The 66573-nt window shown below is 45.1% G+C and overlaps 1 pseudogene across 1 annotated transcript; it reads right to left on the reverse strand.

Annotated features, from left to right (window-relative positions):
* Nucleotides 1-1079: 1079 nt before the first annotated feature.
* On the reverse strand, nucleotides 1080-28752 carry LOC308611153 (transcription termination factor 1-like; annotated as a pseudogene). Its single transcript has 11 exons — nucleotides 28582-28752; nucleotides 25868-26072; nucleotides 20857-21530; nucleotides 19301-19527; nucleotides 18002-18187; nucleotides 16987-17065; nucleotides 13573-13703; nucleotides 10273-10507; nucleotides 7451-7540; nucleotides 5790-5855; nucleotides 1080-1568 (listed from the first exon to the last, which is right to left on the reverse strand). The product of its transcript is annotated as a transcription termination factor 1-like (transcript).
* Between the last annotated feature and the right edge of the window lie 37821 nt (nucleotides 28753-66573).

Consider the following 66573-nt stretch of genomic DNA (forward strand, 5'->3'; position numbering starts at 1 on the left):
GGTTCAATCCCCGGTGGGGAACTAAGATCCCATAAGCTATGTGGCACAGCCATAAAAAAAAAAAAAACAAAAAGAAAATGTTCCTTGGACATGACTACCCTCTGCTGCCATTAGAGGGACTTGGGATCCTGTTGTTGTATGAAAACCATTAGTTGTAAGTATTTTCAATATGATAATTTTCAATATAATAGCACAGAAAATATTAAATCAACTCATGTACTCGCCTTTCTTTTCACATTCAGACAAACTTGAATATGAAATGTGAATCAATTTTTAATGTTCCACAGTATGTTATTATTTTCATACCCTTCCTTTGGCTGTTGCACCTTCTTCAGTAAAATCAATAGTGGAAATAGCATTATTGACACGTACATAAACACAACCAGACCTAGAAAAATGGACAAGAGAGTATCAGCCGCTTAACATTGTTCATCTCCGTCTTCTCCCTCACTGTCATCGTCACAACAAAAGATGTCTCGAAACAGGAAGACTGGCTTGGGGGTTGCCAGAGTCTGGATCTCAGTCCCGTTTTTCTCCATCTTCTTCTCTAATTTTTCTTTAAGCAACGGTAGACTAGTCTCATGAAGGTAGTCTATAATCTCTAAAGAAAAGAAACTGAATCTTGAGATGATCTGACAAAGCCTCTTCCCAAGGTCAAAGGACGGACGGCACAGATGATGACAATGCATTGTTACTGGCACTACTGTGTGCAAGACCTGGCTCTAACTGCTTTATTCATAGTCACTCATTCAATCCTCTCAAAAATGCTATGAGGTAGGCACTATTGTTCACCCGTGTTTCAAATGAGGCATAAAGACATGAAGCTCATCCAAAGTCATAGAGTCAGGAGGGCGAAGCCAGGATTCAAACCCAGGAAGTGCTGTCCGCTGAAAGCAAGGAGCATTTTGTCACACACTGCAGGGTGCAGTGTTACCCGAACCAGTGGTTCCCAAACAATGATGCTGGGCAGGCCACTGGCGACTCATCTGTGAGCTTGTTAGAGAAAAATCTAGCCTCTGGACCCAGACTAGAGACTAGGATCGACTGGGTCTGGGATGAGACCCAGGTATGTATCTTTTTTCCCAAGTTCCCCAACTGACTCCGATAGTCCAGGTTTGGGAATTACATATGTAAACCACCTACAAATGGCTGCAGAGAAGAAACTGTACCTCCAGTTTTTTGTGGATCAGTGGGTGTGCAGGCATGTGGTGTGAGCATGTGTGCTGTGCAATCCAGAAGCACTCGCAGCTCCTCACCCAGTGCTTGCTAAACGCCCGGCGGCCTGGTGACCACACTTCTCAAGCTCATTATCTCATTTAGTACTTTTGAAAGTCCTGTCAGGTAGGGGTTATAATTTGCCAATTTTTACCATTTTCCATTTGAAGAATCTGAGGTTCCCAAAAGTCACTACCCAAGGTCACACTACCAGCGTGTGTCCCCATATGCTGCGTTTTTAACTATTCAGATATCGAAAATACTGACCTGGAAAAGTCTTCTTCTGCCAAAACGGAACACAGGAAGCTTTCAGCTTATAAAATTTACTTTGGACATAAGATGGAGGAACACCCCTTTAGAAAGGAAAAGGTGTCAAAAAGTTAGTGGCAGTTTAAAAATTAATCATTTCAGTCCTGTGTACTAAGTGCATTGATTGAGGGGTGGTCTACAGACCTAAGCAGCTTTCTTAATCCTCATGTCTACACATGTGAGAAAAATAAGACACGTATGAAAAGCTATTGTTCATCTGGTTAAACACACACACACAAAAGGAAGAAAAACAGAAGTACAACAACACGGATTCTGTCTAAACTAGAATAATCTAAACTACCAGTTGAGAAGACAAGGTGTAACACTAGCTCACAGGGGCTGATGCTAACATTGTCTTCAGCCCCACCCTGAGGGCTCTCCGCAGAGCAACAAATAACGCTCACGACCACTCTGTGTGGGGCCTCCTATGCTTATCCCTCGTTTTGGAGATGGGGAACCCAAGAGAAGATGCCCAAGATCTTACAGTGAATAGGGGGGAAGGGCTGGGACTTCAATTGGGTCCACTCCAAATTCTACTTTTTTCTTTCTTTTTTTTTGATATCAGTGTTTTTTAATGGAAGTATAGTTAATTTATAATGTGTTAGTTTCAAGGGTACAGCAGAAAGATTCAGTTGTACATATATATATATATATATATATATATATATATATATATATTTTTCAGATTTTTTTCCATTATAGATTATTACAAGATATTGAGTATAGTTCCCTGTGCTATACAGTAGGTCCTTATTGTTTATGTATTTTACATACTGTAGTGTGTATATGTTAATCCAAGCCTCCTAAGTTATCCCCCTACCTCCCGCCCGCTAACCCTTTGGTAACCATAAGTCTGTTCTCTATGTCTGTGAGTCTATTTGTGTTTTGTAAGTAAGTTCATTTGTATCAGTTTTTTAAAGATTCCACATATAATTGATATCCTATGCTATTTGTCTTTCTCTGTGTGGCTTATTTCACTTAGTATGATCATCTCTAGGTCCATCCGTGTTGCTGCCAATGGCAACATTTCACAAATCCTACACTCTTAACCACTACCTTCAGGCTAACTATATATTTGTCACAATGCAAAAGCAGGGGTCTGGATTTTTTACTTTACAAAGCTAAATAAAGTGGATGCTTACGATATTCTGGTGAGTCAAATCCACTTTTCATTTACAATAAGTAGGACGGAAACAACCACATCTTAAATATTTTTTTAAAGTGAAAATCACTAACTTCACTTCCTGGGCACTCATTTCCTAAGCCACAAAAGCGTGGCATATTTGTTTCAGTAATTAATTAATCTAGTTGTTATATGATTAGTGGGAATAACTGGATCTGCTAGGTATGTGGAAGTACAAGATGGCTGGGCTCTCTCTGCCTCTTCATGGCAGCAGCTGCCCGCCGCGTGTGCATGGCATGACACGCACTGTCTCCTTGCTGTCGTCCTCATCACGGTGCTGTTACAATGCTGCGCAGATGAGGAAACCGTGACGCAGAGGCAAGTGAGGGAATGACCTGCCCAAGGCTGGCTAAATTAGGAGCAGAGTCCCAGGACTTGACGCCCGGTCCACCTGACTGCAAAGCCCAAGATCTAGGGCATCTATGCCTTCCCTCTTCCCACAGCGCCCCACACACAGGTTGTTCTGCAGATCAAAGCTCAGGCTTCAAGAAGTAACAATAACTGACCTGGACATTTTCAAACGAAGTAGGTGTTACATCTCATTACGTGGAGATGCTTTCTTTAAAATCCTGCCTAAACAATTCACAAGGGAGGCTTAACGAACCTGAAGAGATCGAACTTCTAATTTAATTATTTTCACTGTTTTAATTCGTTATTAAAACTTTGAGGATGTACTATTTCCAATGGTATTTGACTGGATGCCATGATGTCTGTTTTACAGCTTTGAGATTTCTAAACCTTAACCAGAACAATCAATATTTAAGTATATAATTCTACTTAAAATCATTAAAAACCCATTTTAATTTAAGAAATGTGATCTGAGGCAATGTCACAAGATACACAAACATTTATTGGAAAAGTCAGATTTTTCAAAAGGGGTTTGATATTACAAAGGGAGGGAGCTGTCGACATGAATACTTCTTAGGATGGGAGTTGGTGGGGTACACAGCAGGACAGCCTTCCTTCAAAGCCCCTAACACCCTCCCCTCTCAGGGACCCACACCCAAGAGCTGGTGCCCCACCCCTGAGACGAGCTAGAAGAGGAAAGGGTTTGGAACCATGGGCATGTGTCTGTGACTCCCAACAGGGCCTGCCACGAAAAGATTCCAATTCTCCAAGTTAAAAAAAAAGGACTGATTGTTCTTTGTCCATAATCCCAAGGTGTAAATAACTAACCAGCAGAACCAGTTTACACCCTTCCTAATGGATCAGTGACAACCTCACGCCAGCAGCCACGTTTCTGAAAGGCAGCCAGGTTGTGGCAGCCCTGTTCCCCTCAGCACCCTTCCCGAACTAAAGGCCAGACAGTCCCTCAACATCCCCACCTCCCAAAGCCCACCAACCCCTGAGCCCTGTGATGCTCAACAGTTTGCATTGCTTAGAGGGACTGTGCTTTGCCAGCCAGCTCTCTGTTGCTTGGCCAGCAGTGAACTCAGGTCTTCAGAGTGATGGCCTCTCCTCCAGTGGCAGGAACTGATTGAAAATGCAAGGACCATAGCAATGAAGACAGACAGTGACAACCGATGAAATCTCACTCCTCAGAGGAGAAATGCAAAGGAACAGCACACCGAAACCACTGAGGCAAATCCGAAGAGGAACAGGAGCTTGATGTGGTCTCAAAATATCTCCCCGTGGCCGTTTCTTTTCACCAAGAGAAAAACTTACTTTTCTACAGTGGGGCAGTGTGGCAGAGGCCGCCAGAGCCAGGGGATCAAAATCAGAACCACATGCCTCATGATGGGATGTGACATGGTGACACAAACACAGCCTCCCCCGTGACTGATTCCCGTGTAAAATACAAAACCCGAATCTAACAGTGAAGAAGCGTCTGACAAACTCCCCAGCTGAGGCAAGTTCTCCACAATGACTAGCCTGTATTTTCCCACAATTTCAACATCGTAGAAGACAAAGACATTAACAGATACACACTACTGTATATAGAATAGATAAACAACAAGGACCTAGTGTATAGCACAGGGGACTATATTCAATATCTTGTAATAACCTATAACGGAGGGACTTCCCTGGTGGTGCAGTGGCTAAGAATCTGCCTGCCACTGCAGGGGACATGGGTTCGAGCCCTGGTCCAGGAAGATCCCACATGCCGCAGAGCAACTAAGCCTGTGCACCACAACTACTGAGCCTGTGCTCTAGAGCCCACGAGCCACAACTACTGAGCCCACGCGCCTAGAACCCGTGCTCCTCAACAAGAGAAGCCACCGTAATGAAAAGCCCGCGAGCCGCAATGAAGAGTAGCCCCTGCTCGCCCCAACTAGAGAAAGCCCACGCGCAGCAATGAAGACCCATCACAGCCAAAATTAAATAAATAAGATAATAAATATATTTTAAAAAATCTATAACAGAAATCATTTTGCTGTACACCTGAAACATTGTAAATCAACTATACTCCAATAATTAAAAAAAAGAAAAGAAAAGGCAGAACAACTCTGCTGTTTAGAAGACTCTAAGGAGACAGATCCTGGACTGGATCTTAAATCAGGGGGAAAGTGTTATAAAGGACAGGACTGGGACGCTGGGTGAAATTTGCATGGGGGCTGTGTTTTAGACAATAGTAGTGCATCAGTGTCAGGTGCCCTCAGTACGATCACTGTGCTGATGCAGAATAACAGCCTTGCTGAGGACATGGCGTCCACCACTAACACTGAAACGGTTAAGGGAAAGAATTCTATTCCCTTGTAGAAGGGAGCGGGAAAGGGAGGGATGATAAAGTCAATGTGGCAAATGGTAAAAGGCTAATTATGGGCAAAAGGACCATGGGTTCTTCATCACAGTCATAGCTGGTGTGCTCCATGAAGCTTTTAAGAGACTCTGCACACATTTCATTCACTCTTCTCAGGTGTCTTGGGGTGGAGGTGGTGGTTGGAGCGGAGGGAGGACTGGTCTGATTTACCTGGTCTGGTACGTAGACAGGGTGTTCCCAATACATATATACACAAATACAATTTATAGATGAGTTCCATAAGCAGCAGGAATCTCAGTCCTGTTCTTCAAATCTGAGAGGCATTTATTAGAACTCCTCTCTGATTTTTTCATTAGATTAATATTAAACAAATGGCCTTACCCTATGGTGCTAGCAAGATCTTCCCAGTCTATTTCATTAACATCTTCCACATTTATTTCATTCAACCTATGAGAAAAAATAAAAATTAAGTTTTCAAGCCAAAAATCAACAGGATCCACATCTTCATGGGCTCACAGAATATTAAGAGCTGGAAGGCCTCAGCGTGTTCACCCCTGCTCCAGCTCCCCTGTTACACAGGCCCAGTGTCACTGGCATGCTAACCCAAGGTCAGCCCAAGGTCTTGGGCTGAGCTACAGACCAAAAAATCACCCTTCCTCCTCCTGAGCCCTTTGCATCTCCCACCAAGCCTAGTAAAAAACACAACTTCACAAGGAACTATATTAAATATGCTGTGATAAACCATAATAGAAAAGAATGAAATATGAAAAAGAATATATATATGTATAACTGAGTCACTTTGCTGTATAGCAAAGGTTAAACACAACATTGTAAATCAACTATACTTCAATTAAAAAAAAAAAAAAAACACAGGGACTTCCCTGGTGGCACAGTGGTTAAGACTCCACACTCCCAATGCAGGGCGCACGGGTTCGATCCCTGGTCAGGGAACTAGATCCCACATGTATGCCACAACTAAGAGTCTGCATGCCACAACTAATGAACCTGCCTGCTGCAACTAAGACACGGCACAACCAAATAAATAAATACAATATTAAAAACCAACCAACCAAACAAACAAAAACACAACTTCACCATTCAATGTAGACACACAAGAGTAGTATACATGTGTACTCAGCACTTACTAAGTGACAAACACTGGGTTAAGACCTTGATACCCACTAATCCATTTACCCTCAACACCACCTGATGAAGCTAGGGGATTATGTCCTTTCCACAGGCCAGGAATCAGGGTTGAGAGCTCGGGTCATTGGCTCAAGGTTTCATGACTCATAGGTGGTACCCACATTGGAACCCAGGCCTGCCTGACGTGAGATGCCCTCCTTGGCTCTGCTAGTCTCTGCTGTCTCTGGTAGAGGAGAAAAACCCCAGCCAGGCCAGCGTGGAGAACGAGGAAGCCCACCAATGAAGGAGAAGCAGGCTTCCTGACAGAGCGCAAGAATAATGAAGCTGGACAGGGCGGCCAGAATCCAAAGGTTTCTTCTGCTCTTTGCTGTTCCTCATTGGACATGAGGCCAGGTCCACTAGACTCGCAGTCTTTGTAAAACAGTTCTGTGTCTCCCTGTCGATCAGGGGAGGGAGGACTCTGCACGGACCAGGAACTCAAAGACAAAAGTAAAGACCAAGCAGCAGTGACGCCAACTAATGCATGCTAGAGAGCAGTAGGGCTCGGCCTGAAGTATTTACCTCCATTTTCCAATGGACAGAAGTAAGCAATGTCTATGTGAAAGCCTTAAAGACTCAAAGAGCTATGTTTATTGAGTGCATGCTACGTTTTGCATGCATTATTTCATTTCTTCGGCCAATAACACTAAGAGGCAGGTACTGTTATTATCATCCTCATTTAAGATGAACAAACCAAGAACTAGAAAGGCAGGAAACACATCCAAGGTCATGCACGTAGAAAGTGCTGGAACAGGAATATGAACCGTGGTAATCTTACTGCAGATTCTGCTGTTTAACAATTACTCTTTGGCTAGAGAGGAAAACGGGTAAAATATCGTCACTTTCTATTTCTGTACCTTTCAATGAGGTTGATCTTGGCCTGTAGGGCATTAAGTCCCCGGTATACGTCCCGACCATTTGTCCTCTTCTTGGTTAGAATTTCCGTCCTACATTGAAAGAAAGAAAAACAGTTTATTTTCGGGGTAAAGTTTCCATTAAAATGTCCTTTGTTTTCCTCATTTAAATTGTCCTTATTCAGAACCACTTTATAACTTTTGCAACTCATCACAGCTAAGATTTACCACCATCAAGAATATACCTTTTTAAAAGTTTTTTAAAGTGGGAGAGGGTAAATAAAGAGATAGAAAGTTGATGGTTATTGAAAATGAGTGATGGATACAAGGAGTTCTAAGTTGGTGTGTGTTACACAATTTCCATAATAAACAGTATAATAAAAGGGAGGAAAAAAAAAGAATAAGCCTGCTTGCAGGTGCTAAAGGATGCTGTGTAGACTCAATTTATTTTTGCTTGTTTATCAAACAGAGAGATATTGCTCTTATTACCATTATAGCTGCTGAAACACCAAACTACACAGATTTACTAAAGTGATCAATGACTCCATGATTCCTCTAAGGCCCCAAGTTCAAGGCTGAGGGAAAGGGTTCCCTGAAGTTCCTAATGAGAGAAGCAGCCCAATTAAAAATATTTAAAAAGTGCTTCTCTTGAAGAGTGAAATCTGTCACAATCTGATGGACAGATCATGAGCTGTGACATTTACTTTCTTGAGCAGGGAGGTACATGAGGCACACACAGAGAAACTGAGAGTTTTTACTAATAGCCGCCCATGTTCACTGGTTTGAAATGTACCCGCTGATGCCATTTCAATGTTTCATGAAGTAAACCTATGCTCAGCATTCAAGTTTCCTACTTTTTTCTTCAAATTAAAAAAGAACCCTTGCATGTTATTTAATTATGCTGATTCTGAAGCACGGCTCCCCTTCATCATTTCCTTTTTAAGACACTGACATATCATCTTCCAACCGAGGCTTTATAACCCACTCCTTTTTTAAAAGTAATTAATTAATTAATTAATTATTTTTGGCTGTGTTGGGTCTTCATTGCTGAACGTGGGCTTTCTTTAGTTGTGGCGAGCAGGGGCTACTCTTCATTGCGGTGCATGGGCTTCTCATTGCAGTGGCCTCTCTTGTCGCAGAGCACGGGCTCTAGGCAGGTGGGCTTCAGTAGTTGTGGCACACAGGCTCAGTAGTTATGGCTCACAGGCTCTAGAGTGCAGGCTCAGTAGTTGTGGCACACGGGCTTAGTTGCTCCACGGCATGTGGGATCTTACCAGGCCAGGGATCGAACCCGTGTCCCCTCCATTGGCAGGCGGATTCTTAACCACTGCACCACCAGGGAAGCCCCCACTCCTTTTTTTTTTTTTTTTTTTTTTTTTTCGGTACGCAGGCCTCTCACTGTTGTGGCCTCTCCCGTTGCAGAGCACAGGTTCTGGATGCACAGGCTCAGCAGCCATGGCTCACAGGCCTAGCCGCTCCGCGGCATGTGGGATCTTCCTGGACCAGGGCACGAACCCATGTCCCCTGCATCGGCAGGCAAACTCTCAACCACTGCACCACCAGAGAAGTCCCCACTCCTTTTTTTAAGCCTAAGATATAGGGGTAGAAAGGGCTCTGGTTCCTCCATATTACACACTTCCCCCCCAAAACATTATCTGTCCTTATTTCCTGAGGGTAGTCTTCTAGTAAGATAAATATTCTACAGCAGAACTGTAAGGTATATAAACAATACTCAGTATAATCTAGCAGTTTGCTTTTAACGTACAACATGCCCACTCTGGATTTCATTCTTCTTTAATGGTCAAGATGACGGAGCCCCCTTTATGCAGGATGATGGAGCCCCGTTTATACAGGAGACCTGGGTCGTGGGCTGTAGAACCACTGCTTCAAGCTGTCATGTTGCAGCTGAAAGTTAGCTCGGAATCCCTCCAGGGCTGGGAAAAGCTACGTTGGGCAAAGAACATGCAGCAGCATCTGGACCGAAACTACTTCTTCATGATGGATGTACCTAAAGATGTTCTAGGATGAAAGAGTATGACTGCCCTGCTTTGGATGAAGACAGAGGAACTGCTGAATTAGAAAGCACAAGTAAAAAGGTGGAGGTATTACTGATCACTACACTTGTGATTTCCCTCCTAAATATCCAGACGTTAATTTTGTATTTCTTTCATGCTATAAATAGGTAACAATCTTGTTTTATGAAGAAAGGGACAGAGTGAAGAAATCAGAAGTCAATATTCAATATTAAAAAGATTCAAGTTCTGTTTACAAAACAGAAACAGACTCACAGATACAGAAAACAAACTTATGGTTACCAAAGGGGAAAGGGGGCAGGAATAAATTTGAAATTGCAGATTAGCAGATACAAACTACTATATATAAAATAGATAAACAACAAGGTCCTACTGTACAGCACAGGAAACTGTATTCACTATCTTGTAATAAGTTACATTGGAAAAGAATCAAAAAAAATAATATATATGCACAACTGAATCACTTAGTACACCAGAAACTAACACAACATTGTAAATCAACTCTACTTCAATTAAATAAATAAATAAATAGAATAAAAAGGTCCAAGTTCTTTATGAAGAAGCCACACAATGAATCAGGGGTGGTTAAATGCTAACTTAAATCAGCTTTCGATATTGAAGTGCTTGGAGCAGCGGATTAGAGAGGATCATTCTTGACCTACTGTGAGGCTTTCCACGTGGTCGTTACAGATATTCTTAGTAACCTCAGCAGTCCACCCCTCTCCGGAAGTTGCTGAGAGAGGGGCAGGGAATGCTTCTTGTTGAAATTTATGTAAGAAGCCTCAAACTTACCACTTACTTTGACACTGCATCCAATTCCTGGTTTCCACTTTTGCCTCCACTTCTACCCAGGATATGCCTTTGTACAGTTTTTCCCAAACAACTGACAGGCGACCTTCAGGATTCTCTTGGAGTTTAGAATCCATCTCGTTTAGCTCCTGGGGAGACATTTCCTTTAGAATCACTTCTTCAACAGCCTTGATTAGTTTCTGGGTGTCCGTCTTGCTCCAAGCACCATGATTTCTTTCTGTTGACATAAAAGGATGGTCTTGAAGTTGCTCATCTATTTGCTTTCAAACACAATATTAACAACAAAATGATGATGAGGGGTATCTGTCATTTGACATCTCTCCAAACCCACAGAAGCTACAACACCAAGAGTGAACCCTAATGTGGACTGTGGACTCTGGGGGGTTAAGATGTGTCAAGGTAGCTTCACGGATTGTAACAAATGGACCACTCTGCTGGGGGGTGTTGAGAATGGGGGTGTGCCGTGCATGTGTAGGGCAGGAGATAAGTAGGAAGTCTTTGTACCTTCCTCTCACTTTACCTGTGAACCCAAAACTGCTCTAGAAAAATAGTCTTTTTTTTCCCTTAATTTATTTATTTTCTTTATTTTTTTGGCTGTGTTGGGTCTTAGTTGCGGCACATGAGATCTTTGTTGAAGCACGTGGGATCTTTTGTTGCAGCGCAGGCTCTTTGTTATGGTGCACGGACTTCTCTCTAGTTGTGGCGTGTGAATTTTCTCCCTCTAGTTGTGGTGCATGGCCCCTGTAGTTTGTGGCATATGGGCTACAGGGTGCGTGAGCTCAGCAGCTGTGGAACACGGGCTTAGCTGCCCCGCGGTATGTGGGATCTTAGTTCCCCGACCAGCGTCCCCTGCATCTGAAGGAGGATTCTTTACCACTGGACCACCAGGGAAGGCCCAAAATAAAGCCTTTATAAACAAAAAGGTAAATCAGACACTTTTCAGAAGACAATGGGCAACATCTCAATTACACAAACATAAAACTATCAGTTATGCACTTCCCTGGTGGTGCAGTGGTTAAGAATCCGCCTGCCAGTTCAGGGGACACAGGTTCGAGCCCTGGTCCAGGAGGTTCCCACATGCCGGGGAGCAACTAAGCCCACGCGCCGCAACTATTAAGTCTGTGCTCTAGAGTCCGCGTGTCAGAACTACTGAGCCCTTATGCCACAACTACTGAAGCCTGCGCACCTAGAGCCCGTGCTCTGCAACAAGAGAAGCCACAGCAATGAGAAGTCCGTACGCCACAACAAAGAGTAACTCCCGCTCGCCACAACTAGAACAAGCTCGCGCGCAGCAATGAAGCCCCAACGCAGCCAAACAAAACAAAACAAAACCAAAAAAACTATCAGTTACATGCAAATCAAAATGAAACTACGAAAGTGGCCATAGTTTCCTTTTAAGGACCAATCACACTCACACACACATACACACACACACACACATACACAACCAACTGCAAAGAAAAAAAATCCTTTCTTAATGCAATCTTTTTTTTATCTTCGAGAAAGCTGTTCTTCCTGTTTCTAAGAGTAATACCTACTGCAAGAAATTGTGAGGTTCCCAAACATTTAGTGGAAAGAGAATAACCAAACGACTTTCATGTTATATAAATAACTCTCCCCAAGAGTTTCTGGAGTGAAATTAACAGCTACAATGGCGTCACCACAGTACTTGATGAAGGCACCTGTGAATTTCTTTTTTTCTTTCTTTTTTTTACATATTGCACTCATTAAGCTATTTTTTTTAATTAAAAAACATTATTTGGCTGTGTTCGGCCTTAGCTGCAGCACGTAGGACCTTCGTTGTGGCACACAGGTTTCTCTCTAGATGCAGAGTGTGGGCTTAGTTGCTCTGCAGCATGTGGGATCCTAGTTCCCTGACCAGGGATCAAACTCATGCCCTCTGAAGTGGAAAAGTGGATTCTTAACCACTGCACCACCAGGGAAGTCCCAGCACCTGTAAATTCCTAAAGCCAGTCCTTGGTGCAGGGCATCAAAAGCTTCTATGATTCGCTCTTCTTGTCTACATGCTCACAGTCATGCTAAGGAAGAGGCCGCAAGCTGGAAGGCTACAGATATCTTCGATCTGGCCTACAGAATGTTATTGTTACTATTTCCCCAATAACAATTTGGATGAATATTTAAAAATCAAGAGAATCCCAAGAGGGTTTTCCCTGGTAGGGCAGTGGTTAAGAATCCGCCTGCCAACGCAGGGGACACGGGCTCAATCCCTGGTCTGGGAAGATCCCACATGCCATGGAGCAACTAAGCCCATGCACCACAACTACTGAGCCTGCGCTCTAGAGCCCACGAGCCACAACTACTGAGCCCATGTGCCACATCTACTGAGCTTGCGCTCTAGAGTCTGTGCGCCACAACTACTGAAGCCAGTGCGCCTAGAGCCCATGCTCCACAGCAAGAGAAGCCACCACACTGAGAAGCCCGCACACTGCAACAAAGAGTAGCCCCTGCTCACCGCAACTAGAGAAACCCCGCTCACAGCAACGAAGACCCAACACAGCCATAAATAAATAAATAAATAAATAAATAAATAAATAAATTTATTTTAAAAAAGAGAGTCCCAAGAAAAAAAAGATCTTGATTTCACACACACGTGCAAATCCAGATGTTTGCTTTACTTCTTGGAAACTGGCAGAATTGGCTGTGCTGAGTCTTCGCGTGGCACCGGTGGCCAGAGTTGGTGGCACAAAAGGCGTGGTCTCCACCACCTCAGAGTTTACCACGTGCGGACATGCAGACGCCTTGCTGGGACCCGCTGCACGGCTCTGCCTGCAGGGCCGGAGCATGTGAGCCTCTGGGCTGAAGCTAACACCCACTAAGGACTGTCTTCTGAAAGCAACTGGGGACTTTTTAAGGTGAAGAATATAACCAAGGAAGCTTTTTATGAAAGAAGAGAACAGACAAGAGACGACTGACACTGGCTTTGGGAAACGTCCCTGACTAACAGGCCCTCCCTTTGATGGTTTCCCTGGTCACCTGGGGGAAAGGACCTTGGTGGCCCAGGTTCTCCTGCCCACCGGCTGAGTGGGTTTCAGTTTACCTGGCAGTTGGAGTCACACTGAAAGCTACTGACATAACGTGTGGCAGAAATCAGTCTGGTGAATAAAGGCTGCATCAATATGCATGAAGAAATAAATGAATCAGTAAGAGAATGGCTGAAAGAGTGATGACTCTCTCAGAAGACAGGCCTGCAGTGATGCCTGGGCCCTGGGCCACTGTGGGCTGATTTGTTCACCAAAGTGGGCTCTAGAGACCACGACTTACAACTGCTGATCTGGGAGAACTTCAGGGCCACAGAGAGGCTACTTCCAGACATCATCTCGCCAATCTTTCTCCAGTCGTTTCCATGGAGGGACTGGTATATCTTTAGCTTCTCGGTATCTCCTTTGCTATACCTTAGAGGAAGGGAAAACAGATCACAGCTAAGCGTTAACCACAAGCTTAAAACCACTATTCTCACTGCAGCACGCTGCGACGCTGGGAGAAGCTGTATAGGGCGGGCTGTCAGGAAACCTGCTCAGCGCAGTCCTACCAAGGTCCTGAGCCCAGATACTTCCTGTCTCGGCATCACAACCATGAGCATCCTGTAAGTCAGTCACCGCAGTCCCTGGCTCACTTACACAGAGGCCAGGACAAATAATCTGATCATGCTATTCCCCAGCCAAATCCATAAAGGCTTCACACAATAAAACCCAAACTTCTGACTGTGCCTGCAAAGCTCGGTGCTCCCTAAGTTCAACCCTATTGGCCTTATCGGCCTTTCTCACCTCGAAGCCTCTGGACCTGTGTTGGGAATGGCCTCCCTCCACCGCTGGAAAGCTCCTGCAAGCTCTTCAGAAGCAGCTTAAATGGTGCATCTTCAGAGAGGGCTTCCCTGACCACCTGGTTGGAGGTGTCCTGCTGTCCTCTCCCACAGGACACTCTGCTGCTCTCTCACTGCCCCCATCACCACTGGCAACTGTACGCTCGTGGCTTCCCTGGTTTATCTGACCCGTCGTCTAGGCCACCACTGGCCAATGGAAATATGAGCCACAGATGTCATTTAGAATTTTCTAGTGGTCAGGTGAAAATTAATTTTATTAATTTTTTTAAAGATAATTTATTGGCTCAGGCAATTGAAAAGTCCAGATACAAGTGGGCCCTAGGGTGAGCTTAATCCAGGAGCTCAGTCAAATCACCAAGGACCACTTTCCACCATTCCACTCTGCCTTCCATGTGTTTGGGGGTTTTATTTAGCGGCAGCATGCGGCATGTGGGATCTTAGTTCCCCAACCAAGGATCAAACCCACACCCCCTGCAGTGGAAGCACGGAGTCTTAACCACTGGACAACCAAGGAAGTCCCTAATTTTATTTAGTTTTAATGAATTAATAACATATCTTGTTTAACTCAATATACTAAAAATGCAGCCATTTCAACATGTAATCCGAACCTAAAAGTATGAATGAGATACTTTACACTCTCTTCTCCACACCAAGCCTTCTAAGTCCATTGTATACTTCACTCTTCAGCGCATCTCAGCTTGGACTAACCATAGTTCAAGTGCTCCATGGCCACATGAGGCTGGTGGTCACATGGATGGACAGCACAGCTCTGGAGGGGAAGTCCTCGGAGGGTGGGGACCCTGTCAGTTTTCTACACTTTGGAACCCGGTAATGCTTGACAGACAACAGATGCTCAATAAAGATGAGACAGGGACTTCCCTGGTGGCGCGGTGGTTAAGAACCTGCCTGCAAATGCAGGGGACATGGGTTCGATCCCTGGTCTGGGAAAATCCCACATGCTGTGGAGCAACTAAGCCTGTGCGCCACAACTACTGAGCCTGAGAGCCACAACTACTGAAGCCCGTGCGCCTAGAGCCCATGCTCCACAACAAGAGAAGCCACCGCCATGACAAGCCCACAAACTGCAACGAAGAGTAGGCCCTGCTCGCCACCACCAGAAAAAGCCCGTGCGCAACAACAAAGACCGAACACAGACAAAAATAAAAGATGTGACAGATGCCTTAGCACAAATCGGTCACAGTTTAAGGAAGTTAAGAGGCAGCAATCCCACATAAAAGCAAATACATTAAAAGAAAAGAACTAAAGTGCACTATAATATATGCAGATTTTGAGATTAAACATCTTAAATGTTTAAGGGGAAAAAAGCCATCATTATGACATTTTATAATTCCTTTTTGGTGGGAAGGAAGAGGGGTCAGAAGTGGTAGTTTATGTTATTACTAATGCAACACAAAAGCAGCCCTAATAAAATACTAACCATTTCTAATGAGGATGATCCACAACTACCGGGGGACAGTAAGATCCTAGCATTCTCAGAAATGGATCTAAAATGCAGAGCATGGTGAACAGAGATGCGAAATCCTTCACCATTAAGAATCAAGCTTTTTAGCAGTTTCCTTTATAAGGCAAGCAGGGTCTTCCTGAGATTTAAAACAAGACTTAAAAGTACCCTTGAAGCAACAAAAAAGAGGACATGAGAGAAAAACAGAGTGTACGAAAATGAGGAAACAGGTGTACTGACCTCCATGGCCCCTTGGAGCCTTACAATTCTTTGATTTTTGACTTTCTATGGTTTTTTCACTTAAGAGTTCCTTAAGTTGGAAACATACTTTAAGGGTAAATGGTCAGCACAACACAAGTAATATGGTACCAGTGAATGAACTTTATTATCAGAATGACAGACCTTCATTATTTGAAAAATGCCATTTCCCACAGTGATGTAACAGGTAGAAAAACAGGTTACCTCACTCATTTACCAAAAGCATCATTTTGGTCCCACTTAAAATGTCACCCTTAGTGAATTTCCTTAAAGTACATGGCGGGGGCTTGGGAAAAAGAGAGGGCAGGTTTCAGTCTGTGTGGAGGCGCCTTTCCTCTACTTCCGGTTTATTTCTTTTGGTAAAAATTTTTAAAAAGAAGCCGAGGTCATATCAATGTTACGTTCTGATAGTACCTATGTCCTGATTCAAGATCACGGCGCTCAGTAGGACCCAACTGGCCGTGACAGATTCACTCCATCTGCCTCCTGGAAGTGAGATCAGTAGTTGAGCCCTAGGTGGCTGTCTGGGCCCTCAAGGGTAGGAGCTGATGCTTTCTCCCTCATCCCTTTGTCCTTAAGCAGAGTGCTTACCCACCACTGACGCTCAGTCTACATTTGATTTATTTGGAATGTTGGAAACAGAACATAATTGGGTATTTTATTTAGGAAAAAAGGGAGGACAGAAAGGCTACCGCCACATGAAGCTCTGCATTGATGTTACCGAATCACACTTAAATGACCTCACACAAATGCTCACCCCCACCTTCAAATATTTACTGAAAACCCAAAGCACTGGGCTCAGTGCTGAAGGGCACACATCACACTGAGAAGGAACGTCTGGGTTCGCAAGGAGCTTACAACTTAGGAGACTGCCGAGAAAACTGCACAGGTGACGCTAAGAGGCAGCGCGTGGAGAATGCTACAATTGACAGCATAAAGTAAAAGCCAGGGATTTAGAAAGGGGAAGATGACAGAAGATTTATTCAAGAGGTGGAAACTGAAAGGGACTTTGGAGACATACACCTGACGGCACATCTGGTTTCACACACGAAACTCTTCACGATTTTGTTGTGTACGTTTTGATTTACAGTATCAGCAAAGACTAGAGAAATGCTCTGCTCAAGTTTTTTCTTACCTGCCTTTGTAATTGTTGACATCAAACATCTTCTTTGCTCGACAGTATATGAGTTTCCAGGGCCAGGCAATGCCCTTACCTAAAGTCGGAAGAGAGGTGGTCAGAGGGACAACCGGAGCGTGGCATGAAACACAGTCGCAATTATAAAAGAAACCCAGAAGGGCCCCTTTTTACAGCACACGCTATCCTAGACCCCAGGTGGAGGGTGCGGTTTCCTATGTCCTGCAGAAAGCCGTCTTGGGGAGCAGATATACAAAATCCCCAGTTTCCGTGGCCATCTCTGGAAACTAGATGCTTAGTATGTAGGGGCTCTAGCTTCTGTTCTGCTAAATTCACGGAAAAGACCCTTATTAGGCAAAGAGCTTTTACCGTAATCTGGAGGTGGAGGACACACTCCAGCAGCTCCCCATAAGATAAACAAAAAAACTTTGCAATTGAATAAGCTTCTTCCTGCTTTGCCACTCTAAAGATGAAAGGATCCCCCAGCAGGGGCTCACTGTTCTGTTTTCCTTTGTGCATTTCACCTAAGAAATTATCCTCTTTAAATTCAAGAGAGATTTTTTTTCCAGTCCAAACCTACATTGCTTCGTGACCTTCTAACTTCCCCAGGATACCTCCAAGAGGAGGGTTCCAGCTCAAAGCGCAAAAATGGCTCTACTTAAAAAAACGTCTGAGACTCTGGTGTATACCAGAGTACTTTGTGCAGTGTATGCAAAAAATACACAATAGAGGTCAAGAAGAGAAACCAAAACCGTAATTGTTACCAAGTAGGAAAGCTGGAAGCTGATCATCTAATTTGTTAGAAAATCTGTAAAAGCACTATCCTTGGGAGACGTGAACACATTCCAAATCCCTGAACGTATAGGCTGGCAATAAAAATACTATTAACGTAGCAGCGGCTAACATGCACTGCATGTACTGGACGGGCCAGGCATTGTGTTCAATACTCACCATGGTTATCTGTGCAAGGCTGGAAGGCTGCAGATGGTCAAAGAGGCCACAGTTCTAAACTTACCAACGTGCAATCTAAACGAGTACTTTCTTTTTAAGTCGGTGATTAGAGATTTCTCCTCTGGGTATCTGTCTGTGTACAGCAGCTTGTCTGCATTCTCGATTCCTGTCAGAGACAGAAATTCTCGCACATTTTTCTCTAACTGCTTATTTTCCTTCACGGAAATCTTGCCAAATTTAATAGCGACACCTAGGATTTGGGGAAGGAGAAAAAGGTACACAACTGTCAACAATGAATGAAAGCGAACCACCGTTTTGTCTTTAGCAATCACAACAGCACCCGTCAGCTCCTCCCCACCTATCGGGGAGCAGCCCCTGCTTGTGCCCTTGACATTGGCTCTCCTGCAGAGTTCGGCCAAAGCCACACTGTCCTCCCAAAGTCTTCCCTGGCCATCCTACTCCAATGTGACCTTTCTTGTGTCATCAATTCCTTTTTACACAGTTATTTAAGAAATAAATTAACAGTAATAGATATTCATTAAAAATTCAAACAGTGTTGAAATAAAAGTTTAAAAGAAGCGCCCCCCCCCCCACTTCACTATCCTCTGCCCCTCCTCCCCCCAAGGCAGTGCTGGGAACTGGGTGGCACAAACATGAACATGTATATTCTCTACGAATATATGTTGGGGGGAGGTGGGGACAATGTCACTGCAATTTACGTTCTATTCCTCGTCATAACTCAAAGCACTCAAGTCTCCTTATTATTGACTGCATTACACAGTACATTTTCCTAATCTTAAACTTATTTTAAAAATCTTTTATCACTTGCAGTACACAACCTTACATTTGTAGTTCATTCTGAAACCCAATAAGCTTTCTGGGAGGTTCTTGTAACACAGTGAAATCAAGAAGGAGACCAAGCTGGGTGTTGCCTGAAGCCATGCCCACTACAACCAGCTCACCCTCAAATTAATATCCTTGAAATTACACCTCATCAAAGCTGATGATGTTGATATGCGTGTTTTAATTTGATTTCACTTGTGCCCCCCTCCCAGTGTCTCAACCACTTAACCTCCTCCCCCTCTTCTTCCGGGCTTGATCTTCTAGTCTGTGGATCACCTGGATCCATTAGTCCCGTTTTTCCTCGCCTCCCCTACCAGAAGTTGGGCACAGAGGAGGAAAACTAGTGCACTTCAGTTTGGTAATTTTACAGTGCAGATAATGATTCTGGAAGGAGATAAAGCTGAAAGTAGCTAAGGGATGCTCTTTGTGAATCTATAAATATGAACCACTCACAAAAGAAAGTCAGGGCTAGTTACGCATATAGAAAAGTTCAACAAATATTCAAGTCCCACAAGCTTACCCTGGGCTTTAAATTCTTTAAAGCGTCCCAAGTCATCCCGATATATTCACTTAATTGTAGTGGCAGCCCTCTCCTTGATATCAGGGAGGAACTCCTGGAGCTGCCTCACAGTGGAATCCAAATCCACGTCTGAATTATCTGAATCTCTCGAATCTTCAGATAAATATTTCGTTTCAGGATCTTTAGCCGACTCCAAATTGCTTTCTTCTTCATTTGTGGGTTCTAATCTAAGGAGAAAAACTGGATTGATTAACACTGACAGGTCACGTGCCCTAATGGCTTTCAGATTCTTTCCTTACAGTGACTCTCCCTTTGACTACGACAGCATTAAAGCTGGAAGGGATCTTGGAGTTGATTCCGTCTGTGATGTCTGAACTCTTTAATGTAGCTTTACTAACTTGGATACACCTCAGAGGCTGCCTGGAAGGTAAACATGTCGCCTTAAGCCCTATTTCCACCAGGCATTGCTTATGTTACTATTTCTCAACTGTATTGTTTCAGATATTGACTTCCTCATAAGCTCAGCCCTCTTCTACACCCATGGATACTCAAGACACCTCCCCCCCACCAATGAGTCGTTTTATAATAATGGTTACTAATTAGTTAAGTCAATATTCAGGGTTTACATCGTTACAATTGCTTCCTTGCAGTTAACAATGGCCACATATTTTCCCCTTGGCAGTATAAAGAAAACATAGTCTTCTATGTATCTATCACTAATTCATTCCCACAGACTTTCTGCCAGATGTGCAAAGGTGTTCTCAGCCAAGGGCATCAGCTAACCACCCAGACAGGAAACTGAAACAAAACAAAAACAAAAACAAAACTGTACGCATTTGTCTGAGCAAAGGGTCAACAGCTTTCACAGGTCCACAGCCCCATACAAGTTAAGAACCACAGGCCGAGAACATTCCTGCATCATTATCAGTGATCTAAAAATGTCCCCAAAGAGAGGGCACAGAGGATGATGTGAGTTGGGCCCTCTGCCATTTAACTTCTATGTGAAACTATTTTAAGCCAGGACAATCTAGCAAATGTAAGAACGTCACAGAGTAGAAAAGGGGAGAAAACCTGTCCCAACTCCCAGGAACTGAAATAAAGTGCTTCAAAAAAATTCCTGCATCTACTCATCGGCCAGTATACTTAAATGATAATTATATAAAGAACGATATCTAAGTTTCTTTTATTAGGGAGAACCCTAAGTCAAGTTTTTTTCCTGTTCTGTGGCATTCTAAGTTCTCTGATCCTTTCTCCTCTCTCTGTACATATAGACAAGGTAATTGTGGGGTCTTAAAATTCTTTTTAAACTTATACATAGAATTTCAGGGCTGGAATAATTCTTAGTGAAAACAGACTGTAACTGCCTTATTTTGTACATGAAGAACGCAAAGTACCTGCCAAGTTACTCAGTTAAATGTGCACGACATCCTATACATTCGATGGTCTATCTCTTTATGATTTCTGCCACTTCCTATGGCCGTGCTGAACAAAGAGGTAACGGGCAGACTTCACACCCAAGACGCACACCATCAGAAGGCTCTACACCCACACGTTACCTCTGCACCTCTTCCGAACAGGCCTGGGGTTTCTCCTCTTGTGGCCTGGGTTTCACACTTTCTTCAATCAAGGTACCAGTACCTTCCACTGAATCAAAGCGCGTGTCCTCAGAGCTCGTCCTGAGCACTGAACACTCACCAGCAGGTGCCACGGCAGTATCAACAGAAGATCTTCTCTTCCTTTTCTTAGACTTTTTCTTAAGGCCACTGGACTCCTGATTGCCCCCTGCAGTCCCGACCTCACCAATCACTTGAGATCCCTCTGAGTATATGTTCTCAGCGCTCTCAGGCGCAGGCAAGGCCTCGAATTCCTGGTCACTTGGACGCTTCCTCTTTCTTGTCTTAGACTTGCTTTGATCTGCAGACACTGGTAGTTGTGCGATTTCACCTTCTTGGCCCATGGGAGGCTGGGGTTCCTGCTCTTGGGATTCTGATCTGGGCAGGGTGATGCTTGCACCCAGACTCTCCTGGACAGCATCACAGGACCTGACTTTCCTCCGATGTTTTTTTATGCTTTTTCCCCCGAACTTTATCATGCAGTTCTGACTCATTTTCACGTGACTTAGTAACTAAATGTGCTTCAGGCCCTTTTGTTGACTTTTGCCGCTTGCTTACATCAATGTAAATGACATCGACATGCTTTCTAAAATTCTTGGGTGTGTTCACAATGTTTTCTTTTTTTTTTTAATTCTGTCTCAATTATCCTTTATTTGTAGTTTACCTTGAATTACTCTGGTAACCTATTGAAGTTTTTTTTTTTCCTCCAATTCGCGCTGTCTCGGCGCACGTACGTGTCACCAGCTCTTTTTTTTTTTTTTTTTTTTAATTTATGGCTGTGTTGGGTTGGGTCTTCGTTTCTGTGAGAGGGCTTTCTCCAGTTGTGGCAAGTGGGGGCCACTCCTCATCGCGGTGCGCGGGCCTCTCACTATCGCGGCCTCTCCCGTTGCGGAGCACAGGCTCCAGACGCGCAGGCTCAGCAATTGCGGCTCACGGGGCCAGCCGCTCCGCGGCATGTGGGATCCTCCCAGACCAGGGCTCGAACCCATGTGTCTGGCATTGGCAGGCGGACGCTCAACCACTGCGCCACCAGGGAAGCCCCCACAATGTTTTCTTTATCCACCAGGATGTACACAATACCTGTTTCCTTATAGACTCCCAAAGCACATTTTCCTCTCTTTTTATTCTTTTTCGGTATAGAAGTGGTCTTTTCAGGCTCATCACACATTTCTGATTGTTTCAAAGCAGAAGAAACAAGATGCTGGGCATCCTTTCTCTTTTTTTTTTTACCCTTAGTTATGTCAGCCGGTTTCTTTGCCAGGGAGGAGTCTCTGAATCTTTCATGGGGATGCCTCCCATGTCTCTCCTTATGTACAGAATGCTTGATCTTTTTCTAGACGAAAACTGGAGTGTGGGTTTCCAATCTGCTTGATCCTCCTTCCATTTTACTCCTATAGGGAAACAGAACCACATGGTTTCTTTTTGCAGAGCATTTTAAACATTAGCCTCAGGAGGAAAAAAAAAATCACACAAAAACGAAACTGCAGGACAAATGGCAAGCCTGGAGTCATGATTATAAGTTTTCCATTATTCTAAATGTGTAGCAAGCTCACTGTAATTCACTTGTCTGGTTCCATTGCCTTTATGATATGGAAAAAATATAGTTAATTGAGAACAGTGCTCTGCCATGATCGGGCCCTTGTTCCCCCATGGCCTCATCTTCTACCTCTCCTCTCAAACTCTGTTGCTCCAGCTACACGGGACTATTTTTTTTTTTTCGGTTCCCCAAACATGCTCCAATCCTTTCCCTGGCTTGAGGTCTTATAAATCACGACTCCCTCACTCTGGGCCGCTCTCCGCTGTCTCCTACCCCTCCCTGCCTCCTTTCATCCTTCAGAGCTTGGCTTGAGCATCGCTTCTTCCAGAAAGCTTTAAAAGAATATAAACATTATGATACCGTGCATCCTGAGTTAAGACAATATAAATGTTATGATGACGTGTATATTGAGTTAAGAGAATACATACATGATGATGCCATGTATGTTACATTCAAAACACAAAATCGTTTCATGTATCTTTTCTGAATGGATACATATGTAGTAAAACTATGAATAGAGCACGGGGAATATAACTGGTAAATTCAGGGATTAGGGACAAGTAGAGAGCCAGTTACTCTTATATCTTCAATCTTTTATTTCTTAACTGGAGTAACGAGTACAGGGGTATTTGTTATATTTTTGTCTACTCTTATTTGTCTACTCTTTTAAAGTGAACTGAAATAGTTCACTTTCTAAAAAGCAAGGGGCAGAACAAGAATACAGACTCCTTTCACTGAAAAATAAGCATTAAGGACTTCCCTGGTGGCGCAGTGGTTAAGAATCCACCTGCCAGTGCAGGGGACACGGTTTCGAGCCCTAGTCCAGGAAGATGCCACGTGCCACAGAGCAACTAAGCCCTTGCACTACAACTACTGAGCCTCTGCTTTAGAGCCCATGCTCCACAACAAAGAGTAACCCCCCGCTCGCTGCAACTAGAGAAAGCCTGCGGGCAGCAACGTCGACCCCACACAGCCATAAATGGATCAATAAATTTATTTTTAAAAAATACAAGCGTAAAAACAAGCAACTGAAGGATGTAAACATACTGTTTCAAGTATTTACCAAAAAGAGAGAGAGAGAGAGAAAAGAAAGAAACCTTTCCTGACCCTTTGAGCTTGGTCCATTCCCCAAATGCTATACTTTCATAGCAAACTATTTTTCTTTTGTAGCATTTAGCCCAGCTGTGGTTCAGAGCGGGAACATCAAGTATCCACTGACCTCAAACTAGTAGATCGCATCTTTGAGAAAGAGGCTGAATGGGCCTTGTTAGTGTCCAACAAAATGTCCAAGTTCTGCAATAAGTTGGAATGAAGTTTAATAAGGCTCCAATGTCAATTCTTATACAGAGCACGTGCATCCTGGAGTTTAAGTACAGGAATAGAAATGTACTTCACAAAAGACATGGTTAAAAATATAATTTTACAAACACATCTTACAACTCTCCTTGCTCCGTATTGCTTCTGGGTTTCAATTTTTAAGATTTTATTTCTCTGCGACTAAAAGTAATACTAAAGGTAATACGTTTACATGGTTCAAACATCAAAATAATCTGCCCTTATTTTCCCTCCTTTCTCACAGAGAAGGCAGCATCTGTATATTCTGATCTGCATTTTGCTATTTTCACTTAACAACAGATCCTGGAGACCTCTCTGTGTCAGTGGTCTTTCAAGTCTGAATGCTTAAGCACCTTTTCTACCAGAAGGTACCTACTTTCTCCTCGGTAGTCAAGAAACTATAAGAATTGTCTAGCTGGAAGGATGGGGAATAACAAACATATGGACTGATACCTATAAGCCAAAACTACCAGCCTCAGGATCTCACCTCCAACGGAGGCAACAGGAGCTTTGGTTAAGGCCTTCCTACCTGGTGTCACCCAGAGATGCACAGAAACCCCTTCTTAACCCACTTCTTTGCAGCTTCCATCTCCAAGACACGCCCCCTGAGACTGCTCCAGTTAGAGTGCCTATGACCTTAGAGCCACTAAATTCAAGAGATACTTTCCTGGCCCATCTTTCAGGATCTCTCTCTCTCTATCTCTCTCTCTCTCTCTCTCTCTCTCTCTCTTTGGCTGCACCACGTGGCTTGGCGGAATCTTAGTTCCCTGACCAGGGATCGAACCCGTGCCCCCTGCAGTGGAAGCACAGAGTCCTAACCAATGGACCACCAGGGAATTCCCTCAGGATCTCTCAATAACAATGAACAGAGCAGATAATTCCTTTTAGTATTTTTACCTTCCATTAGTTTCTTTCTTTCTTTTTGTAAATACCTTCTATGCTTCTCCTTCTGGTCTCTTGAACTCAGCACCACGTTTTAAATATATAGTCACGTCCCACTAAAACCTTCTTATGGCTTCTCCATTATTCTTTGTAAGTTTATTTATTTTATTTTATTTATTTTTGGCTGTGCTGGGGCTTCGTTGCTGTCTGTGGGCTTTCTCTAGTTGCCGCGAGCGGGGGCTACTCTTCATTGTGGTGTGCAGGCTTCTCATTGCCATGGCTTCTCCTGTGGCAGAGCACGGGCTCTAGGAGCGCAGGCTTCAGTAGTTGTGGCGCACAGGCTTAGCTGTTCTGAGGCATGTGGGATCTTCCCGGGCCAGGGCTCGGACCCGTGTCCCCTACACCGGCAGGTGGATTCTTAACCATTGCACCACCAGGGAAGTCCCTCCATTATTCTTAAAATAAAGTTCCAAATCCTTACAGACCTACCATGCCCTTCATGAGCTAGTCTAGTCCATGCCTACCCCTCCACCGCTCATTTCTCCCTGGGTTTCAGACATCCTGTCTTCTTTCCGTTCCCAGAATACACCGTGATCCTTCTCGTTATCAGGGACTTTACAAAAGCATCTCATTTCCCCAGGAATGCCTTTCCTCCGTTACCTTTCTGCGCTATAACTGGTCTAAGTTTGAAACTCACTTTCTCTCATCACTTCTGGGTCCCGCCTTCTCGTTACAATGTTTCTCAACAATCCAGCTGCTTGCCTACTGCACTTCGCTCCGTTGGGACAGAACCGGCCTCCTAAGGGCTGGGATCTTCTCGTCCGTCTGGCTCCCAAATGATTCCCCGGCATTCGATATGTATGGATATACATTTACTCACACTTATTCGGAACATACCACTTCCCGCCTTTCAGGGACGTGCCCAAGCCTGGTCCCGATCCCCTCCCCACTTTGGGGTGCCCTGGAGACCCTGCTCTGCCCCGAGGTGGGCGTTCCGGGGCTGAGAGGGAGGAACGAACGAGAGGTTCCCGAGTGGAGGGGCCTGGAGCGGCTGCGGAGAAAACAGGCGCCACCCTCATCCCTGGGGACCTGGGCCAAAGGCGGGCCTCCGGGGAGGTGAAGACAGCAGCCACACACCTCTCGGCTCAGACACGCCAACTGGGAAAAAAGCCGGAGCAACTATAAGGCGCTTTCACTTACCTTCCGAACGCGTGGCCACCTGCCTTCCAATCCGGAAGTGCTGGTGTGGCGAAGGCGGAAGTGGGTGTGTCACTTCCGGCCCGCCCCCTTCGGCATCGCCCTGCCGTAGCAGCTCGCTGGCTGTGGGGCTGTGACTCGCGTCGTTTTCTGCCCAATTTGCTCCCGGGCTTGTTGCGAGTGGGGTGGGACAGGGTAGAGCGGGATCCTAAAACTAAGAAAGTGGGACAGAGCCCTTCCGCCGACTTGCTTATTCGTGCATGCATGCCATTTATTCAACAGTTTTTTTTGCTGAGGTCCGTCTGCAGTCTAGGAGTGAACAAGATGCTGAGGGCTAACCTGAGGAAGACAGAAAACAAACTAATCAACCAAGATAATTTCAGATTATCCTCTAAGGAAAATAGATCAGAGTAATGTGATAGGGAGCGACTAGGGACAGTGAGAGCTAGGTTAGATAGTAAGGAAGGCCCTTGGACGAGTGACCGTTGAGTTCTAAATGAAAAGGGTGAACAAAAATCGATGGAAGAGTGTTCCAGGCTGGGAGCAAATCCAGGGGCCCTGAACTTGGTTGCTGCAGGAACTGAAAGAAGGCCAGGGTAGCGGGAGCACCGTGAGTGACGGGGACAGAGGTAAGGGGTGAAGTCAGGGGATGGCAGGGGGTCAGCGGTGTGGAGTCTAATGCATATTGAACTTAGGTGGAGGTTAGAGGTAGAAGAAACCTTGAAGATCTATTCCGATTCTCCCATTTCCACTGAGTCCTGAAGAAACTTAGCTTATGATTAAAAGTAAAGCTTTAAGCAGGCCATCAAGTCGAGGCCAGTATACATGCCACCCAAACTTTTAGTCTTACTGCATAGTGAAGACAATCACACCAGCAAAGAGATTTCTCATGGAATCCTATAACAACCCCCTGTTTTAGGAAATCTTTATTAGGTAATATCAGCCTTACTTTGTGGATGAGAAAACTAGGGCTTCATGTAACTTGTCACAGGGGAACTTATGTGGCCCCAGCTAGGATTCAAACCTGTGATCTTCCTACTACTGCAGTATCCTGCGCCTTGCTGCACCACCTGACTTCCTCTGTGTGAGCTGCCAAGCAGCTTTGATTAAAAAGTGCACAACACGCACTTATGTGAAAGTCTGAAAGTGAAGCAGACTAGAGAAACCATAAAGCGTACATCATACACCTGTCACCACCCAAGGGCCTCTTCAGGCCTTGGATGGACAGTCGGAAGTCTGTCTGATTTGCTCTGGAAAGGCAGTGCTGCTGTTGTCCACTGTTGCTGTGCAAGGCCGTGCAGTGAAGGTTTGTTGTCTGTGCAACTTCTCTGTGGTGAACCCTTTACCCAGAGCCTTGTGGATATTTGCACATTTAATGAAGATGATAATGATGGGTGAATGACGGCACTAAAGGCTGGAACTAGAAGGCAGACTAGGGATCATCCAGGCTAGTGGTTCCCAAAACACTGCACCAATCACTCGGGAAGCTCTTAAAAAGTGCAGATTTCCCACTTTGCATACAGACTGCATACCAGGCACCATTATTGTGACATTGAAATCCATAGACATAATAGCATTGTAGTTCTGTGTGAGACTGTCCTTGTTCTTGGCAGGTACATGTATTTAGGGTCAGATATGATGCTGTCTGCAGATCTTTTCAAAATGGTTTAGCAGTGTGTGTGTGTGCATGTTCACACACACACACAGAAAGTAAACGTGGCAAATACTAAGGACCAGTCAATCTAGGTGAAGTCTATATGGGTTTTCCTTGTACTCTTCTTTCAAAGTTTCCATAGCTTTGAACTTAAAAAAAAAAATCCAAAGGGGAAGAAGGATTAAAATACAGATTCTCAGATCCCATTTCCAGATATTCTGATTCAGTGAATCTGTATTTTTCAACTTCCCTTTTTTCTGTTGCACAAAGTTGGGTACCATTGATTTCATTCAACTCTAGACTTTCCCCCCCTACACATTTCACAGAAGAAAATACCGAGGACCCAAAAGGTGACTAATTTGAGATCACACAGTGGTTTAGCAGTAACATCAGGCTTGGCATGCGGATTTCTATTTCATTCTGAAACACGTAACGCTCTGCCCCGGTGTGTGTGTGTGTGTGTGTGTGTGTGTGTGTGTGTGTGTGTGTGTGTGTGTGTGTGTGTGTGTGTGTGTGTGTGTGTGTGTGTGTGTGTGTGTGTGTGTGTCGCTGGGAGAAGTGGGAAGGGGCGGCGAGAGGGGTCGTGGTGAGTGGGGGGGTGTATGTGTCTTTGACTTGGAAGTCAAGTGTAGCTGGCCTTCTAGAACTCCGTCGCTTTTAACACAGCCCAGTGGTGATTCTTGGGTTTTTCTCAGGTCTACTTAAGAAAACTCAAAACACGTCCACTGAGGTGGCCGCCAAAAAGTTTCCTGAAAGTAAATCGACCAGCCCTGTTCCAGTGCCATTGGTCTCCTGTCACCATGGAAACGGACGGTTCCATTCTTCCTCAAGGGGTGGTCGTGATTTTCTCTCCTTTTCGAATCCACAGCGCAGAGCCCAGAAGGCGCTCTCAGGAGCCAGAGGGGCTTTTGTAGGTCTTAGTGCTCCTTGCAACGAGGGGGCGGCGCGAGGTGGGCGTGCCTCGCTCCGGAGGGAGCCCGGCGTCTGGTGTCCACCCCGGCGTCCGGGTGGTATGTCCCGGGACTGGCGGAGGGCCCCTCCGAGTTCCGCACCAGCCCCCTACCTGGGAAGGCCGCTCGATCCAGCCGGCTGGTCGACTCGCCACGATCCCCAGGATGCCAGAGGCCAGGACCTCCTGCCACGACCTCACGCGACGGAAGAAGAAGCAGCCGGTGCGCCACACCGTCAGCCAGATCTGCCTGCCCCCGCGGCGGCCCCTGACCGTGGCCGACATCCAACCGGCCATGGAGAATGAGAGGCTGGGGGTCGTGCGGGATTCCATGTTTCAGAACCCGCTCGCTCATCGTCAAGGTGAGCCGCCCCCACGCCCTTCACCCTCTTGCACTCGTCCCCTCACTGGGCACCCACGCGGCCGGGGGTTTCCACCCATCCTGCCCCAGCCCCACCGCCCCGCTCCAAGCCTGGCACTGGGAGCTCCAGCTGTGGTCCAGACAGACCTGGACCCCCAGGCGGTCATGGGCAGGCCGCATCACCTCGCTGAGCCTCAGTTTCCTCATCCTCAAAGTGGGAGGATAATGGCACTCATTAAAGGGAGTGACTGGGAAGATTGTATAAGGTAATCCCTGTGAGATCCCTGACACGTGGTAAGTGCTCCACGTTGGCGGCTATTTGCATATGTATTCACGCAGGGTGAACCCCCAGGGTGACAGACAGGTAGCAGCACCCTTACCACCAGCCAGCCCTCGCAGGGTGCAGGCCGCCTGTCCCGATTCCCCTGAATGCCTGGGCTGCTGTTATGTAGCCAGTGTTCTGTACGTCCCTTGGAAGCATCACATCACACGCTAATTTCCACCCAATCATACTCTTAACCAGAATTACGACCCTAAGAGACAAAAAGCGCGAATCTCTGCCCCAGGAGTCCCACAGACACAAACGAGCGAGGGAGCCGCCGTTTCCAACTAGGTCGCCGCCTCTTTGATCGCACGCTCCCTTACATTAGTCACGTTTCGGGAATGGTGATCACCCAACGCTGGCGTGGCATCAACGCTCCTTTCCGGGGCCTCAGGGAAGGTCAAGTTGAAGTTTGGCGCTTGGGAAGCTGGTCATGGAGCAATTTTACCTTGCGCCACTGGAGGGCAGTGTGCCTTTAAAAATGTGCGCAGTTCCCCAGATTCCGGGGGTGGACGGCGCAGGTGATAACCGTGGATTCAGTAACAATTATTTATCTGAACGCCAGGAGCTGTTTAGAGCCCAGAGGTTTTGGTTGTTGTTAGTTTTTTGTTTGTTTCGTACAGGGAACCTGGGCTTTCTTAACATCGTGGTAGAATTAGCTGAGTTAACTGGCTCCTGTGAAAACATGGATTCTCTGCTCTTGCCCTACCCAAACTGTTTCCTGGACCAGCAGCTGGGAGAAGCTGGCTTATCACACTAGGCACCCTTCCATCTAACACCTCCCCTTCCTAGGCCTCCCAAAGTGGAGCAAAATCCTTCACTTATTTATAGGTGAGAAGAGCCACTCTCAGAGGACAGATGGCACAGACAGATGGGGTTCACCACTCTGGGATCAAGGGGAGAATCAATTTCCTCACCTCTGATCATTGCTTTTACTCAAGCAGTTACTGGGGGACCAACGCCTTCCTAGTGAAATACAAAATGGACAGTGTAATGGAGTTATTCTCCATGGTGAATTAAGTGTGATGCACACCCCAAGCTATAACATAGCCATAGAGACACATACATACATATAGGTATATGCATAGATATATACACCTTGTATATACACATATGTATGCACACATACACACATGTGTATGTACAATATACATGTGTTTAACATGTATAACATACATCTCTAAGTAAACATTTCCCCTCCCATTTTTCCTTTTGCTCGTGCTGCATATCAAGAAAGACAGTATTTGGCCTCTGGATGGCACTAGCTGAACAGCTTCCAGATGAATTCAGTCCTAATTCCTGAACTTGAACTTTGGGTTGGAAAACGTGCGGGAGACACTGACCCACCACCGAGGGTTCTGTCTTCAGAGCATGTGACACAGAGCAGGGCTGCCCCGTCAGCGGTGACTCGGCTCAAGCAGCAGGGGGCGCCCTGGTGATCGTGCCCAGCTTGTCTCCTGTCAGGAAAGCAGGTGTTTCCTTCTTACTTTTCTCCCTCCAGTTCTTGATGGGCCGTAAGGTAGTTTCAGTAGCAGTGAAGATTATGTCCACATTTCAATACTGACCACCACCACCAGATTTTTCTACTAAAATCTGGCCTAAGTAAAAGCTGCAGAAACATTGAGAGCAAGGAGTAACCTTGATTATTACCTTCTTCAGACCCCTCCTTACACTGGCGACGCTGAGGAGGTCTGTGGTGGGTTCTTTGTGCCAGGTTCTGGCAGAGCCAGGGGTATAAGCTTCGTTCACTGGCTCCCAGCCCAGCTTTACTTTTACCACTCCAAAAAGCTTCCTCTATTTTAAAGGAAATTTAAATTATGAAAAAAAAACTTTGAGGTTTTCAGCTCTCAAGAAAAGAAGATTGAAAGTATCCAAGATGGTGGAGCCTTTAAAAAAATCTTTTTAAACAATAATGTATTGCTGAAATTTCTGTTGAGGCATGGCTTGTGGATTTCTTGACTGTGGCATGTCAGTTTCACAATCCCAGATTTTCAAACCCTTGTTTCTGTGCGAGTTCTCATTGTGTGCAGCAGAGGTGGGAGTGCCCTCTGCCTGGGGTGTCTGCAGGAGAATGATTGGAACTGAAGTATATTTTGGTTTTGTCTCCGTCTGAATCTGAACGTTGCATCTGTATTGGGGGAACATAGCACCTGAGAAAGAGTCATTGACTCCCCCATGTTGGGAGGTTGTTGCTCAGATTGTTTTCTCCAGTGAATAGGATTGCAATTTTCTTTTTCATTTAAAATGCAGACACACTGCCTGAACGAACACAACACTGCTGTTTCACACCCATGGAATTTACCGGGACGTACACACATCAGTTATTCAAGAACATGTCTGCCAGATGTCACCGTAACCAAGTGAAAAGTGAAAACCTCAGACATCCAAGCAGATATTTTATCAGCAAGAGCTCAACAACTCTTTGCCTCATTTAAAACCAAGCCAGCTGGCTATTGAGTGGGGCTGATTGAAACAACTGCATGTTTTAATGTGGCCACAAGAAGATGCAGGTGTTTTCCATTAGAAAGGGCATCTATTCTATTGTATAAAGTGACGTGTGGTTAGCCAGTTTTCCTTCAAATGTGACTCTCTGGGAAGAATAAAATTAAATAGAGAAAGAGCCAGGCTTCTCCCTGCTTGATTCTCATTTCCCCAGAACTCTGTGACTCAACAGAGGATCCTGCAACAATAGCCTTCAAGGCTCCTTTACAGAACCTGTCAGGGTGCACCCTTCCTGCCATCAGAACTCGACTGATATCCTGTCAATACAATTATGGGGAGAGACTGTTTGGTTTGCTCCACTGACAGCCTTGAATCTTCTGTTGCCCTGGAGAGGCAGGCTAGGTACAGGGGTGGAATTTATTGAATTGAGCATCCTTAGAGTGTGCAAATGATCACGGCACCCGATGTTTTTCATAATTTCTCACCGACTCTGTTTTTCGGTGGGGCTTTGTGTCACAAACAAGAAGCGTGTACATTTGTAGATAGAGCTATAGAATCACGTCATTCTGGGGTTGGAAGGAAGCTTACAGCCATCTAGTCCAATTCCTTTTTTGAGGCTATTAAGACCCAGAGAGGGGAAGAGACTCACCCAAGGCACTACCCTGACCTGGTCACAGAAGTGGGGTGAGATTTATGTCACCTGACTTCCAGACCCATGCTCTTTGGCCGCGATACACAATTAGTTAATGAATGACAAGCCAGATTGGTTATATCTCTACATCAGGCAGTCAAAAAAATGTTCATTGCTGAGTCCGGTTCCATTATTGTTTCACTCAACATTCCTTCCAGAGTGAACTCTGCTAATTTCTTGGGATTGGTTGACAGCCAAGAAATATTTATTGAATGTTTACTGAGTACTCTGCACCAACCTAAGCTCTCTTGGGGGCATAGAACCAAGTTCAGAACTTAGCTCTTTCCCATAAGGAATTAATTATCTAGTTGGGGAGACAGAATATCTATCTATATCATTATATATATGTATTTCATATGTATGACATATATATTGCTTTGCATAGCCCCTGCATCAAAGAAAGCTCTCAGGAAACATTAGCTCTTACTCTTGTGCATGCGCGTGCGCACACACACACACACACACACACACAGAGATAAGACAAACAATGTCATGGGTCACGCCCCTGTAAGTTTCAAGTTTCTGCACTACCCAGAAAGGTTCAGATTTGTGGGGAGGAAACCCTGAGCACGACTCAGGAGGCTTTATAAAGGAACAGTCCTGAAACTGGACCTTGAAGGGTGAAAATGTAGACTCTGATCAGGAATGGAGATTGGGAGAAACTCAGCCCTCTGGGGCCAGATGACTCGCCCCTCCTTAGATCCTAAGGTTTCATAGACTTTCACCCCAACCCGAGTTCTATTTCCTAAGACTCAGCACCGCTGCTGGGATTCTTATCATCGTCTTCACGGGGAAGAATTTATTTAGAGCCAGTGTGTCCAAATTGGATGCTCTACAAAATTAGGCAACCACACTCAACCACACTAAGAGCCTAACATCTCTAATAAATATTGAGGCTGGTGAACATTGGCACATAGGTAGAGACAAATGCAAAGAAGGTGGGCAGACAAACACACAGTCGGGCAAACAATCCATCGTAGGTCAGTAATTTTTTTTTTTTTTTTTGGCTGTACGTGGGCCTCTCACCGTTGTGGCCTCTCCCGTTGCGGAGCACAGGCTCCGGACACGCAGGCTCAGTGGCCATGGCTCACGGGCCTAGCTGCTCTGTGGCACGTGGGATCTTCCCAGACCGGGGCATGAACCCGCGTCACCTCCATCGGTAGGCAGGCGGACACTCAACCACTGCACCACCAGGGAAGCCTCCGTTGGTCAGTATTTTTATCATGTTTGAATGAAATGGGAAAACGTTATATTCCGCTATGTATTGCAGAGAATATGCCTTTGATTGCTCAGATCCTTTTATGTTCAATTTACAATGTAACTGGAGAAGGTAAAACACAAGGAAGGGGGGCTGAAACTGAGCTACCCACCTTAACGACCCAGTCTTGGCAGGCTGGTGGGCAGTTTTCATTTTTCTAGGGAAAGCTATGTGGTTGTCGATCCCTGCAACTCTTTCTCTCTCGGTCCTTTTTTTTTTTTTTTTCTTTTTTCGTCTTTTTAAATGAAAGCTTCCAGCTTCCTGGCGCCTTGGCACATCCTTCGGTGAGCAAGGGTGAGCAAGCAGGGGCTGCAGCAGTGCCCAGCCCTGTGGTCGGTTCAGAAAGGAGACCTGCTCCCTCCCATGCTTTTTACCACTGGCCCGGGTCGGGGGGTGGGAAAGATCTGCTGGAGGAGGGGCCCACCTTCCTCTTTGTTTCTCTAAAAAAGGGGGGCTTTGGCTTTGCAACGTTAATGAAGACCACAGAATGTGGGTTCCTGGGGGATGAGCTCAGCCCCCTTTTGAACACTCCTCACAGATCAGTGGTGGGAAGGCCGTTCCTCCAGGAAGAATTCTGAGTCCTGGATGAACAAGTCGGCAGTGGCTTCCAGACCTTCCAGAATCTTCCAGGCTCAAGTGCTGCTCATAGTAGAATTTAGGCCCCTTTTCCTGTATTTGAAAGACAAAGTTTTCTTGCTTTATGACTGGGCCTGCGGACAAAATTTCAACCCCCTAGTTCTTTCTCTTTTAAAAGAAAGCATTTATTTATTTATTTTTGGCTGCATTGGGTCTGTGTTGCCGCGTGCGGGCTTTCTCTAGTTGTGGCGAGCCAGGGCTACTCTTTGTTGCTGCGCACGCGCTTCTCATTGTGGTGGCTTCTCTTGTTGCAGAACACGGGCATGCCGTGTTATAGGCATGCTGGCTTCCACAGTTGTGGCACACGGGCTCTAGAATGCAGGCTCAGTAGTTGTGGCATGTGGGCTCAGTAGTTGTGGCTCACAGGCTCTAGAGCACAGCCTCAGTAGTTGTGGAGCACAGGCTTAGTTGCTCCACGGCATGTGGGGTTTCCCTGGAGCAGGGCTCAAACCCGTGTGTCCCCTGCATTGGCAGGTGGACTGCTAACCACTGCACCATCAGGGAAGTCCTTGATATTATCTTTAAAGCGATGAGGAGTTTCATGGAAGGGGTGTCATGACAGAATTTGTGTTTACAAGACACTCTGGCCACAGTGTGGAAGACAGAGTCAAGGGGACTGGAGTAGAGAGGAGGAGCCAGTTGGGAGGCAGTTGGAGTAGTGCAGGTGGGAGGTGATGGCTATTTGGAGTACGGTGTGTTGGTGGAGAGAGGGGGCAGTGAAAGGATTTGAGAGCCACGGGGATGGGTTCACAAGGAAGAGAGGACGAGGGGTCAAGGATAAGCTTTGGTTTCTAATTATGCAGCTGGATGCATAATGGCCCATTTACGAGTCAGGGAACAAAGAACCAACAAGAAAATCATGGCTTTAATTTTGGACTTACTGACTTTGACATATTATTGACAAACAGGCAAGGAGAGAAGTGGCTTGAGATACACATTCCTGTGTCACCTGCATTGAGGTGGTAATGACGGTGCTGAGGGAGAAAGCGGAGGGTGGCAAGAGGAGAGGGGCTAGCCTTGAGCTTAGTGATTCTCGAAAGCTTAAAGGCCTTGTAGAGGAGGGTGAACCTGCAAAGGAGGCGGAGGGGCAGGAGGAAAACCAGGACGATGCTGTATATCACGAAAGGGAAGAGAGCGCTTTCAGATGAAGGGACTGTTCAAGAGCATCAGATGCCATTGAGCGGCCAAGCGAGGCGTGACTGAAAACTGCTCATTGTGTTGAGCAGCGTGAAGGTCATTGGTAATGTGAGAGAGCTGCTTTGTGGAGTGGAGGGATTGGAAGGCAGATGGTGGAGGAGGGTAAGAATAAGTGGGCAGTGGGGATTCCCTTCTGGCACAGTGGTTAAGAATCCGCCTGCCAATGCAGGGCACACGGGTTCGAGCCCTGGTCCGGGAAGATCCCACATGCCGCGGAGCAATTAAGCCCGTGTGCCACCACTACTGAGCCTGCGCTCTAGAGCCCACGAGCCACCACTACTGAAGCCCATGTGCCACAACTACTGAGCCCACGTGCCTAGAACCCGTGCTCCACAAGAAGAGCCCGTGCTCCTCAACAAGAGCCCGTGCTCTGCAATGAGAGGCCCACTCACCACAATGAAGTGTAGTCCCTGCTCGCCACAACTAGAGAAAGCCCACGCACAATAACAAAGACCCAACACATCCAAAAATAAATAAAATAAATGAATTTATATAAAAAAAAGAGTAAGTGGGCAGTGACCATGTAAAGACAGAAGGATGGATAACTCCTTTGGGAATTTTGGCTGTGAAGGGCAGGGGAGAGACAGCAATGGGTAGAAGAAGGAGGACTGAATAAAGTGATTTAGTTTTGCTGTTGTTTTAATGGGAAAGACTTGAGCATGGTTCAGAGTCAATGGAGAGCCTCCAGTCAGCACTGAATGCACAGAAGAGAGGACGAAACTGTATTGTTTAGATCCCGGGAAGGGCCGAATGGAAGTGTTCCTAATAGAGGTGGACAGAACAGCCTTTGACAGGAGGAGAAACACCACATCTGGCCCTTCGGGGGAGGGCGTGGATAAGACATGTGCCTATGGAGGAAGTTTTGTACTTGGTGTCAGGAGGGCGGGGGAGTGTAAGTGGATGACTTGAGATGTTATCAGTAACTTATAAAACAAGAGTGCCTAGTGAGAGTGAGGTTTGAGGGCAGCACTGAGATTTGGAGAGGCCTGAAGGAGCTTTGAAATAGTCATTGTGAATCATGAGAGCGAGAAAACTGTTGGAGACTACTAAGGGGATCCCAGGCAATTTGGGAGTAGGTCATCATGAGTTTAGAGTTAAGCCACAAAAGCTGTTTTGTGATTTTCTCCAGTTACACTTGATTACCACCTAAAATATGGGGTCAGCCACTTCAGTTTGCTAGGGCTGCTGTAACACAGTACCACAGATTGAGTGGCTTAAACAACAGAAATTTGTTTTCTCTCATTCTGGAGGCTGGAAGTCCAAGATCAAGGTGTCAGCGGGGTCGGTTCCTTCTGAGTTCTGTGAGGGAGGGAGGTGTTCCAGGCCTCTCCCCTTGGCTTCTAGATGGCTGACTTCTCCCTGTGTCTACACGTCTTCCCTCTGTATGTGTCTGTGACAAATTTCCTGTTCTTACAAGGACACCCGTCATATTGGATTAGGGCCCACCCTAGTCATCTAATTGTAACCTAATCACCTCTGTAAAGACACTATCTCCATATGTGGTTCCATTCTGTGGTACTGGGGGTGTAGGATTTAGCATATGAATTTCTCTGCAGGGGGGTTCAATTCAGCCCATAATATAAACACGTACACTCAAGTTTTCAGCTAAGAATATAAAAAGTAAAATTGTACCGGTGTTAATAAAGGGAAGGAAGCTGAGAAAGGGAGTCAGTTTATGAGGGAAAGGTGAAAGGAAAGAAGGGAATCAACTGTTTATGTCCAGGATGAGATGTCCAAATGACCTATTTGTTGACTGGCTACTAATACTGCAGATTTGGAAGAAGATAATGCCATGGGAAACACACCACACTTACAATGATAGAATAGCCAGGAAACTCTATCCTGAACTTTATGGTGACATGATTTATCATGGTCTCCAGTCTTTATTGTATGAGGAAGATCAGAGAGAGACGCAGACAGAGACAGACTGACACACACCAACAGCAGTGTGGCCACACTTAGAACCCAATGGGCCAATTTTTACCCCATGCCGCTTCACTTTACCTTCGGTTTTACTTCTCTTTCAGTAGGCCTGGGATACAAATGAAGAATATCTCTTCAAAGTGATGGTGTCTTTCTCCATGAGAAGAGTTCCCAACAGAGAAGCAACTGAGTAAGTAAGCAATGAAAAGTCTAAATTGACTGTTTGCAGCATTATTTGAGACAGGACGTTCATTGAAAACTCAATCTTGAAAATAATGTATACCTCAAATTTTTAGGGACACACTTTTTAATTTAACATTAAAAAGAACCTTTATAATCTAGCTCAGCTTATAGTTTATATCATGTTCAAACAATGCTCTTCATTCAATAGGCACTATGAAGATAAATACAAAAATTTGTAGTTACATGTCATAAGCTTTCTACATTTATATATATATGTGTGTGTGTGTGTGTGTGTGTGTGTGTGTGTAATATATATATATATATATGTATTATATATATATATATATATATATATATAATATATATATTTATTTTTTTTTTCTTGCAGATAGATAGATAGATAGATAGATAAAGATAGAAAGAAAAGAGTTCGCTTCTCATTGTATTGGTCTGCTCTGGCTGCCATAACCAAATACCACAGACTGGGAGGCTTACACAACAGAAATTTATCACAACAGAAATTTATTTCTCACAGTTCTGGAGGCTGGGAACTTGAAGATTAAGATGCTGACAAGGTAGGTTTCATTCTGGGGCCTCTTCTTTCAGCTTGTAGGCAACACCAAATCTTTGTATGCTCACATGACCTCTCCTTTGTTGAGGGGGAAGTGGCAGGGGAGAGAGTGAGCATTCTGGTGCCTTTCTGGATGAGGGTGCTAATCCTCTCTATCATGGCTCCACCATTATGACCTCATTTAACTGTAATTATCTCCTTATAGGCCCTATCTCTAAATATTAATACATTCACATTTGGGGTTAAGACTTCAACATGTGAACTTGGGGCCAAGGGGATAAGTGCACAGCACTCCTTTTGAAAATAACTTACATATGTATTGGTTCATCGCACTGTTGGTATCTGTCACAGCACCTTGTTTATTTTCTTCAGAGCCTTAGTCCAACTTTTAATAGTTTTACATTTGAATCTGTTCTTCCGAAGGAATCTTCCCTATTTGTGATGTTTCCGTCCATCTCCATTTGTGATTAGGGTAACACTCCTGGTTTCTCTCTACTCCCTTACTTCACTCTTCCCTTGAGAGGTGAAATGACTGATTTGATTGGTGGGCTGGAAGGATAAACGGGGCATGGGTTCCCTTCTCATGAGGAGCCGGCCTGCCCTCTGCACACATTTTTCTGTGCTGCTCCCCACACTAAGTACAGAATCAAGCCCTGCCTGGGCAAGCTCACACACCCACATGGTTGTCCGTGCTGTCTGTAGCTGTAGACTGTTTAGATTGGTAGGGGCCAGATCCTAAGGTGTTAAATATCTTGCATATTACACCAGAATATCGTGATACCTGCCTCGGTTCAGCTCTGCCTGGGTCAGTGTAGATGAATTTATCTCATCACAGGATATTTTTAAAATTAAGAAGGAAACTTGCCCCCTGATAAAAGTCATATCCTCCCACGCAGCCTTTTATTGTGGTCTCCTGTCTGCTTCATTCTTTTGTCTTAATTTTATTGAGAACTTGACAAAGAGGGTTTCTATTTATTGTCTTCCTCAGACTCAAAATGTATCATGCATGGACTGTGAATATAAGGGATAAAAGAGAAGAGGAACATTTGGGGGAGCAATATAAACATATGATATGTGGATTTGTGTGTACACAAACACACACATATATACACAGCACATGTATGTATTTTAAGATACGTAACATGCTCACATGATTCAAAAAAATTAAAAGAAGGAGGTGTAAGGTAAAAAAACAAATGATGCCCTACGTGAACTTTACTCCTGTTTTATAGATTTTTAGAAAAGATATATTTGCCTTTATCTTATGCTTTAAACAGAAGCATTCTTTCCAAAACAATTTATAATAACCTTTTAAAAATAAAAAATGAGAAGGTTGCCTTCCAAGAAATGAAAAAGGGAAAATATAAGGAGAAGAGGGAACCCATGTACACCATTGGTGGGGACGTAAATTGTACAGCCTGTGTGGAAAACAGTATGGAGGTTTCTCAGAAAACTAAACATAGAACTACCATATGACCCCGCAATTCCATTCCTGGGTATATATCAGAAAAAAAGAAAATCCCTCACTCAAAAAGATACATGCACCCCAATGTACACAGCGGTGTTATTTACAATAGCCAAGACACGGAAGCCACCTAAGTGTCTATCAACAGAAGGATGGATAAAGATTATGTGGTGTACACACACACACACACACACACACAGAGAGACACACATACGCATACACATACAATGGAATACTACTCAACCGAAAAAAAAAGAATGAAAACTTGCCATTTGCAACAACGTGGATGGACTTGGGAGGCTATTACGCTTAGTGAAATAATAAGACAAGTACTGTATGTTATCACTTATATGTGGAATCTAAAAAGTAAAGTAGTGAGTATAAGAAAAAGAAACACACTCAGATATAGAGAACAACCCAGTGGTTCCCACTGGGGAGAGGGAAGGGGGAGGGGCAAGATAGTGTTAGGGGGTTAAGAGGTACAAGCTACTATATATAAAATAAGTAAGCTACAAGGATATATCATACAGCAGAGAGAATAGAGTCAGTATTTTATAATAGCTATAAATGGAGTTATAGCCTTTAAAACTGTAAATCACTGTGTTGTACACCTGCAAATTATATAATATTGTACATAAACCTATACCTCAATTTTAAAAAATGCAAAAAAAAGAGAAGAATATAAGGAAAAAAGCCTCTGGTCATCTCACAATGCTAGCCCCTCAGCTAGTCTCTTTTTATCTTATTGTCATGTTTGATCAACAGATTTTATACATTGCTGTGTTCATTGTATTATTACTTCCTCTTAGTACCTAAATTACACCTTGTAACTGACTGTGTTATATCACATTTCCATCCTTAGTAAAAGTTAATTTAAATATATAACATTTCAGATTAGTTTTGAGGAATTGACTTTGGGAATTTTATTTTTCGGAACCCAGACATTGTAGGAGTCTGTGCATATGTAATCTGGTTTATTTGCAAAGGTGTTTTAATTGGAACTGGGTGCATAGGCTATATAGAGGCTTTTGTTGCCAGTGTCAGTTGAAAAATTGAAAAGTGCAAACCTAGATTGGGGTCAACAAATTGTTTTCCTGCGAACGCTCAGGCAGCTGGAGTCCCAGCAGCACTGCGCTCAGGGGGCTGGGGGCTGAGGGCTGAGGGCTGCCTCATGAATCAGGATGTGTTTAAGATGCAGTACACGTGCTGCCCCCCAATAGTGGCTGCTTCTTTACATGAGCAGGTTTCCTCTATGGGAAAGGGCACCACAGGATGCAAGATGAATTGGAAACAGCTTCCCAGACAGGCTGGCTCTCCCGAGTGTGGTGGGTAATAGAAAGACACCACTAGCTTGGCAAATGGATCAGATTTTAAACGTGCTTTTCAGAGGTCTTTTGGTGCCAGTGTGAGGCAGAGTGGATTCTACAGGGTGGGAAGAATGCCTGTTAGGATGGCTTTAGACATTCAAATCTTGAACATTGGCCGTTTTTTTACATCTATTTTTTCCTATCCTGTCACTGCTTATTCTATGGATACTGCAGAAAACTCAGACCTACTGAGATGCGCTGGGTGGAAGATGTAAAGAGTAACTCAACAAAGATAGTCAAATAATGAACAGAGTAATGAAGACTCTCCGTCCCACCTTTCACCCAGTCCTAACTATGGTATCTCATATCGAGCGTGATGACGTCCAGTGACACAGGGCTCAGTGTCTCCTCTACATATTTGGGAACCTACCGCCAGCCTACCCTTGACCCAATATAAGCTGGATTGACTCTGCAAGAGGGTGTTGTTTCTAAAGCGAGGTCCTGGCCACATCCATGAAGGACTTGCAGGAGAGCTGAACGGGTGCAGTCACCATGACCCCAAGCGGGTAGTGGAAGAGAATGTCGATGGTCCGAGAAGCAGAGGGCGAGGCCCTGCAGAGAGGGTGTGGCGTGTCCACGGCCTTCCCCACAGGACAGGGGCGGGGTTGGGCCCCAGTGTGGGTGCACCACGCAGCCGGCTGGGAGCTGACAGCTGGGTCCATATGATGAGTTAGCGCCCAGGCCACACTAGTGGACCCCTTGCGTGTTCTCCTGCCCACCTCAGGTCAGGCAGCGCTGCTAGTAGAGAGAGGAGCCGTCTGTGAGAGGAGAGAGGGGCACATCACTCCCCAGCTTGCAGGCGTTCCCAGGGCCACTTCCAGCTGATGCCACCAGAGTAGCAGCACCTGGAGCGCGAGCCACCGTGATGGTGTCCCCAGCCACTGAGACTATCCCGTGGGTGGAACAGAAACTGGCGCCTAGCTCTTAGCTGGAGAGGTCTGAGGGCAAAGGCTGGCTTGAGGCTCCGTGGCTGGGTGAGAGAGGGCGGCTTTTCCAACAGCCTGCACTCGGATGGCTGCCCGGGGACAAGCAGAGGCCTCCGGAGGGAGCTGCACGAGTCGCTGCCTGTGGGGCCCGAGAGCCAAGTGAAGGGCCGAAGGAAGGCGGCAGAGCGGGCAGGGAGGGGCGAGATGGAAGCCTTCGGCCAGACTGTGTCGTCCTTTTCAGGGGCAGGGGCAGTGCGCAGGCCCCCAGACCTGTCTCCTGAGGCCCCCCGGGTGCACTCTGGGTGGAGAACGCGAGGACCCGCCCCGACAGGAGCCACCAGCGGCCAGCGGGCAGCACAAGGAGCCTGGCTTGGGAAAATGAAGCTTGCCTTTTTCTCTCCTGTCGGATCCCCGCCCTCTCCCACCTCCCTTTTCCATCCCCCAGTGAGCAGGACTGTGGGGAGGTAAGGGGCGAAGCGCAGGAGGGGTGGAGCCAGGAGAGTCAAGGAACAGAGCACGCCGCTGAGGCTAGCACGGCCGGGGGAGGGAAGCTGTGTGTTAAGGGCGGGAAGACAGTGCGTCTAGGTTTCGATCAGACTGGCCCGAGCTCTTTAAGGGCCAGAAATGACAGGCAAGCTCCATTGCGCCTCCTCGCGGTGCTGTCAGGGAGTGAGGGAGAGAAAGAGCTGACAGAGCGCCCAAGGCAGTGGTGTGAGAAGCAGAAGCCTCTTCCTCATGGCGCTCTCCTGAGGCCGCCTGTGGGCTGCACTGCTGGATGGGGGCCAGAGAATTAAGTAACCTGTGTTGGAAGCCTGCTGTGTAGGCTGCTAGGTAGGCCCTGAGATTTAAATGATGGGTAAATCCAGGTCCCACACAGCACGGGCCCACACACAAGAAGCCGGCCCTGGGGGTCATGGAAGACGGACGAAATGTGACAGAAACAAGACAGTTCCTTTGAAAGCATTACTTACAAATCTTGATATCAAGTGGTTTTCTTGCTCTTCCCTGGATTTTCGTCAAAGTACAATGGAAGAGGGAAGGACAAGTTTAAGTGGTAGAAAGTTCTGGTTTCATTAGATCAGATTACTCGAAGGTTTCTTGGGACTTTGACTGAAGATGGTAAACAGGTGTTTTCAAGTTTTTACAAGAAGGTTTAGGCCAGATTTTCTAAAATCCTTTCATAGGAATTTTTAAATGTTGGAAGTAGTATTATCTCAGGAAAATATGATTAAGTTTAAACTTCAGTCTATTTTCCAGGTGAACTGAGAAATCTAATTGCCTAGTTTACTCCAATATTGGTTTTGTAGAATAATTTTAGCAGGAGAGGCAGAAGAGTAACTCAGGCATAGTGTTCTCTTTCTGAGTAAAATGATGTAGGGCACGGAGTGGATGTCTTCCTCTGCCTAATTAGTCAGGGATAAGCCTTGTGATCTAAGAACGAACAACATGCTCTTGTATCCACCGTAAGGGGATGAACGGTCTCGTGCCTGTTAAACAGCAGCACAGCTCCTATTTAGTCCTTTGATTTCCAGAAACAAGAGCCCGATTCTTCCCACCCTAGTTGGCCCTGTCTGGCGCCACTGATGAGAAGTGGCAGTGGAGCCAGTTCTTAGACAGTTACCTTCAGACCAGGGCTTCCCACCCTCAAGGAATGGGAGGGGACATTTCTACCCTTTTAGTTTTTGCTGACAGGAGTAATTGTATATGTATAAATATTACAGCTTTGTGAAACAGTTGGACAAAATTGTTATTCCAGTGAATACAAAGGATTCCATCAGACCCATCTATATTTACAAATCTTGAAAGTGTAGGTTTGCTGTTTAGCTGTGCTAATGCCATTTCAGGCATTTATTTATTTATCTATCTATCTATCTATTTATTTATTTATTTTTATTGAGGTATGATTGACAGACCACATTATATTAGTTGCGGGTATACGACATAATGATTTGATATTTGTGCGTATTGTGAAATGATCACCTCAGTAAATCTAGTTAACATCTGTCACCGTGCATTGTATTATAATTTTTTTTTATTGTGATGAGAAGTTTGTAAGATGTAGGCACTTCAGTTTATTTATTACATCAAAACATACTTTAAAAGACATGCTTAGTTCAGTCAGTGCTGTTGGCTGATTAATATTTCATTTTGTGCAAATCTTAGAGGACATTCTGTGATGACAAGTATTAAGGATCATTGTGATCACACGTGTTTGGAGCATTGTGATGACAGAGATCATGGATCATTTTGAGTTCAAGGAGCATGAGCATTGTGATGACAAGAGCAGGAAGAAATGTGATCCCAAGGTTCATGGAGGACTGTGATAACAAGCGCATGGAGCATTGTGATGACAAGGTCATGTAGTATTTTGCTGACACAGGCATGGAGCATTGTGATGACAAGGGTCATGGATCACTGTGATAACATGCATCAAGGATCATTGTGCTTACAGGGTTCATGGAACTTTGAGATGACCAGGTCATGGATCATTGTGATGACAAGGTCATGGAGAATTTTGATGACAAGATTCCCAGATCATTGTGTTGTCAGGGGTCATGGAGCGTTGTGATGACAGTGGTCATGGAGCATTGTGATGACAGGGGTCATTGAGCATGATGAAGAGAAAGTCATGGATCATTGGGCTGAAACTGTTCCTGGAGTATTGTGATGACAGTGGTCATGGTGTATTGTGATGGCAAGGGAATGGAGCATTGTGCAGACAAGTTCCTGAAGCATTGTGATGAGAAGACCATGGAGCCTTGTGATGAAAAGTCTCATGGAACATTCTTATGAAAAGGGGCATGGAGAATATTGATTACAGGGGTCTGGGAGCACTCTGATGACAAGTGTATGGAGCATTGTGATGAGAAGGCCATGGAGCTTTCTGATGACATGTATCATGGAGCTTTGTGATGACAAGGACATGGAGCATTGTGATTACAGGGTTCCTGGAGCATTGTGATGAAAAGGGCATGGAGGCTTGTCATGACAGCGTTCAAGGAGCATACTGAAGACAAGTGTCAGGGATCATTGTGATGACAAGTGTATTGAGCATTGTGATGACAAAGATCATGGAGCATAGTGATGAGAAGACAATGAATAATTGTGATGATGAGCGTCATGGGGCATTGTCATGACAAGTGTTATGGAACATTGAGATCACAAACGTTTGGAACATTCTGATGAGAGAGGTCATGGAGCATTTTGATTTCATTTTGATGAAAATAGCCTGAAGCATTAAGATGATGGGCATGGTGCATCATGATGACAGTTTTCGTGGAGCATTGAGATGAAAAGGAGCATGTAGCATTGTGATAACAGGGATTTTGGAGAATGTTGATGACAAGAACATGTAGCATTGTGATGAGAAGGCCATGGAGCATTCTGGTGACATGCGTCATGGAGCGTTGTGACAACCAGGGAATGGAGCATTGTGATGGCAAGACCGTGGAGCATTTTGATGAGAAGACCATGGATAATTTTGATGACGAGTGTCTTGGAGTACTGTAATGACAAGGGACAGCATTGTGAGAAAATGTGTCATGGAGCTTTGTGATGACAAGTTTCATGGAGCATTGTGATGAAAAAGGTCATGGAACTTTCTGCTGACAAGCCTTGGAGTATTGTGATGACAATGGCATGGAGCATTGTGATGAAAAGGGCATGGATCATTGTGGTGAACAATGCATGGATCCTTGTCATGACAGGGCTCAAGGAGCATTCTCAAGACAAGTGTCAGGGTGCATTGTGATGACAAGTGTATTCAGCATTGTGATGAAAAATGTCATGCAGCATTGTGATGACAAGGGCATGGAGTATTGTGGTGACAGGCATCATGGAAAATTGTGATGACAAGTGTTATGGAACATTGTGATCACAAGGGATTGGAGCATTGTGATGACAGAGGTCATGGATCATTTTGATTTCAAGAGAAATGGAGCATTGTGATGACAAAGGTATGAGGCAATAGGATCCCAAGGTTCATGGAGGATTGTGATGACAAGCGCATGTAGCATTGTGATGACAAGGTCATGTAGCATTTTGCTGACAAAGTCATCGAACATTGTGATGACAAGGGTCATGGAGCATTGTAATGACATGCGTCAAGGAGCATTTTGATTACAATGTTCATGGAGCATTGTGATGACAAGGGCATGGATCATTGGGATGACAAGTTTCATGGAGCCTTTTGATGACAAGAGTCCCGGATCATTGTGTTGTCAGGGGTCATAGAGCGTTGTGATGACCGTGCTCATGGAGCATTGTGATGGGAAGGTCATGGAGCATTGGGCTGAAAATATTCATGGAGTATTGTGATGACAGGGGTCATGGAGCATTGTGATGGCAAGGAAATGGAGCATTGTTATTAGAAAGGAATGGAGCATTGTGATGAGAAGTCCATGGAGCTTTGTGTAGACAAGTGTCATGGAATATTCTGATGAAAAGGGGCATGGAACATTGTGATTACAGGGGTCTTGGAGCATTGTGATGACAAGGGGATGGAGTATTGTGATGAGAAAGCCATGGAACATTATGATCACATGCGCCATGAGATTTGTGAATGACAAGGGCATGAAGAATTGTTATTACAGGGGTCTTGGAACATTGTGATAACAATGGTCATGGAGCCTTCTGATGATAAGGCCGGGGAACATTGTGATGACTGGGGTCATGGAGCATTGTTATGACAGTGATAAAGGAGCATTGTGATGAAAAGGGCATGGAGCATTGGTGTGAAATATTTCATGGATTATTGTGATGAGTGGGCATGGAGCATTGTGAAGACATGGGCATGGAACACTGTGATACATGGGTCATGGAGGATTGTAATGACAAGGGCATGGAGCATTGTGATGAGAAGGGCATCGAGCATTTTGATGAAAAGTGTCATGCAACTTTGTGATGACAAGGACATCGAGCAATGTGATGAGCGGGTTCATGGAGCATTGTGATGACAATGGCATGGAGCATTGTGATTACAAGTTTCATGGAGCATTGGGATGACAAGGGAATGGATCATTGGGATGACATGTGTCATGGAGAATTTTGATGACAAGAGTCCCGGATCATTGTGTTTTCAGGGGGCATGGAGCGTTGTGATGTCAGTGCTCATGGAGCATTGTGATGAGAGGGGTCATGGAGCATTGTGATGAGAAGGTCATGGAGCATTGGACTGAAAATGTTCATGGAGTATTGTGATGACAGGTGTCATGGAGCACTGTGATGGCAAGGGAATGGAACATTGTGATGAGAAGGGAATGGAGCATTGTGATGAGAAGACCATGGAACTTTGTGTTGACAAGTGTCATGGAACATTCTAATGAAAAGAGGCATGGAGCATTGGGATTACAGGGGTCTTGGAGCTTTGTGACGACAATTGCATGGAGCATTGTGATTACAAGGTTCTTGGAGACTTGTGATGAAAAGGGCATGGACCATTGTGATGAAAAATGCATGGGGCCTTGTCATGACAATGTTCAAGGAGCATACTGACGACAAGTGTCAGGGAGCATTGTGATGACAAGTGTATTGAGCATTGTGATGACGAAGGTCATGGAGCATTGTGATGAGAAGACCATGTATAATTGTGATGACGAGCATCATGGGGCGTTGTGATAACAAGTGATATGGATCATTGTGATCACAAGTGTTTGGAGCATTGTGATGACAGAGGTCATGGAGCAGTTTGATTTCATTGTGATGACAATAGCATGAAGCATTATGATGATGGGCAAGGTGCATTGTGACGACAGGGTTCATGGAGCATTGAGAGGAAAAGGGGCACGGACCATTGTAATTACAGGGGTCTTGGAGCATTGTGATGACAAGGGGATGGAGCATTGTGATGAGAAGGCTATGGAGCATTCTGATGACATGCGTCTTTGAGATTTGTGAATGACAAGGGCATGAAGCATTGTGATTACAGGGGTCTTGGAGCATTTTGATGAAAAGGGCATGGATCATTGTGATAACAAAGGCATGGAGCCTTGTCATGACAGGGTTCAAGGGGCATACTGATGACAAATGTCAGGGAGCATTGTGATGAAAAGTGTATTGAGCTTTGTGATGACAGAGGTCATGGAGCATTTTGATTTCATTGTGATGACAATAGCATGAAGCATTATGAAGAAGGGCATGGTGCATTGTGATGATAGGGTTCATGGAGCACTGAGATGAAAAGTGTCATGGAGCATTGTTATGGCAGCGGTCTTGGAGCATTGTGATGACAAGGGCATGGAGCATTGTGATGAGAAGGCCAAATAGCATTCTGAGGACATGTGTCCTGGAGATTTGTGATGACAAGAGCATGGAGCATTGTGATGACTGGGGATTTGGAGCATTGAGATGAAAAGCGGTATGAAGCATTGTGATTACTGGGGTAATGGAGCATTGTGATTACAAGGGAATGGAGCATTGTGATGAAATAGGCATGGAGCCTTTTCATGACAGGTTTCAAGGAGCATTCTGATGACAAGTGTCAGGGAGCATTATGATGACAACTGTATTGAACATTGTGATGACAAAAGTCATGGAGCACTGTGATGACAGGGGTCATGGAGCATTGTGATGAGAAGGTCATGGAGCATTGGGCTGAAAATGTTCATGGAGTCTTGTGATGACAGGGGTCAGGGAGTATTGTGATGACAAGGGAATAGAGCATTGAGATGACAAGACCCTGGAGCATTGTGATGAGAAGTCCATGGAGCCTTCAGATGACAATTTTCATGGAGCATTCTGATGAAAAGGGGCATGGAGCATTGTGATTACAGGGGTCTTGGAGCATTGTGATGACAAGGGCATGGAGCATTGTGATGACAAGGTGGTGGAATATTTTGATGGCAGGGGTCATGGACCATTGTTATGACAGTGGTAATGGACCATTGTGATGACAAGGGCATGGAGCATTGTCTATAATGTTTCATGTATTACTGTGATGAGAGTGGGTATGGAGCAATGTGATGACAAGGGCTCGGAACACTGTGATACATGGGTCATGTTGGATTTTAGTGACAATGGCATGGAGCATATTGATGAGAAGGGCATCAAGCATTGTGATGACAAGCGTCATGGAGCTTTGAGATGACACGTTCATGGAGCAATGTGATGAGAGTGTTCATGGAGCATTGTGATGACAATGGCGTGGAGCATTGTGATGCCAAAGGTCATGGAGTTTTGTGATGACAAAGGTCATGGAACATTTTGATGACAAGGGCGTGGTGCAATGTGATGAGAAGGGCAGAGAGCATTGTGATGACAGGGTCATGGAGCAATTTGATGAAAAGGGTCATGGAACATTTTGATGACAGGGGTTATGGAATATTGTGATGTCAAGGGTCATGGAGCATTGTGATGAAAAGGGTCATGGAGCATTTTGATGACAGGGTTTATGGATCATTTTGATGTCAGGCATCATGGAGCATTTTGATGATCAAGACATGTAGCATTGTGATGACAGGGGCCATGGGAAATTGTGATGACATGGGTGAGGTAGTATTGTGATGACTAGTGATGGAACATTGTGATATCAGAGGTGAGAGAGCATTTTGATGAGAAGTGCTTGGAGAATTGTGATTACAATGTTTATGGAGCATTGTGATGACAAGTTTGTTGAGCGTTGTGATGAGAAGCGCATGGCATATTGTGATGACATGTGTCATTCAGCATTGTGCTGACAAGCACATGGAGCATTGTGCTGACAAGGGTCATGGAGCATTGTGCTGACAAAGGCATGGGGTATTGTGATGACATTTGTCACAGAGTATTGTGATGAAAATTTCATGGATCATTGTGGTGACAAAGGTCACAGAGCCTTGTGATGACGAGGGCATGGACCATTGTGATGAGAAAGGTCACGAAACATTGTGATGACAGGTGTCACAGAGCATTGTGATGACAGGGGTCATGGAGCCTTGTGATGATAAGGGCATGGAGCATTGTGATGACAGAGACATGAAGAATTGGTCTGACATGTTTCATGGATTATTGTGATGGCAGTGGGTATGGTGAATTGTGATGACAAGGGCATGGAGCATTGTGAAGACAAGGCCATGGGGTATTGTGAAGACAGATGTCACGGAGCATTGTGATGACAATTGTCATGGTCCATTGTGATGACAATGAAATGGAGCATTGTGATGCCAAGTGTCATGGTGGATTGTGATGACAAGTGTAATGGAGCATTGTGATGACAAGTGTCATGGAGCATTGTGATGTCAAGTGCATGGAGAATGGTGATGATATGGGCCATTGAGAATTTTGATGACAAATTCATGAAGCGTTGTGATGACAAGTGCATGGAACTTGCTATGACACGGGTCATGGAGCATTGCGTTGACAAGTGCATGGAGAATTCTGATTACAAGAGCATGTAACATTGTGATGAGAAGTGTCATGGAGCATTGTGATGGCAAGGGTCATGGAACATTGTGCTGACAAAGGCATGTAGCATTGTGATGACAAGGGTCACAGAGCATTGTGATGAAAAGTTTATGGAGCATTGTGGTGACAAATGTCACAGAGCCTTGTGATGACGAGGGCATGGACCATTGTGAGGTGTGATGACAAAAGTCATGAAACATTTTGATGACTGGAGTCACGGAACAATGTGATGACGGGGGTCATGGAGCATTGTGATGACAGGGGCATGGAGCATTGGTCTGACAATGTTCATGGATTATTGTGATGACAGTGGGCATGGCTCATTGTGATGACAAGGGCATGGAGCATTGTGATGACAAGGTTATGGAGTATTGTGAAGACAGTTGTCAGGGAACATTGTGATGACATATGTCATTGTTCATTGTGATGACAATTGCATGGAGCATTGTGATGCCAAGTGTCATGGAGGATTGTGATGACAAAGGTAATGGAGCATTGGGCTTCCCTAGTGGTGCAGTGGTTGAGAGTCCGCCTGCCGATTCAGGGGACACGGGTTCAGGCCCCAATGTGGAAAGATCCCACATGCCGCGGAGCGGCTGTTCCCGTGAGCCATGGCCGCTGAGCCTGAGCGTCCGAAGCCTGTGCTCTGCAATGGGAGAGGCCACAACAGTGAGAGGCCTGTGTACCACAGAAAAAAAAAAAAAAAGGTAATGGATCATTGTTATGACAAGGGCTTGGGGCATTTTGATGACAAGGGTCATTGAAAATTTTGATGACAAGATCGTGAAGCATTGTGATGAGAAGCACATGGAGCTTGCCATGACAGGGGTCATGGAGGATTGCAATGACAAGTGCATGGAGAATTGTGATGACAAGAACATATAGCATTGTGATGAGATGTGTCAAGGAGCATTGTGATGACAAGGACGTGCAGAATTGTGATGACAAGGGACATGGAGCATTGTGATGAGCAGGGCATGGAGCATTGTGATGGCAAGACCGTGGAGCATTGTGATGAGAAGACCATGGATAATTGTGATGACGAGTGTCATGGAGCACTGTAATGACAAAGGGCATGGAGCATTGTGAGGACAATTATCATGGAGTATTGTGATGATGGGGCTATGGAGCATTGTGATGACAAGGGTCATAGAGTTTTGTGATGACAATGGTAATTTAGGATTGTGATGAAAAGCGCATGGAGCATTGTGATGACATGGTCATGTAGCATTTTCTGAAAAAGGCTAGGAGCAGTGTGATGACAAGGGTCATGGAGCACTGTGATGAAAAGTGTCATGGAGCATTGTGATTACATTGGTCATGGAGCATAGGGATGACAAGTGCATGGATCATTGTGATGACAAGTGTCATGGAATATTTTTATGACAAGAGTCCCGGATCATTGTGTAACCACAATGCTCCTTGACACATGTCATCAAAATGTGCCATGCGCTTGTCATCATCATGCTGCACAACCTTGTCATCACAATGCTCCATAAGCCTTGTCATCACAATGCTCCTTAAAACTTGTCATCACAATACTCCATGCACTTCTCATCAAAATGCTCTCTCACCACTGATATCACAATGTTCCATCACTAGTAATCACAATACTCCCTCACCCTTATCATCACAATGTTCCATGACACCTATCATCACATTGCTACACGCACTTATCATCACAATGCTCCATGAACCCTGACATCACAATGTTCCATAACCCCTGTCATCAAAATGATCCATGACCCTTGTCATCAAATTGCTCCATGAGCCTGTCATCACAATGCACCCAGCCTTTCTCATCAAAATGCACTACACACTTCTCATGAAAGTGCTCCATGACTTTTGTCATCACAATGCTCCATGTCCCTTTGGATCACAATGCTCCATGCCATTGTTATCAAATTGCTCCGTGAAACTTCTCATCACATTGCTTCATGCCATTCTCATCACAATGCTCCATTCTCTCGTCATTAGAATTCTCCATGACCCATGTATCACAGTGTTCCGTGCCCTTGTCATCACAATGCTCCAAGACCCCTGTCATAAAAATGCTCCATGACACCAGCCATCACTATATTCCACGGCCTTGTCATCACAAGGCTCCATGACCCTTGCAATCACAATGTTCCACGACCACTGTAATCACAATGGTCCATGCCTTTGTCATCTCGAAGCTCCATAACGCATGTCATCAGAATGCTCCATGGCCTTCTCATCACAATGCTCCATGCCCTTGTCATTACAATGCTCCTAGTCTCCTGTAGTCAAAATGTTCCATGCCCCTTTTCATCTCAATGCTCCATCAACCCTGTCATCACAATGCACCATGCCCATCATCATAATGCTTCATGCTATTGTCATCACAATGAAATCAAAATGCTCCATGACCTCTGTCATCAAAATGATCCAAACCCTTGTGATCACAATGTTCCATAACACTTGTCATCACAACGCCCAATGGCCCTCGTCATCACAATTTTCCATGGACTTCTCATTACAATGCTCCATTAACTTTGTCATCTCAATGCTCCCTGACACTTCTCATGAGTATGCTCCTTGAACCCTGTCATGACAAGGCTCCATGCCTTTTTCATCACAATGATCAATGCCCATTTCATCACAATGCTCCAAGAACCCTGTAATCACAATTCTCCATGCCTTTGTCATCACAAAGCTCCATGATATATGTCATCACAATGCTCCATTGACTTCTCATCACAATGTTCCATGCCCTTGTCATCACAAAGCTCCATGACGCATGTCATCAGAATTGTCCATGGCCTTCTCATCACAATGTTTCATTCCCTTGTCATCACAATGCTCCAATACCCATGTAATCACAATGCTCCATGCCCCATTTAATCTCAATGCCCCATGAACCCTGTCATGACAATGCACCATGCCCTTCATCATAATGCTTCATGCTATTGTCATCACAATGAAATCAAAATGCTCCAAGACCTCTGTCATCACAATGTTCCAAACCTTGTGATCACAATGTTCGATAACTTTTGTCATCACAAATCCCCATGACGCTCGTCATCACAATTATCCATGGTCTTCTTCTCACAGTGCTCCATGACCATTGTCTTCACAAGGCTCAATACACTTGTCTTCGCAATGCTCCCTGACACTTGTCATCAGTATGCTCCTTGAACCCTGTCATGACAAGGATCCATGCATTGTTCACCACAATGATCCATGCCCTTTTCATCACAATGCTCCATGCCATTGTCATCACAATACTCCAAAGGCTTGTCAGCAGAAAGTTCCATGACCTTTTTCATCACAATGCTCCATGAAACTTGTCATCACAAAGCTCCATGACACATTTTCTCACAATGCTGTCCCTTGTCATTACAGTACTCCAAGACACTCGTCATCAAAATTATCCATGGTCTTCTCATCAAAATGCTCCACGGTCTTGCCATCACAATGCTCCATTCCCTGGTTGTCACAACGCTCCATGACGCATGTCACCAGAATGCTCCATGGCCTTCTCATCACAATGCTACATGTTCTTGTCATCAACATTCTCCAAAATCCCTGTTATCACAATGCTACATGCTCCTTTTCATCTCAATGCTCCACGAAAACTGTCATCATGATGCACCATGCCCATCATCTTAATGCTTCAGGCTATTTTCATCAAAATGAAATCAAAATGCTCCATGACCTCTCTCATCAGAATGTTCCAAACGTTTGTGATCTCAATGTTCCATAACACTTGTCATGACAATGCCCCATGACGCTCATCATCACAATTATTCATTGTCTTCTCATCACTATGCTCCATGATCTTTGTCATCACAATGCTCAATACACTTGTCATCACAATGATCCCTGACACTTGTCGTCAGTATGCTCCTTGAACGCTGTCATGACAAGCCTCCATGCCCTTTTCATCACAATGCTCCAGGAACCCTGTAATCACAATGCTCCATGTCCTTGTCATCACAAAGCTCCATGATACATGTCATCAGAAAGCTCCATGGCCTTCTCATCACAATGCTCCATACACTTGTCATCAGAGTGCTCCCAGACCCCTGTAATCAATATTCTCCATGCCCCTTTTCATAAGAATGTTCCATGAGACTTTTCATCACAAGGCTCCATGGTCTTCTCATCACAATGCTTCAGGAACTTGTCTGCACAATGCTCCATTCCCTTGCCATCACAATACACCATGACCACTGTCATCACAATACTCCAGGAACAGTTTCAGCCCAATGATCCATGACTTTCTCTTCATCATGCTCAATGACCCCTGTCATCACAATGCTCCATGACCACTGTCATCACAACGCTCCATGACCCCTGACAACACAATGATCTGGGAATCTTGTCATCAAAATTCTCCATGACCTTGTCATCACAATGATCCATGACCTGGTCATCTCAAAGTTCCATGAACCCTGTAAGCACAATGATCCTTGATGCATGTTATCACAGTGATCCATGACCCTTGTCATCACAATGCTCCATGCCTGTGTCAGCAAAATACTACATGACCTTGTCATCACAATGCTCCATGCGCTTGTTATCACAGTCCTCCATGAACCTTGGGATCACATTTCTTCCTGCTCTTGTCATCACAATGCTCATGCTCCTTGAACTCAAAATGATCCATGATCTCTGTCATCACAATGCTCCAAACACGTGTGATCACAATGATCCTTAATACTTGTCATCACAGAATGTCCTCTAAGATTTGCACAAAATGAAATATTAATCAGCCAACAGCACTGACTGAACTAAGCATGTCTTTTAAAGTATGTTTTGATGTAATAAATAAACTGAAGTGCCTACATCTTACAAACTTCTCATCACAATAAAAAAAAATTATAATACAATGCACGGTGACAGATGTTAACTAGATTTACTGAGGTGATCATTTCACAATACGCACAAATATCAAATCATTATGTCGTATACCCGCAACTAATATAATGTGGTCTGTCAATCATACCTCAATAAAAATAAATAAATAAATAGATAGATAGATAGATAAATAAATAAATGCCTGAAATGGCATTAGCACAGCTAAACAGCAAACCTACACTTTCAAGATTTGTAAATATAGATGGGTCTGATGGAATCCTTTGTATTCACTGGAATAACAATTTTGTCCAACTGTTTCACAAAGCTGTAATATTTATACATATACAATTACTCCTGTCAGCAAAAACTAAAAGGGTAGAAATGTCCCCTCCCATTCCTTGAGGGTGGGAAGCCCTGGTCTGAAGGTAACTGTCTAAGAACTGGCTCCACTGCCACTTCTCATCAGTGGCGCCAGACAGGGCCAACTAGGGTGGGAAGAATCGGGCTCTTGTTTCTGGAAATCAAAGGACTAAATAGGAGCTGTGCTGCTGTTTAACAGGCACGAGACCGTTCATCCCCTTACGGTGGATACAAGAGCATGTTGTTCGTTCTTAGATCACAAGGCTTATCCCTGACTAATTAGGCAGAGGAAGACATCCACTCCGTGCCCTACATCATTTTACTCAGAAAGAGAACACTATGCCTGAGTTACTCTTCTGCCTCTCCTGCTAAAATTATTCTACAAAACCAATATTGGAGTAAACTAGGCAATTAGATTTCTCAGTTCACCTGGAAAATAGACTGAAGTTTAAACTTAATCATATTTTCCTGAGATAATACTACTTCCAACATTTAAAAATTCCTATGAAAGGATTTTAGAAAATCTGGCCTAAACCTTCTTGTAAAAACTTGAAAACACCTGTTTACCATCTTCAGTCAAAGTCCCAAGAAACCTTCGAGTAATCTGATCTAATGAAACCAGAACTTTCTACCACTTAAACTTGTCCTTCCCTCTTCCATTGTACTTTGACGAAAATCCAGGGAAGAGCAAGAAAACCACTTGATATCAAGATTTGTAAGTAATGCTTTCAAAGGAACTGTCTTGTTTCTGTCACATTTCGTCCGTCTTCCATGACCCCCAGGGCCGGCTTCTTGTGTGTGGGCCCGTGCTGTGTGGGACCTGGATTTACCCATCATTTAAATCTCAGGGCCTACCTAGCAGCCTACACAGCAGGCTTCCAACACAGGTTACTTAATTCTCTGGCCCCCATCCAGCAGTGCAGCCCACAGGCGGCCTCAGGAGAGCGCCATGAGGAAGAGGCTTCTGCTTCTCACACCACTGCCTTGGGCGCTCTGTCAGCTCTTTCTCTCCCTCACTCCCTGACAGCACCGCGAGGAGGCGCAATGGAGCTTGCCTGTCATTTCTGGCCCTTAAAGAGCTCGGGCCAGTCTGATCGAAACCTAGACGCACTGTCTTCCCGCCCTTAACACACAGCTTCCCTCCCCCGGCCGTGCTAGCCTCAGCGGCGTGCTCTGTTCCTTGACTCTCCTGGCTCCACCCCTCCTGCGCTTCGCCCCTTACCTCCCCACAGTCCTGCTCACTGGGGGATGGAAAAGGGAGGTGGGAGAGGGCGGGGATCCGACAGGAGAGAAAAAGGCAAGCTTCATTTTCCCAAGCCAGGCTCCTTGTGCTGCCCGCTGGCCGCTGGTGGCTCCTGTCGGGGCGGGTCCTCGCGTTCTCCACCCAGAGTGCACCCGGGGGGCCTCAGGAGACAGGTCTGGGGGCCTGCGCACTGCCCCTGCCCCTGAAAAGGACGACACAGTCTGGCCGAAGGCTTCCATCTCGCCCCTCCCTGCCCGCTCTGCCGCCTTCCTTCGGCCCTTCACTTGGCTCTCGGGCCCCACAGGCAGCGACTCGTGCAGCTCCCTCCGGAGGCCTCTGCTTGTCCCCGGGCAGCCATCCGAGTGCAGGCTGTTGGAAAAGCCGCCCTCTCTCACCCAGCCACGGAGCCTCAAGCCAGCCTTTGCCCTCAGACCTCTCCAGCTAAGAGCTAGGCGCCAGTTTCTGTTCCACCCACGGGATAGTCTCAGTGGCTGGGGACACCATCACGGTGGCTCGCGCTCCAGGTGCTGCTACTCTGGTGGCATCAGCTGGAAGTGGCCCTGGGAACGCCTGCAAGCTGGGGAGTGATGTGCCCCTCTCTCCTCTCACAGACGGCTCCTCTCTCTACTAGCAGCGCTGCCTGACCTGAGGTGGGCAGGAGAACACGCAAGGGGTCCACTAGTGTGGCCTGGGCGCTAACTCATCATATGGACCCAGCTGTCAGCTCCCAGCCGGCTGCGTGGTGCACCCACACTGGGGCCCAACCCCGCCCCTGTCCTGTGGGGAAGGCCGTGGACACGCCACACCCTCTCTGCAGGGCCTCGCCCTCTGCTTCTCGGACCATCGACATTCTCTTCCACTACCCGCTTGGGGTCATGGTGACTGCACCCGTTCAGCTCTCCTGCAAGTCCTTCATGGATGTGGCCAGGACCTCGCTTTAGAAACAACACCCTCTTGCAGAGTCAATCCAGCTTATATTGGGTCAAGGGTAGGCTGGCGGTAGGTTCCCAAATATGTAGAGGAGACACTGAGCCCTGTGTCACTGGACGTCATCACGCTCGATATGAGATACCATAGTTAGGACTGGGTGAAAGGTGGGACGGAGAGTCTTCATTACTCTGTTCATTATTTGACTATCTTTGTTGAGTTACTCTTTACATCTTCCACCCAGCGCATCTCAGTAGGTCTGAGTTTTCTGCAGTATCCATAGAATAAGCAGTGACAGGATAGGAAAAAATAGATGTAAAAAAACGGCCAATGTTCAAGATTTGAATGTCTAAAGCCATCCTAACAGGCATTCTTCCCACCCTGTAGAATCCACTCTGCCTCACACTGGCACCAAAAGACCTCTGAAAAGCACGTTTAAAATCTGATCCATTTGCCAAGCTAGTGGTGTCTTTCTATTACCCACCACACTCGGGAGAGCCAGCCTGTCTGGGAAGCTGTTTCCAATTCATCTTGCATCCTGTGGTGCCCTTTCCCATAGAGGAAACCTGCTCATGTAAAGAAGCAGCCACTATTGGGGGGCAGCACGTGTACTGCATCTTAAACACATCCTGATTCATGAGGCAGCCCTCAGCCCTCAGCCCCCAGCCCCCTGAGCGCAGTGCTGCTGGGACTCCAGCTGCCTGAGCGTTCGCAGGAAAACAATTTGTTGACCCCAATCTAGGTTTGCACTTTTCAATTTTTCAACTGACACTGGCAACAAAAGCCTCTATATAGCCTATGCACCCAGTTCCAATTAAAACACCTTTGCAAATAAACCAGATTACATATGCACAGACTCCTACAATGTCTGGGTTCCGAAAAATAAAATTCCCAAAGTCAATTCCTCAAAACTAATCTGAAATGTTATATATTTAAATTAACTTTTACTAAGGATGGAAATGTGATATAACACAGTCAGTTACAAGGTGTAATTTAGGTACTAAGAGGAAGTAATAATACAATGAACACAGCAATGTATAAAATCTGTTGATCAAACATGACAATAAGATAAAAAGAGACTAGCTGAGGGGCTAGCATTGTGAGATGACCAGAGGCTTTTTTCCTTATATTCTTCTCTTTTTTTTGCATTTTTTAAAATTGAGGTATAGGTTTATGTACAATATTATATAATTTGCAGGTGTACAACACAGTGATTTACAGTTTTAAAGGCTATAACTCCATTTATAGCTATTATAAAATACTGACTCTATTCTCTCTGCTGTATGATATATCCTTGTAGCTTACTTATTTTATATATAGTAGCTTGTACCTCTTAACCCCCTAACACTATCTTGCCCCTCCCCCTTCCCTCTCCCCAGTGGGAACCACTGGGTTGTTCTCTATATCTGAGTGTGTTTCTTTTTCTTATACTCACTACTTTACTTTTTAGATTCCACATATAAGTGATAACATACAGTACTTGTCTTATTATTTCACTAAGCGTAATAGCCTCCCAAGTCCATCCACGTTGTTGCAAATGGCAAGTTTTCATTCTTTTTTTTTCGGTTGAGTAGTATTCCATTGTATGTGTATGCGTATGTGTGTCTCTCTGTGTGTGTGTGTGTGTGTGTGTGTGTACACCACATAATCTTTATCCATCCTTCTGTTGATAGACACTTAGGTGGCTTCTGTGTCTTGGCTATTGTAAATAACACCACTGTGTACATTGGGGTGCATGTATCTTTTTGAGTGAGGGATTTTCTTTTTTTCTGATATATACCCAGGAATGGAATTGCGGGGTCATATGGTAGTTCTATGTTTAGTTTTCTGAGAAACCTCCATACTGTTTTCCACACAGGCTGTACAATTTACGTCCCCACCAATGGTGTACATGGGTTCCCTCTTCTCCTTATATTTTCCCTTTTTCATTTCTTGGAAGGCAACCTTCTCATTTTTTTATTTTTAAAAGGTTATTATAAATTGTTTTGGAAAGAATGCTTCTGTTTAAAGCATAAGATAAAGGCAAATATATCTTTTCTAAAAATCTATACAACAGGAGTAAAGTTCATGTAGGGCATCATTTGTTTTTTACCTTACACCTCCTTCTTTTAATTTTTTGAATCAAGTGAGCATGTTACATATCTTAAAATACATACGTGTGCTGTGTATATATGTGTGTGTTTGTGTACACACAAATCCACATATCATGTGTTTATATTGCTCCCCCAAATGTTACTCTTCTCTTTTATCCCTTATATTCACAGTCCACGCATGATACATTTTGAGTCTGAGGAAGACAATAAATAGAAACCCTCTTTGTCAAGTTCTCAATAAAATTAAGACAAAAGAATGAAGCAGACAGGAGACCACAATAAAAGGCTGCGTTGGAGGATATGACTTTTATCAGCGGGCAAGTTTCCTTCCTAATTTTAAAAATATCCTGCGATGAGATAAATTCATCTACACTGACCCAGGCAGAGCTGAACCGAGGCAGGTATCACGATATTCTGGTGTAATATGCAAGATATTTAACACCTTAGGATCTGGCCCCTACCAATCTAAACAGTCTACAGCTACAGACAGCACGGACAACCATGTGGGTGTGTGAGCTTGCCCAGGCAGGGCTTGATTCTGTACTTAGTGTGGGGAGCAGCACAGAAAAATGTGTGCAGAGGGCAGGCCGGCTCCTCATGAGAAGGGAACCCATGCCCCGTTTATCCTTCCAGCCCACCAATCAAATCAGTCATTTCACCTCTCAAGGGAAGAGTGAAGTAAGGGAGTAGAGAGAAACCAGGAGTGTTACCCTAATCACAAATGGAGATGGACGGAAACATCACAAATAGGGAAGATTCCTTCGGAAGAACAGATTCAAATGTAAAACTATTAAAAGTTGGACTAAGGCTCTGAAGAAAATAAACAAGGTGCTGTGACAGATACCAACAGTGCGATGAACCAATACATATGTAAGTTATTTTCAAAAGGAGTGCTGTGCACTTATCCCCTTGGCCCCAAGTTCACATGTTGAAGTCTTAACCCCAAATGTGAATGTATTAATATTTAGAGATAGGGCCTATAAGGAGATAATTACAGTTAAATGAGGTCATAATGGTGGAGCCATGATAGAGAGGATTAGCACCCTCATCCAGAAAGGCACCAGAATGCTCACTCTCTCCCCTGCCACTTCCCCCTCAACAAAGGAGAGGTCATGTGAGCATACAAAGATTTGGTGTTGCCTACAAGCTGAAAGAAGAGGCCCCAGAATGAAACCTACCTTGTCAGCATCTTAATCTTCAAGTTCCCAGCCTCCAGAACTGTGAGAAATAAATTTCTGTTGTGATAAATTTCTGTTGTGTAAGCCTCCCAGTCTGTGGTATTTGGTTATGGCAGCCAGAGCAGACCAATACAATGAGAAGCGAACTCTTTTCTTGCTATCTTTATCTATGTATCTATCTATCTATCTGCAAGAGAAATATATATATATATATATATATATATATATATATATATATATATATATAATATATACACACACACACACACACACACATATATATATATATAAATGTAGAAAGCTTATGACATGTAACTACAAATTTTTGTACTTATCTTCATAGTGCCTATTGAACGAAGAGCATTGTTAGAACATGATATAAACTATAAGCTGAGCTAGATTATAAAGGTTCTTTTTAATGTTAAATTAAAAAGTGAGTCCCTAAAAATTCGAGGTATACACTATTTTCAATATTGAGTTTTCAATGAACGTTCTGTGTCAAATAATACTGCAAACAGTCAATTTAGACTTTTCATTGCTTACTTACTCAGTTGCTTCTCTGTTGGGAACTCTTCTCATGGAGAAAGACACCATCGCTTTGAAGAGATATTCTTCATTTGTATCCCAGGCCTACTGAAAGAGAAGTAAAACCGAAGGTAAAGTGAAGCGGCATGGGGTAAAAATTGGCCCATTGGGTTCTAAGTGTGGCCACACTGCTGTTGGTGTGTGTCAGTCTGTCTCTGTCTGCGTCTCTCTCTGATCTTCCTCATACAATAAAGACTGGAGACCATGATAAATCATGTCACCATAAAGTTCAGGATAGAGTTTCCTGGCTATTCTATCATTGTAAGTGTGGTGTGTTTCCCATGGCATTATCTTCTTCCAAATCTGCAGTATTAGTAGCCAGTCAACAAATAGGTCATTTGGACATCTCATCCTGGACATAAACAGTTGATTCCCTTCTTTCCTTTCACCTTTCCCTCATAAACTGACTCCCTTTCTCAGCTTCCTTCCCTTTATTAACACCGGTACAATTTTACTTTTTATATTCTTAGCTGAAAACTTGAGTGTACGTGTGTATATTATGGGCTGAATTGAACCCCCCCTGCAGAGAAATTCATATGCTAAATCCTACACCCCTGGTACCACAGAATGGAACCATATATGGAGATAGTGTCTTTTCAGAGGTGATTAGGTTACAATTAGATGACTAGGGTGGGCCCTAATCCAATATGACGGGTGTCCTTGTAAGAACAGGAAATTTGTCACAGACACATACAGAGGGAAGACGTGTAGACACAGGGAGAAGTCAGCCATCTAGAAGCCAAGGGGAGAGGCCTGGAACACCTCCCTCCCTCACAGATCTCAGAAGGAACCGACCCCACTGACACCTTGATCTTGGACTTCCAGCCTCCAGAATGAGAGAAAACAAATTTCTGTTGTTTAAGCCACTCAATCTGTGGTACTGTGTTACAGCAGCCCTAGCAAACTGAAGTGGCTGACCCCATATTTTAGGTGGTAATCAAGTGTAACTGGAGAAAATCACAAAACAGCTTTTGTGGCTTAACTCTAAACTCATGATGACCTACTCCCAAATTGCCTGGGATCCCCTTAGTAGTCTCCAACAGTTTTCTCGCTCTCATGATTCACAATGACTATTTCAAAGCTCCTTCAGGCCTCTCCAAATCTCAGTGCTGCCCTCAAACCTCACTCTCACTAGGCACTCTTGTTTTATAAGTTACTGATAACATCTCAAGTCATCCACTTACACTCCCCCGCCCTCCTGACACCAAGTACAAAACTTCCTCCATAGGCACATGTCTTATCCACGCCCTCCCCCGAAGGGCCAGATGTGGTGTTTCTCCTCCTGTCAAAGGCTGTTCTGTCCACCTCTATTAGGAACACTTCCATTCGGCCCTTCCCGGGATCTAAACAATACAGTTTCGTCCTCTCTTCTGTGCATTCAGTGCTGACTGGAGGCTCTCCATTGACTCTGAACCATGCTCAAGTCTTTCCCATTAAAACAACAGCAAAACTAAATCACTTTATTCAGTCCTCCTTCTTCTACCCATTGCTGTCTCTCCCCTGCCCTTCACAGCCAAAATTCCCAAAGGAGTTATCCATCCTTCTGTCTTTACATGGTCACTGCCCACTTACTCTTTTTTTTATATAAATTCATTTATTTTATTTATTTTTGGATGTGTTGGGTCTTTGTTATTGTGCGTGGGCTTTCTCTAGTTGTGGCGAGCAGGGACTACACTTCATTGTGGTGAGTGGGCCTCTCATTGCAGAGCACGGGCTCTTGTTGAGGAGCACGGGCTCTTCTTGTGGAGCACGGGTTCTAGGCACGTGGGCTCAGTAGTTGTGGCACATGGGCTTCAGTAGTGGTGGCTCGTGGGCTCTAGAGCGCAGGCTCAGTAGTGGTGGCACACGGGCTTAATTGCTCCGCGGCATGTGGGATCTTCCCGGACCAGGGCTCGAACCCGTGTGCCCTGCATTGGCAGGCGGATTCTTAACCACTGTGCCAGAAGGGAATCCCCACTGCCCACTTATTCTTACCCTCCTCCACCATCTGCCTTCCAATCCCTCCACTCCACAAAGCAGCTCTCTCACATTACCAATGACCTTCACGCTGCTCAACACAATGAGCAGTTTTCAGTCACGCCTCGCTTGGCCGCTCAATGGCATCTGATGCTCTTGAACAGTCCCTTCATCTGAAAGCGCTCTCTTCCCTTTCGTGATATACAGCATCGTCCTGGTTTTCCTCCTGCCCCTCCGCCTCCTTTGCAGGTTCACCCTCCTCTACAAGGCCTTTAAGCTTTCGAGAATCACTAAGCTCAAGGCTAGCCCCTCTCCTCTTGCCACCCTCCGCTTTCTCCCTCAGCACCGTCATTACCACCTCAATGCAGGTGACACAGGAATGTGTATCTCAAGCCACTTCTCTCCTTGCCTGTTTGTCAATAATATGTCAAAGTCAGTAAGTCCAAAATTAAAGCCATGATTTTCTTGTTGGTTCTTTGTTCCCTGACTCGTAAATGGGCCATTATGCATCCAGCTGCATAATTAGAAACCAAAGCTTATCCTTGACCCCTCGTCCTCTCTTCCTTGTGAACCCATCCCCGTGGCTCTCAAATCCTTTCACTGCCCCCTCTCTCCACCAACACACCGTACTCCAAATAGCCATCACCTCCCACCTGCACTACTCCAACTGCCTCCCAACTGGCTCCTCCTCTCTACTCCAGTCCCCTTGACTCTGTCTTCCACACTGTGGCCAGAGTGTCTTGTAAACACAAATTCTGTCATGACACCCCTTCCATGAAACTCCTCATCGCTTTAAAGATAATATCAAGGACTTCCCTGATGGTGCAGTGGTTAGCAGTCCACCTGCCAATGCAGGGGACACACGGGTTTGAGCCCTGCTCCAGGGAAACCCCACATGCCGTGGAGCAACTAAGCCTGTGCTCCACAACTACTGAGGCTGTGCTCTAGAGCCTGTGAGCCACAACTACTGAGCCCACATGCCACAACTACTGAGCCTGCATTCTAGAGCCCGTGTGCCACAACTGTGGAAGCCAGCATGCCTATAACACGGCATGCCCGTGTTCTGCAACAAGAGAAGCCACCACAATGAGAAGCGCGTGCGCAGCAACAAAGAGTAGCCCTGGCTCGCCACAACTAGAGAAAGCCCGCACGCGGCAACACAGACCCAATGCAGCCAAAAATAAATAAATAAATGCTTTCTTTTAAAAGAGAAAGAACTAGGGGGTTGAAATTTTGTCCGCAGGCCCAGTCATAAAGCAAGAAAACTTTGTCTTTCAAATACAGGAAAAGGGGCCTAAATTCTACTATGAGCAGCACTTGAGCCTGGAAGATTCTGGAAGGTCTGGAAGCCACTGCCGACTTGTTCATCCAGGACTCAGAATTCTTCCTGGAGGAACGGCCTTCCCACCACTGATCTGTGAGGAGTGTTCAAAAGGGGGCTGAGCTCATCCCCCAGGAACCCACATTCTGTGGTCTTCATTAACGTTGCAAAGCCAAAGCCCCCCTTTTTTAGAGAAACAAAGAGGAAGGTGGGCCCCTCCTCCAGCAGATCTTTCCCACCCCCCGACCCGGGCCAGTGGTAAAAAGCATGGGAGGGAGCAGGTCTCCTTTCTGAACCGACCACAGGGCTGGGCACTGCTGCAGCCCCTGCTTGCTCACCCTTGCTCACCGAAGGATGTGCCAAGGCGCCAGGAAGCTGGAAGCTTTCATTTAAAAAGACGAAAAAAGAAAAAAAAAAAAAAAAGGACCGAGAGAGAAAGAGTTGCAGGGATCGACAACCACATAGCTTTCCCTAGAAAAATGAAAACTGCCCACCAGCCTGCCAAGACTGGGTCGTTAAGGTGGGTAGCTCAGTTTCAGCCCCCCTTCCTTGTGTTTTACCTTCTCCAGTTACATTGTAAATTGAACATAAAAGGATCTGAGCAATCAAAGGCATATTCTCTGCAATACATAGCGGAATATAACGTTTTCCCATTTCATTCAAACATGATAAAAATACTGACCAACGGAGGCTTCCCTGGTGGTGCAGTGGTTGAGTGTCCGCCTGCCTACCGATGGAGGTGACGCGGGTTCATGCCCCGGTCTGGGAAGATCCCACGTGCCACAGAGCAGCTAGGCCCGTGAGCCATGGCCACTGAGCCTGCGTGTCCGGAGCCTGTGCTCCGCAACGGGAGAGGCCACAACGGTGAGAGGCCCACGTACAGCCAAAAAAAAAAAAAAAAATTACTGACCTACGATGGATTGTTTGCCCGACTGTGTGTTTGTCTGCCCACCTTCTTTGCATTTGTCTCTACCTATGTGCCAATGTTCACCAGCCTCAATATTTATTAGAGATGTTAGGCTCTTAGTGTGGTTGAGTGTGGTTGCCTAATTTTGTAGAGCATCCAATTTGGACACACTGGCTCTAAATAAATTCTTCCCCGTGAAGACGATGATAAGAATCCCAGCAGCGGTGCTGAGTCTTAGGAAATAGAACTCGGGTTGGGGTGAAAGTCTATGAAACCTTAGGATCTAAGGAGGGGCGAGTCATCTGGCCCCAGAGGGCTGAGTTTCTCCCAATCTCCATTCCTGATCAGAGTCTACATTTTCACCCTTCAAGGTCCAGTTTCAGGACTGTTCCTTTATAAAGCCTCCTGAGTCGTGCTCAGGGTTTCCTCCCCACAAATCTGAACCTTTCTGGGTAGTGCAGAAACTTGAAACTTACAGGGGCGTGACCCATGACATTGTTTGTCTTATCTCTGTGTGTGTGTGTGTGTGTGTGTGTGCGCACGCGCATGCACAAGAGTAAGAGCTAATGTTTCCTGAGAGCTTTCTTTGATGCAGGGGCTATGCAAAGCAATATATATGTCATACATATGAAATACATATATATAATGATATAGATAGATATTCTGTCTCCCCAACTAGATAATTAATTCCTTATGGGAAAGAGCTAAGTTCTGAACTTGGTTCTATGCCCCCAAGAGAGCTTAGGTTGGTGCAGAGTACTCAGTAAACATTCAATAAATATTTCTTGGCTGTCAACCAATCCCAAGAAATTAGCAGAGTTCACTCTGGAAGGAATGTTGAGTGAAACAATAATGGAACCGGACTCAGCAATGAACATTTTTTTGACTGCCTGATGTAGAGATATAACCAATCTGGCTTGTCATTCATTAACTAATTGTGTATCGCGGCCAAAGAGCATGGGTCTGGAAGTCAGGTGACATAAATCTCACC

Source organism: Mesoplodon bidens, assembly GCF_964165515.1.
Source record: "Mesoplodon bidens genome assembly, contig: HAP1_SCAFFOLD_210, whole genome shotgun sequence".
NCBI classification, from domain to species: Eukaryota; Metazoa; Chordata; class Mammalia; order Artiodactyla; family Ziphiidae; genus Mesoplodon; species Mesoplodon bidens.